This window comes from Bombyx mandarina, chromosome 13 (assembly GCF_030267445.1).
Source record: "Bombyx mandarina strain Sakado chromosome 13, ASM3026744v2".
Lineage (NCBI taxonomy): Eukaryota > Metazoa > Arthropoda > Insecta > Lepidoptera > Bombycidae > Bombyx > Bombyx mandarina.
In genome coordinates, this window is record NC_143220.1 from 9,001,500 (window position 1) to 9,073,588 (window position 72,089).

Consider the following 72,089-nt stretch of genomic DNA (forward strand, 5'->3'; position numbering starts at 1 on the left):
TTTATGGTTTTCAGGTTTGTTACACAGGCGAATTAGAACACGTGTTAGGTGTGTATTTCTTTAGATTTTTTTGGAACGAAGTTCCTTATCGCGCATTGTGAAAGGGGGCTAGACGGAAAAAATTCTTACGAAAAGTTGTCACGACACTTTTTAGATCCGTCATTCTGACCAATCAACGTTTAGGCGCTTATCGCGTGACATTGCTCGTATCCGATTGGTCCGCGTAATGAGTACAGTTTCTCGAGATAGCGTTTCAACAATAGTAATTTAGTTCATAGTATTGTTTTTTTCTTCTTCATAATGCCGTAATTTATTATTATAACTTAAAAAAAAAATACAATTCCTTCACTAATTAATCGAAAGGAACTTCGTTCCATCCGGGTGTTCCTTGCTCTGAAGTTTTTTTTTTTTTTTTTTTTTTTTTTTTTTTTTTTTTTTTTTTTTTTTTTTTTTTTTTTTTTTTTTTTTTTTATTGCTTAGATGGGTGGACGAGCTCACAGCCCACCTGGTGTTAAGTGGTTACTGGAGCCCATAGACATCCACAACGTAAATGCGCCACCCACCTTGAGATACAAGTTCTAAAGTTTCCCGTATAGTTACAACGGCTGCCCCACCCTTCAAACCGAAACGCATTACTGCTTCACGGCAGAAATAGGCAGGGTGGTGGTACCCACCCGCGCGGACTCACAAGAGGTCCTACCACCAGTAATTACGCAAATTATAATTTTGCGGGTTTCATTTTTATTACACGATGCTATTCCTTCACCGTGGAAGTCAATCGTGAACATTTGTTGAGTACGTATTTCAATTTGCAGAATTTAAATACTGGCATAGCTGCATTGCAACAAGCATATCTTTTTAAGCCAAGGCCAGTCTCGTTCAACGCCGATCGCGTATGCGTGTTTCTGGCAGACATAAAACAGAAGAAAACTCTAGATTGGGGCCGTTTGATAATATACGTTTAACTTATTTATTAATAACCGACATCGCAATAATATTCGCTTTTAATTAAACTACACTATTAAATAAAACCGCCTATTATATCTAAATACAGTATTTTTCGAAGGTCGCTTCAAGGTATACAAGGTCGCTCAATCTGAATATAAAATATCCAAAACACTAGTTTTTTGTTTCCCATATTTAAACATTTAATATTTTTATAAATCATATCTCACACTGCCACTACCAAGGTAATTATATAATCGTAAAATTTAAGTGTCAACTTTATCGATAATGTTATTATAATAATATTATATCTGGTGTACTTAGTTTACTAGTGGTAGGACCTCTTGTGAGTCCGCACGGGTAGGTACCACCGTCTTGCCTATTTCTGCCGTGAAACAGTAATGCGTTTCGGTTCGTAGGGCGGGGCAGCCGTTGTAACTATACTGAGACCTTAGAACTTATATCTCAAGGTGGGTGGCGTATTTACGTTGTAGATCTCTATGGGTTCCGGTAACCACTTAACATCAGGTGGGCTGTGAGCTCGTGCACTAATCTAAGCAAAAAAAATATGCCTAAATAATTTTAAATTTACAAATTACAAGTTACAGTTTTTAAATTACAAGTCCTTAAGGTACAGAGTAAAAGTACAACACCACTATCTGGCTAGGTTCATTTCCAAATATACCAATAAAAACAATCGCTTGCTCGAGCATAGCATTCATAGTCATCAAACCTATTTGGTTTCCACTAAACGCTTGGGTAGTGATCGTATACCTACAAGTGGACCGCTAGCTTAATAGAAGGTGTACCAGAAACATCGATAAAATATGTAGGATAGTGGTATCCAGCGCATATTTTTTTTCGTGAAAAACCAATCGGAATATTTCTGGCCAATGAACGAAACTGTACTGAAATAATTTTTTTACAAAACATGCAAACTGACTGTGAGCTGGAATTGGATCTATAGCCATTATTTAGCAAAAATAAAAATTGTTTGTATCAAAATTCTATATAACTCCTAAAAAATATTATAAAAAATAAAGCCGTATTAACAAAAGAAAGTCGTACGTCAAATACTTCCTATAAGATAAAAGCGATCCCAAATATTCAAAGGACAGTAATATGTCAGGAGACAAACGCAAAAACCGGATTGTCTTTCCGGTCTGACATTAAGAAAGTAATTAGAAGCCTCTTCAACGGCATGATATCTATTTTCATTATCCCATGGGAGCATATTGTTCGGGATCATTTCGCCGGCAGTCCTTTGTCGCCCGAAAAAAATAAGAAGGCATCCAAAGGCGATTCATATTCATAACGTCAGGGAAAATAATTAGTTTTCATTATTCAAGACTGGGTTGCTTGGATGCAAATATGTACACAGATTTTTGTCTGCGTGCGAAATTATTAAGATTAATAATTTAGGTTAGTCATTTCTCGTATGTACGTAGATGGTTCTATCGTCATATCAGTCGTTATAAATCTTGAGATTAGCGTGTAGATATTTATTTCTAATACCACCTACTTCAGTTTATCTTTAAGTGTTATCCATAATCGCCAGTGCGCATTTCTTATTTTCATGACACAGACCCATAATAAGCTATCTGATGATCAATCTATAATATAAATAAAAATAAGTCAAAAACAATCAGCACAAATTAATATTCAATATAATTTTAAGGCTTAGTTAGATTTTAGTTTTTTTTGTTGATAGTCCTCAGAGAATAAATTTATAACTTGAAAAAACTAATTACTGAATAACAAAATAATAATAAAAATTCAATGAGAGTGTAACAGCTCAAGATAATAATACTGGAACGTAATTATATTTGATACTGTGTTGAGAAGATCTGGCGAGAACTTAGCGATCTAATGTATGGGTTACATTGTAAGTCGAACTTCTTGTGCGTGCTTCTAGTACTACCTACAGCTAGTCATACTGTTAGTGAATAACATGAACAGAAGTACCTGTCTGTGACGTCAATGATGACTGGAACCGGTAATCCGGAGTCGAGGAATAGTCAGCGGCGGCAACGATGAAGCGATTATCATGACACATGTCCTTATCGAAGTACCGTTACGATGCTGACTTTAGGTATTTCCTGACGGATTCAAGACTCAGGTCGTCCTTTCATCAGGACTGTTATTAATTGTACTCCGCCTGACCTTGACTCAACGCAGCTATGTGGGAAATGCCTATAAATGAAACTCAAACAAGGTTCTTGGTCTTAGTATATTAAACAAAAATATTTTTGAAATTTATGAAACTCCCGTTTTCAATTTATATTTTTAATATACATTAGAATGTAGTTTAATGAAATTTTAGATTAGTGAATTTCAGAATTATACTACTCTTTTCTGTTACGACGCAAATATGCGGGTAGGCCGACCAAACCCAATTTAAAAACTATTTCAAAAGTACAGCAGCAAATTAAACTTTTCTCCTACCTACGCCGAAAGTTCGGTTTTCGTCCCACTGTACAGGGAAGAAAGTCTAACTTTTCTCCCTGGGTACTGACAAGTGCGCATGCGCGTTAGTGTCTACGTCTGCTCTCACGCACCTAAAATTCTCCGCCATTGTTGTGCTCGGGTAATTTGGAATATTGTGTTTAGTGTAAAAGCGAAATAAACAAAAGGCAATAAAATTTAATAGTGAAGTATTAAACGAAGATGAGTTCATCACACAGTTATTATTCAATTAATAGTAGTTTATTTAAAAATTAAAAAAACAGTTAAATTGTGTGTTTTTTATGAGAGTGGGGGGCTCCGCCCCCCAACCTCACGCTAGGGCTTCGCCCCTGGACCCCAGCTAGGTACTCCACAGGTGCTAAGTTTTTTACAATGTCGAACTTTCAGCATGGTAGGAGAAAAAAATAGTATGTGTGCCGCGGGAAAAAAGTAGGATATCTCATTTCCTAAAAACACGCGGAGGAATATCCAACTTTTCTCCCTTGGTGCACAATGTACTATTTTATATCTATATCCCTGCAAACATAATGTGGTTTATGAGAAGATGTTTGCTACCGATGTGGATTACGGACGTTTTGTGTTTATAGGCGAATCTAGTTAAGTATTATAATTACACAGTAAATTTTTTAAATGTATCCTTTTTTTTTATTACCCTTGTAGGCAGAGGAGCGTACGGCCCACCTGATAGTGAGTGGTTACCGTCGCCCATGGACTTCAGCAATGCCAGGGGCAGAGCCAAGCCGCTGCCTACCACTTAATACTCTCCGCAAGCCTCGTTTGAAGAAGGACATGTCATAGCGCTCGGGAAACACCATCACCATCCTGTTGAATCATTAAATTATTTTTATGGGACATCCGATCCGTTGAGTTTTGACACAATTGTATATACAAAACATCTTTAATTCCATCTGTCAACAGTTGTAACACCCGAAATCCAGTGACCATATAATTGATAACTCGATATTAAATTGGCTAGAGCGATTTACGGCCTAATATAACCGGCATTACTCGACCTTAATTGAATTTGATGCACTTAATACATAGCCCGATGTTATTACAATTAGTAAATCATGTCAGAGAAAGCGGATGTTATGGGGTGACCAAACAATTTTATTGTTCACGGTTTTGTTGTATGTTGTTAGTTATTTACTTGTGACGATGAGGTAATCAAAAGAATTGATGATCATTTACAAAATAGCCAAACTGTTAGGCTTATGTTAGGTTAGGTTAGGTTAGGTTAGGTTGTGATTCTATTTATTTTTAATTCAGTTTCAATTGGTCTCAACTTATTACCCAAACCAAATCAAACAATCAGCTTTTTTTCTAGTGATATGTGTAATTTGGAAATTATTACTTATTTCACTCAGAGATGATGATATAGTAGTTAATGAAACGGGGAGCGGCTTGGCTTTGCTCATGGCATTGCTGACGTCCATGGGCGACGGTAACCACTCACCATCAGGTGGACGGTATACTCGTCTGCTTATCGGGGCAATAAAAAAAAAAAAAAAAATCTAAGTCCAATTAATTAATTGTAACTGGATACTAAAAGTTCATTGGAAAGCTTTTGACCTGCATAACTTAGTTTCAGAATTTGTGTTTGTTTATAATGTTTATATTTATTATGTAAATGACTAAGTCGCCTGCCAAGAATTATTTTGGTCATGATGACTAGAAGCATTATAAAAATGAGTCTAAAACGGCAGATTAGTAGTTAGTTTATACTAGACATGTGAAGGTGATCCACATTTTCGTTAAAGAGCCCATCATAAGCCGTTCTCCTCCCATTTTATAAGTAAAATCAAGGATACGGAAGAAAAATATACTCGACGAGGAATACGCTAAGAATTCATCAGTTTCAAAAGTGATAAAGAGACTTGATCCTGCCGTGGCAAAGGCTCCGAGGGCGCGAAGTTATTTACCATAATAACTTATAATAGAGCAGGTTCAGGTGTTCCTTGGAACTTCCTCAACACTCATCCATTACTGAGGATCCCGGGCTTATTGTCTTCCTACAAATTAATAACAGAGTTCACTTTTTGTTTGAATCTTATTAACTTGAATTTATGGTCTGAATTTATTGTCGGGTCTGGATTGTTATTTATATTCTGTCAAAACGTGATTCTTTGTTTTAGGCAAGATAGAGGTGGGGAGTGTTTTTTTATTTTGGGACATTGTGCGCGAAAGATATCAAATTTGATTAATTTTAGTTTATTATTTTGTAATTAATCGGTAAAAATTCCTTGATCAAATCGACAAGACGTTGTCAAATAATTACATTTTTATTAAAACTGATACGCACACGGGTGATAGTATAGCTTAAGGCCCACCTAGTGCTAAGTGATTACCAGAGTCTGGGGGCGTCACAACGTGAATTCTCTCGAAGTTTCAATTTTAATATTGTTACAATATTAAATCATTATTATCATTATTATTATCATGATATAATATTGTATACGTTGTTGTATGTGTATTGTATTTGTATATGTATATCGACGCTTGAAAGGCAAACGTGACTAAGCGACAATAACTGCTTTGTACATAAATGATAGGCAATAACGATTATTCGAAGCGCAAAAAAAATATATTTCTAGGTCTATTAAAATCATTTCAATCCTACAGCTAGATTCGTTAAAATAGATGTTTTTTCTGGTATTTCAACTTTAAATTAGTCTACTGTAAAGTTCACGCATTGTCGCTTAGTCACGTTTGCCTTTCAAGCGTCGATATGATATTATTATAAATTTGGTTAATTTCGCAATAAGTAATGCACCTACCACAGGACTCTTTACACTAACTCTTGTAACAATACTTGAGACCTTAGAACTTATAATATCTCAAGGTGGGTGGCGCATTTACGTCGTAGATGTGTATGGGCTCCAGTAACCACTTAACACCAGGTGGGGTGTGAGCTCGTCCACCCATCTAAGCAATACAAAAAAATAAATAAAAAAACCACCTTTAGTTGACCGGTAAAGAATGCCTCAGGTATTAAGTCCGCCATTGTATCTTTGTGCATAAAGTTGAATAAATAAATAGTAAAAACTGTTTCATCCTTCAAACTGTCTTGTGGCATCAATACACAGAATGTTTGAACCAATACATGCTCGTTCACAATACGTTCTAATACCAGTCATTGTACAAATTTTGTGACACTGACTTTATTAAAATTAATTAATTTAGCTTTGTTTTCTTATGTCTTATCTCTGTCTTAACTCAGCATCGCTCTCGTGTAGATCCTGGCTCTTGAAGATATATAAGGAGCTTAGACCGTATTACACAGTAAACTATTATCCTAGATCATGGTCAGCATTTAAACAACCTAATTGCACTTTAAGCTCTGTATGAATGCAAGTTAATCTTGCACGACAAAGCTTCTCAATGATGGACGCTAAATGAATGAATGTCAAGTTTGGGCGTTTTGTGAACCTGAATAGATGAATTCCTCGACCCTGTCTTTCTTATTTTATGACTTGAAGGATAAGGGGCCTGTTATTACTTGTCATTTATGTGTCAGGGATCATCGACCGCCTGTTTGTAAGCGAATGTTGGAGCCCTTTGAAATCATTATATTATTATGAACCGGCTGTTCTTTAAATAGCGATTGTTTTGAATTAGAATAGTTGCCATCATCATTGTCGTCCTATTTCCAAACACTTTTTTTATTGCTTAGGTGGGTGGACAAGGCCACCTGGTGTTAGGTGGTTACTGGAGCCCATAGACATTTACAACTTAAATGCGCCCCCCACCTTGAGATATAAGTTCTAAGGTCTCAGTTAAAACTGCTACCCCACCCTTTAAACCGAAACGCATTACTGCTTCACGGCAGAAATAGACAAGGTGGTACCTACCCTTGCGGACTCACAAGAGGTCCTACCACCAATACATTTCTTATACCGTCTAACGAAAACGACTATTTAAATGAAGTATATATTCAGACGGCGGTCTCGTCGTAAATAAAGCCGCTGAATCACTGCGGTCGTCTAATTAGTATGTACAGGAGTAATGTTGCAACGCTGTAGGACTTGTTATACTAAACTCCTTATTGCGGGCAACTTGTTCATAGAAAGGACTTCATTCGCACTAGATTTTTATATAGAAATGAATACGGGCGTTTTTTTGTTGTTACAATCTACGTAAATGCTGCAGTAATATAGTATGGGGATTTCACTAAAATATCTAAATCGTGGTACTAGTACTTTAGCTTTACGACGGGGTTTTTTGACATGACAACGTCTTACAATTCGATGGAGCCGGCTGCACGCACGAAAAAACATGACTCATTGAGGCGTTCCATTTAAGGTTTGAAGTGCAAGCGAGAGCGCGCAACGAGCGACAAAGAGGCACAATCGGCCTCCGCGTTCGGCAGCGTTCGACATCTGTCTCTCTCCTACTTGAGTGAGCGATGCATCCGCGTGGACAGCTGCTATACAATAGTACATTTACATGTTTTCGTCAAGTATGAAGTTCAGTGAAAAGTGAATGTGGTGTCAATTGTCCATACAAAATATTTATCAAACAAATAAAATAAATTTTTTTTTTTTTAAAATGAAACCATTCCATCAATTTTGACTGAAATTTTGAATTGAATTGATTGAAATTATACTGAGACCTTAGAACTTATATTTCAAAGTGGGTGGCGCATTTACGTTGTGGATGTCTATGGGCTCCAGTAACTACTTAACACCAGGTGGGCTGTGAGCTCGTCCACCCATCTAAGCAATAAAAAAAATCCTTAGAGCTACTTACCGAAAATTTGTCTTGAGAAAAAAAAGAGTATTTTCTTATGACGTTGTCACGCTCAACTATCGTCAGTAAACCAACTTTACAGACAACCGATTTTCTTCGTCTGTTTAGGGACACGAAACCTACTTAATAGGATCTGAGAGAACCGTTTTTGAACTCAAAATGATAGTAATCAGTTATTAAACCTTTTTGTAAGTCTTAGATGGGAGGTGCCATTACGGCTTACTTGAGCGTAGTTCAACAAAGTAAATGTCACCACCCATCTTGAAACACGAGTCATAACTCTTAACGCCCTGCTCGAAATTAAAACCAAAACAGCTTACTAATTCACGGCAGAAATAGGCCAAGTGGCGGTACCTACTCATGCAAACCCACAATACGCTGTATTTTTAGAATATTTCTTTACGAGAGCTTATGGAATTCGTTGCGTCAATCATTCGAGGAAATCTTCTATGGAAAACCATTAATTTTAAGATCCAAATAATAACATTGACACAGTCTGCTTAGCAAGGGATGACGCTCGCCTAAATGAGGAAGCTCTCACAATCACGTTTCCCATGGAATTTGATATATTAAACTCGCAATGTATCCTTAATTCACATAGCTACCGCTTACATACCCAATGATAATTACTTTGCATGTTATTCGTATATATTACATAGATTTATTCAGAATGTATTAAGTACGAATATTAGCTATGAAACAGAGCACAAAGAGAACCAAGAATATAAGAAACACAGTATAATGCTTCCTATCTCATTTTCTCCCATGTCAAATCTTATGAATTTGTGTGTCTGTCACTTTTTAATACGCTTTTATTAGCTTCAGACGTATGTATGCTTGTAACGGAATCTTTGAACATGATTTTGACCCCCTTCAAAACGTCGGATTAACTCGAAATTTGGTATACTTATTAAGGACCGATAACAATTCAATATTTAAAAAAAAATTTATAAAATTGAAATTCAACTAAAAAATGAAAACTATTTAATAGTTTAAAAAACTAACAAAATACGCTCTTATAGAAAATCCAACTAAAAAATAGAAAATAAATTTTTACAATAAATCATTTTTTTCTTACACTAATTTTAATTCAAATTTATAAAAATTTATTGGAACGAAGTTCCTTATGGGACGATGCGGAGGGGTACTCTAACCGGGAAAAAACGTCCGTAACGTAAGATTTTTATTAGTAATGCACACAGTGTACGACTTAACTTTGTAATAACGTACAAAAAATAACATATTTTTATTATATATTTTTTATAAATCATTGTGAATAAAATAAAGTTGATAACTTTGTAAAGTACTTTTTTATTTATTTTTATCATTATAAAAATCATGATAAAAATGTATACCTGAATAATTATTTTCTTTATACCTCGAATAGAACTTAAAATTAATATTTTTATAATAAGGAACTTCGTTCCTATCCGGTGTCCCACGACACCACATATAATTTTTTCAATTTTTTAGTTGAATAATTCTACAAAAGCGTATTTTGTTAGTTTTTTAAACTATTATTTATTACTGTCGCTTTTTCGTTTCATTCACAACGATGCCAAAAAAGTTTTCACTTCAAAAAATTCGGTATCGAATCTAGCGTTTGTTAAACCTAGTGAGTCACAGCACCATGTGATTTGTAGTCGGAGTAATGAAGCTGATTATCTTAACACTATGTCTACCAAGTGGCTCTTCCTTGCTTACTCGAATTCTCATACCCATGACTTCTTAGCGAGGATGATACTTGGGCTCAGAATTAGTTTGATGCTTGACCGCATAGCATTTGTTTCTAGTGTTAATGCACAATTAAATCCAGTATCGATTCTTGGCCGAGGCTTAGTTTATTTCAGATATTCATGGTATTGATGGGCATTGACTGGGTAAAGTACTGAGTAAAGACATCCGCTCAGTGGAATATCAACCCATCAACTTTTTTTTTACCTATGCTGCTAGCCTTGCGAGGCTATTTCAGCTTCACCCTAACATGTAGGTGAGCTCACGGGGCTCAAACCGGGAGTGTTGCTAACACTAGCCCTAGCAAGAGCAGTGCTTCGCAGAATCTATCACCGGATCGGTAATGCGACTATATCCTGTAAAAACATGATTGAATATCTGGAAGGGGTTTCAAATTGGTGCGGGCAGCGTGAGCGAACACTACACTTGCATAGGTTATGAAGTCTCTTCAACGTTAACTACTCTGTAAAACAACATTTCACGTTGTTTTATGCTTTCGTGGCTTTCAACATTATGAATGCTATTATATAACAGGCTCTGTCTTACAGCCTACTCATAACAACGCACTTATAACAGCTCTGCAAACAAATATCGCGTAGGTTATCAGGAAAGTAAAGATCGTGATAAAAATACGTTAAATAATTATTTTCATTGACATTTCAAGGCTGGAAAACAAAATAATAGCAATCTAAGACAAGACAAGAACAATATCATATCTGTATCAGAAATTCATCATCATGTCAGCAACGAATGCGTTATATAATCTGTCCTTCTATATTTTTGATTAGTAACTCGATTTCGTTATATGCAATACATCTCACGGCTCATGTGTTGTCAAGCGTGCAGCCGAATCAGATAAGATAATGCACAAGTATTTCAGTTAGGCGGAAGAACATTCATATAACGATTCGATCGCGTTTTTTTATTTATTGCTTATGTGTATATAATAATAAAATAAATTTTAAGAAGAAAAAAATTTAAGTCTTTAATCTCTTTTAAAATGAATATAAAACATTAAACAGTAAACATTTATAAACTATACAAAACTGAACTCTCTTTTTTTACTGAATGACAGACTTCACTCGTTGAGTATCGAGGTCAGTCGATCATCTTCAGTGTCATTCCATTCATACTGAATTCATACTGAATGACACTGAAGAAAATCCTTTTTAAAAACTAAAGAGTTTTAAATAATAAAGGATTTTCTTTACTTAAGTTAATTTTAATTTTCTTCCTTCAGATGCTTTTTTAAATTTCCAATCTTTGTGTTATATATTTGTTAAAGCTTAATCTTGTAAGCTACATTAGACCCACTCCACTTCCTCTAATCCTACGAAGTTTAATTTTATCTTTTTTTTTTATTGCTTAGATGGGTGGACGAATTCACGACTCACCTGGTGTTAATTGGTTACCGGAGCCTATAGACATCTACAACGTAAATACCGCCACCCACCTTGAGATATAAATTCTAAGGTCTCAGTATAGTTACAACCACTGCCCCACCCTTCAAACCGAAATGCATTACTGCTTCACGGCAGAAATAGGCAGGGTACATACCCGTGCGGAATCACAAGGGGTCCTACCACCAGTAAAATCTAAACAATCAATTATTCAAAGCAATCACAGCAATGAAGTGTAATATAATTCAATATGTAATCCCCGACAGCCCTTCCTGAGTAATCCAATGAAAAAACAATAAGCCAGGTTGTATTCTGTTCTAGCGGTGCATTACAAAGACGATACACGGGAGCCGCCTCGGTGATAACACTAAATCGCGTTTTTATCGTCTCGCCCGCGCCCTAACTACGCATATCGTGAAAAAAATATACGCCAACAAGAATTCTGCTTAATGTGGGCCGTGGATTCTCGGGGACCTATTCTCGGATCTTCGGACTCGTGCTTAATAATAGCTCAATCGAATAAATCAAATGTACAAACTAAATAACTATAGTAAGTAAATAAGTAAATTAATTATTTAAGTCGTCTGTGACCACGAAAACTGTAATGTATTCGAAACTTCTTCTATTTCTAACTATGTCTGTTAGTATTATTCAGTAGGTATAATTAGTAATCATGAAGTAATCATATAGAGTACTAGCCGTACTCGCCCGCTTCGCTGGGCATTTAAAATTAACATTATTATTTATTGTCATTATTATTAGGGAGTCCAACACTCATATAAATATTAGCCTATCCATTAAGTACATTTATTTTCTACATTGATACCAAGTTTCAAGTCAATCGGATGCATGGTTCAGTAGTTATAACGGAACATCCGTAACAACCACTGTAGATTTATATAATAGTATAGATTCAAACCACTGATTAAAAACAAAATTATCAGGTCTAGAATTTGATTAAAAACATTTAGTATGTTTTGATTTTTAAGCGTTTTTAGGAAGGACAATAAGAAGATCTTTGCGATGTAAATTCAAGATTATCTTGAAAAGGTTTTATATTTCATCTATTTCACTGCAACCTGTCGAAAAGTTTCATAAGAGCTTATTCTGTTGCACACTAAAATGAAAACTAAAAGAATTCAAACAGAATTAAAATGTCGAGTACTCCAGAATACGAGGTGCAGATGACGCGAGGGGCCCATTCTGCTACTAGAAGTTCCTCGTATCCGTTACATTACTGTTCGCACTACCGCACCCACTAGACCTATATAATTATCTCAAACCGCTTGGCTCAGGGATCCTGCCGAACTCCCAATAATGAAACAACAATTTTCGTTTGTTGAGAACGTTCGCAGGCTGTTCCGATTTCGGACTAATCAAATTTTACGTTGATGTCCTGCGAGGTAATTCTATGAGAATAACATTCAAATAACATTTCCACGGTGAAGGAATAACATCGTGTAATAAAAATCGAACCCGCAAAATTATAATCTGCGTAATTACTGGTGGTAGGACCTCTTGTGAGTCCGCGCGGGTAGGTACCACCGCCCTGCCTATTTCTGCCGCGAAGCAGTAATGCGTTTCGGTCTGAAGGGTAGGGCAGCCGTTGTAACTATACTTGAGGCATTAGAACTTATATCTCAAGGTGGGTGGCGCGTTTACGTTGTAGATGTCTATGGGCTCTGGTAACCACTTAACACCAGGTGGGCTGTGAGCTCGTCCACCCATTTAGATGGATTAGAGATATTTTTTATTTTATTTAATATAATAAAATAAAAAATTCTCTGAAGTTTCCGTGGACCGTAAACGCGATTGAAACTTCTTGAAATTCCGGTTTATTTAATCCACTTAATGTGACTAATGTTCGATTAAATAACGAAATTCGACCATAATCACCGACGCCTCAAGATTTAGATTAATTTTAAGTATTTATGACGTTATCCTTTTTGATTTGTGATGGACGCTTAAATATTTTTTTTAATTAATAAATTCATTTTTTAATTAATAATGTAACAAACAGCTCGGAAATTGCTAGCTAGAATAGCTGAACAGAAAAAGATGGTTGATAAACAGAAGCGAAAATGGTACAATTTATTTATTTATTATACTTCATGTAAAATTTATATTGGTGGACTTAATGCCTAAGGCATTCTCTACCAGTCAATCAAAGGTAGTGCAGAGTAAATAGTGGTAGGTGCAATGAAATTTATGTTAAATTACAAATACATACACAAAAAAAATACATACATACATACATAAATATAATAGTTATACAATTATACAATTGTTTTGATTTTACCTAAAAAATATATATCCAAAAACAAAAATTGATAAAACTATAATGTACACGATGCTAGAGCCCATAAAAAGAATGGTGTGAATATCAAGGTCCATCTTGTTGCATTATATTATCAAAGCCTGAGTTTGTTGAAATAATAATGAATGCTTGCCCGGTCACCGTCCTCGTCGAACCCACTGAGTTTCTCTCCGGATATTCTCAGTGGGTCGCGTTTCCGATCCGGTAGTACATTCTGCAAAGCACTGCCCTTGCTAGGGCCAGTGTTAGCAACACCTTCGGTTTGAGCCCCAAGAGCTAACCTACACGCTAGGGTAACGTTGATATAGCCTCTCAAGGCTATCAGCACGTAAAAAAAAAAGAATGCGTGATTCTTGAGACCGGTATACAGTTGTTTAGCGAAAGAAAAAAACCGGACATAGCAGTCATACTGGTGCACTCCCTATCAGCAGTGTTTACAAAAACCTACTTCTTCACATAAAGATAGAGTTGAAGAGGTAATTTTTTTTGAAAACGTTGATAATCACTAGAATTTTACCATAATGATTTACAGATATTGGTGGGATCCTTATAGAGGTATATTTCACGAAAAACTACTAAAATTATGAAGAATAATTTTAAGGCACACAAAAAAGTACTAAGCATTTGGTTTTCTTGTGATGTCGTATACACAATTTTCCTCTTCCCCAATTTTCGCACTAAAATTCTCAAAAAAGCCCTCCGCAATTAGTAACTAGGATATCATGTAAAAATAAAACAAAAACAAAAATACGAAGCATCGAAACGTCCGCATTCTGTTTGTAAAACGATTTTAATTCAATTACCGGAAATCGTATTGAAACGAAGCAATTCAATTGATTCCTAAAAGTGTTTCAATTTAATTGGTGCCACGCCGCTGCGGGCCCTGTATCCGAATGCAATTATTTACCATTTTACCGGCCGGTACCCGCAAATCGTTACGAACAGAAATGCCTCGTTTGACTTAAAGGAATTATTATTTATTAATTAATACTAACTTCCCAAGAAAAAGTTATAGACCACTTTCAAATTTCCAAACGTAATTCACATACATAATTACATCATTAGGTTAATTAAAAATACGTGTTACTTTAAAACTATAGAAAAACATATATTCCATAATTGGAAAGCTCCTTATTTGATGGTGGTAGGGTATATTGTAAGCCCGGATGGGTAGTATTATTACCCTATTATTACCTATTATACCATATTTTTACCCTACTCATTATTATTACCATTTATTACACCAATTTATTACCATTTATTATTACATTAATTTATTACAATTACCACCATTTATTCCACAAGCCAACCATGTGTTCGTTCTTGTTTGAAGAGTGAAAAGTCTTTATAAAAATATATGAAATTTCGACTTCATATCTAAAGATGGGTAGTAGCTCCAGCAAGCACTAATCATCAGGCGATTTGTGGGCTCGTTCACCTACGCAATAAGCAAAAGGTTTGAATATATACATAAATTACAAAATTTAATTTCGATAATTTTTCGTGATTCAAATACGTTTTGTAAGCCCGGGCAAGTACTGGACTATTGTACTGAGCGTTCAAACAGAGCACAAGACGAGTTCTAGCACTCATCACAAGTGGCTTTAGATTGCAGGAATCCATTAGTAACAGATATTGAGTAGAATTAATTGTGAAAGATATTTATCCAGGACCCTTCTTGATATTCATGTGATAATAATCATAAACTGAGTTCTTATTTCACATGGTTCAAGCAAACTGATTTGATTCTGAAATATCTTATGCCCTGTCAAGCCGACTTCAACGTTATGCGACCATAAATTGAAGATATTACTATCGAGGTATACATATAATGATATGGAATACTTCAGAATGAATAAACAATAAAATACTTAATTTCGTTTTATCTTATATAATAAGAAAACAACATTTAAAGCCATTAATCTCTTTAAAAATTAATATAAAACATTAAACAGTAAACATTATTACACTATACAAAACTGAACTCTCTTTTTTTTACTGAATGACAGACTTCACTCCTTGATACTAAAGACACTGGAGAAAAATCCTTTTTTAAAACTAAAGAGTTTTAAATAATAAATGATTTTCTTTACATAGGTTCATTTTAATTTTCTACCTTCAGATGCTTTTTTAAATTTCCAATATTTGTATATTTGTCAAGGTTTAATCTTGTAAGCTAAATTAGACCCACTCCACTTCCTCTAGTCCTACGAAGTTTAATTTTTTCTAGTTGCATTAAATTCGATGACAATGCATTTTTTTATGGTGAGCGTGACACGAATCGGCATCCAACGTTCACTTCAGATAAAAGTAATCTTCAACGATCAACAGCACGTGTACATAATAAAAGTTATCGCATTTTATTAAGACTAGATGATGAGCGAGCTTTGCTCGTATTTTTTTTGATAACGCCATCTCTGTTAGTTGCCCTCAATTAAGAAAAATAATATTATTATTCGCTAATAGATGTCGGAAAGAGTTGATTATTGAAATCACGAATAAAACAACATTTTCTGAAAATAAATCGTAGCTAGATCTATTCATCGCCCCCGAAAGCCCCTGTATACTAAATTTTATGAAAATCGTTGGAGCCGGTTTAGAGATTCAGATTATATATTATATACAAGAATTGCTCGTTTAAAGGTATAAGATAGTGGATAACAAATCGACACGGAGAGACTCGCCGCTTTGTTAAAAAAAAAAGTTTCATCATCATTATCCTGCCCTTCTCCCAGTCATCTGGGGTCGGCGCAACATGTTTTCTCCTTCCATACTTCTCTATCATATACCATTTCTTCGTTCACTCCCTTCTTACCCCTTTTTTTTTGGTCAGGAGGAAATCGCCGGACTTCCGCCCTCCCCTGGGGATGGAGGGCGGGGCATGTCGGAGTCGAACTGACTAAAACCTCCTGTCGCTCAACAACCCGCGTCCGAACCTCGCATGAGACAGAACCCATGAAAGGGCAAAGGGGGGAGAGTGAAGCGTTTAGTGCGGAGCACATCTCTCCCATCACCCTCCCCCTCGGGACACCGAACCGGCGGTCGTCGGCGCCACGACCACCAGCCCTCTCGGTCGGCAGGCTATCCGGAGCCCATCTAGATGGCGCCGGTTAGAATGGGTTATCTTACGGAATACCCCGCTGGGTCAGAACCAGCGTGGGTCGAGGATAGCCGGCCTTCCATCACCCGGATGCTCTTGCGTAAAACGCGTGTAGAGCAGCTAACACGTCATCTTCTAAGGCCCCCTTCGCCGGTCCCCAGACCGACATATGAAGGGGACCCGAAACACTTAGAGGGCCAGGGCTTGGGCGAGATCCGCCTCCCTGACCCCGCTCGACGGCGGCGGGCTTGCGCGTCTCTCACGCGCCTCGCCGCCTCCTTCTGCGAGATGGTGCACTCGCAGAAGTCGAGCATCGCCTTCCACGACTCGTCGTCGCCGAGCATCGATGCTACAACACTCGGCAACGACAAGTCGTTTCCTATTTTTGCCACGAGGACACGGCGCCACCCCTCCCATGCGGGGCACGCAACGAGCGTGTGCTCTGCCGTGTCCAAGTCGCAACCACAATGGTGGCACTCTGCCGTCGGCTCGGCTCCGATCCGGTGGAAGAACTCACCGAAACAACCATGCCCAGTGAGCACCTGCGTGAGCCGGAAAGTGAGGCGTTCTCTGTCACGATTCACCCAGTCCGCGAGGACTGGGCGAATCGCCTCGAAGGTCATACGACCAGCCGAAGGATCGGCAAGCCGCCTGGATCATGACTCCATCACGGACCGCCGAGATTGGGCCCTCCGCGCTCTGACCACACTAGGGCTGGGACGCGCCACGCCCCGGGCACGAAGGTCAGCCCGCCACTGATAATCAGCGGCGAGCGCTTCCGCCTCCAGAACCCAAGGCGGCGTCTCAGCCAGTATACATGCCGCCTCGAAAGAGATGGTGCGATAACCATGAATGACCCTGACCGCGATGGTGCGTTGCGGCCGCTGCAGCAACTTCGCTACCCAGAGGTCCAGGGATTGGCCCTACACGGGTGCCCTGTATAGGGCCATTGACCGCACCACCCCTGTATAGAGACGGCGCGTCACTTGGTCAGGCCCCCCGACGTTGGGCAGAAGCCGGCTTAACGCGCCGGCCACCCCCCACAAACGAGGGACCAGGATCTGAAAGTGAGCACAGAAGGTCCAACGACTGTTCAGAATGAGGCCGAGGTACTTCAACTGCACCTCGACCCCAATACGGACGCCTCCAACCACGATATGGGCCCTTCTTACCCCTGTCGTCTTTAACGCAATCCAGTTCTCACATCCATTTCTTCTTAGGTCTACCTCTTCCTCTATATCCTTCCATATTCATAGTTAACATTCTCACCAACCTCATTTTCATTTCTTCTTATCACATGTCCATACCATACCAAACGCGCACTTCTCGGCTTCTCTGTCAAAGGTGCCACTTTCAGATTTCCTCTACATATTCATTCCGTATTCTATCCAGTCATTCCGTATTAAAAAAAAAACGTTTATTGACGATAAACCTATATATTGCATCGATATGTGAAAGAGCTGACAGTTGGCCTGCTGTTGTAACATCACAGCCCAAGCGGCACCGCGAGACAAGGGATACTGCATTCTAGAAACAGTCTTAGGTCAGGCTTTTCTCCTCTCTTTCGGATACTGCTAGTAAACACATTAGCAATGCATAACTACACTCGGGTCTTATAGCAGAAAAAAAAGATAATTGCGATGAACATAAATTACAATGCTAACTTTGCACGCGAAAGTTCCAAATGCCAATTTGTCTTGTAAATGTGAGTTTATAATTTAGTAGTGAGAATCAATGAAGGAGTTCGGCGAGACGTAGAGTACACTCTAATTCAATCGCCTCAGTCGACCTCTTCGCTGAAACTACAGTGACTTATTGGGTATCTTAAAGTTGCTGGTGAATGCAGATAAATCAGAATTATCATTTGCCTTCTCGTCTTCTTTTATTAGGGTAAATTTTCAGAAGACACACCTCGTTCGCATTATAGAACTGATGATAACCATACGATCAACGCCGTGTCCGATTTGAGATATGATATGAAGGTCTCAACTGCTCTACAAAACAGCTGTCTCGCTGTTCAAACCGGTAGGAATGCTGCGCGAGTAAAATGTCATAATAATTTATTTATTGATTCGATGCTTAAACTTGCGCACGATCCATAGGCACCCTAATATGAACGCCGCCATTCTTGAAAAATGAGGTTGAAGTCTTCTTCCTAGTCGTACACTCTTGACAGAGTGGTCGTGGTCATGCATCAGTCGGATCCTGCGATACCGATGCTTTTGCGATGCGACACCATGTGGCACGATGTTTCGCAGAGTGAAAACAATCATTTATGTTTCAGCGAGTCACAGATTTTAAGAGATCGGTCCATCGTGTTGGAGAACGTCCGCGAGATCTTTTGCCCTCAACTTTCCCTTGCACCACCAACCGCTCAATGGAGTCCTCATTACGTGTGATGTGCCCGAAGAACTTGGGGATTCGTATTTGGACTGTTGACGATATTGACGTATTTTATGTAGGATTGGGAAGAACGTAACGTACGAAAAGAGTGTGGAACGGCGCGTTAAGATGTGATGAGATGAGATGTGAGTGAGAGGAAAATACTAGAGTGGAGACATCGTACTGGACGTTGTAACGTGGACAGCCAATGAGATGGATCGATGACCGAGACCGAAAAGAATGGGGTGTGTTCGAAGAAACCTTTTTTTTTACGCTGGGGAATCAACTGCTGCGTGACGCGGAGAAACTGTTGACAGTTTTGTGTATCAATAACTAAATTAAATCAAGAGAAGACATTTTTTGAAAATAATCTTTTTTCCGGAATTTACTCCTTTTCTTTTTTTTTAACGCTGGGGAATCCATTTACGGATACCCGGTCGAGAGGGGTAATAGACCGGGTTATGTCGGACTCCGGCGCCTCCAGAGAAGAAGAGGGAAAAGAGGAAGACCAAAGTCCTCCTCCTCTTCCACCTCCTACCGGGAGACTACGCCTTGAGAAAGGCGCGGGAGGCGTTGCGCGGCGTCTAACACGCCGGACCCGCCCCGCAAAACCAACTACCGACTGAACCCTATCGAGCTCCACCACTCCGACTCCACGAAACCTACGGTACCGCACAGTGCGCGCCGAAGGCTCGCCGTCGCCGGTACCCGTCCTGACAATAGGACGGGATTCCATCCCCGGGAAGATCCCGCAGGACGTCGTCGCGGGTGACACCCCGTGAGTGGCGCATAGGGGCCCCCTTGCGCCGCCCCACCACGGAACCGACAGCAGAGCACCGGGCGCCCCCGCACCCGGTACCCAACAGTCCCTACGGGAGATTAACGGGAGCATCGTGCCCGCGTCGCCCACCCCGCCTTCTTCGCCGAGGAGCCGAATAGGGATCCCACTCCCTTTCGCGCTCCTCAGCCTCGCGGAACGCCATGATCAGGTCGCAAAATCTTACCATGGCCTCCCACGAGCTCTCGTCCTCTAGCATGCGGGCAATGACAGCCCGCAAGGAGAGGTCCCTCCCCAGCACCGCGATGAGATTACGCCGCGGGTGCTTCCAACGCGGGCACGCTTCGAGTGCGTACTGAGCGTCATCGTCCGGATGCCCGCACTGGTGACAACCCGGATGTGGTTCTCTCCTGCAGACCTTCCACAGGTACCTCCTGAAACAGCCATGCCCCGAGAGTACCTGCGTAAGCCGGAAGGAGAGCACGCCGTGTCGCCGATCTGACCATGCCTCCAGTACGGGCACCAGGGCCTCGAGGGTGCGTCGACGGGTAACTGAAGTTTGGCAACCGCTCCCTCCACTTGGCGTACGGCAGATGACGCGCAGCACGCCTCCACCGACCCACAGCCGACGGGCCGGGCGTCCGTCCCCGACTGTGTCCTGCGCCGGTATACTGCAGCCACTACCTCGGCCTCGAGATCTCAAGGAAGAGAACCGGCGATTTGTTCCAAGTTATTTATTTACCTACTATTATTATTCATTATTTTGAACAATATAAAGTTTAAGTCAATAGAATTTGTTCATAAATTCCAATTATCGAATCCCCCCTACAAAAATCAAATCCGAAAATTAAGTTTACCGAACGCGTGAAATCTACCATTAATCTACCAGTAATGTGCTTAAGCTATGTCTAAACACTTCTCAACTAAAGTGTGAGTAATCTATGCTTTAATCTCTGCTGAGCTCCTCAGCGCCGGTATAAACACATCAGCCGTCGGTACCAGAGATTCGCACGACACGGTGTGCATTCGGCTGCGTTAATCTGTCGCAAGATGACGTCATCAACGATAGCTCGGAAATAGAACATTCAAACCTTCATACTACGATAGAAACTACATGTGAATTTAAGCATTTTGCTAAATACATTATTTTATGTATAATGATAATATAATGCAACAAAAAACAAGAAAGCAATAAAATTATAAGAAGAGAAATCAATTCAGTATACATGATCTTAATGGTAATAGGCCATCCTAAGTACTAAAAGAATCCATTTTAGATTGGATTTATAGTTCCATCTTTTCTAAAATTCATGACTGAATCTATTTCGAGATTCGGTTACACGTTGAAAATACGATTTTGTAAAACTACGTACTGCTTTATTTACTCACACTAAGTTCATTTTACCTTTGAATCGACCTAATGCTTTAAGTTCCAGATATCCCACATCAAGAGAAATTGTACCCTCGTCAAGGAAACCGCCGATCAATATCCGAAAGCCACGGTAAATATTAACTTCTTGCGGATATGTGCCAAGTTTCTGAATATCCGCTATAAAGACACTTTCGAAGGCGATCTGAATAATTGAACGCTGGTTTTTATTTCATTTTCGGCATCGATTTTATCGAAATTCAAGTAATTATCTCATTTCGGGCAGTGTGAAATATTTAACGCAGCAATTAATTCAAATATGACTATAAATATGATATCACTGTTTGTTTCACGATTTCTTTTGAGGGCTCTTTTTGGAATTTGTATTTTAAAAAATCGAGTAGAATTAATAAGTGATAGCCGTGCTCGCCCGCTTCGCTGGGGATTTAAAATTAACATTATTATTTATTGTCATTTTTATTAGGGAGTCCAACACACATATTGACTGAGTCCAAAAATGATCCTATCCATTAACTACACGTGTTTTCTACATGGATATCAAGTTTCAAGTCAATTGGATGCATGGTTCAGTAGTTATAACGGAAAATCCGTAAAAACCACTGTTATATTAGTATAGATAATTATCAGTAAACGACTGGCCGATAATGCTTTAGTTTTTTGCGTTCCCCATAATAAATAAACGAGCTCACGGTTTGTCTGCTATAAGGCTTGCATTGACATTGTAACCTAAGTGTCAATAAATCCGAGAAAGGAGTTCCGTTGCTTGAGATGGATAGATTATACAAATAAAGAATAATCTTTGCTAAGTCTATCCTCGGCTGCGTGGATGGCATCGTGGACTAAAAATAACTAAATAATATTATGTAGTACTTTTTAAAAAAAAGGTCAATATTATTTACAAACAATCAATATCGATACTTCATTTAAATCGCATATATTGATGACGGTTATTCATTTCGCGTCCCTACTGATGAATTAATCTGACAGCTGTCAAAATGTATTTCTTAAATTTGATGAACAGCAACCACTGAAGTAGGAAACCTATGGAAATGAAACGTCAACAAAAAATTCGTGCCACTGTGACGTCATCTGGCCACAAAACATGGCGGTTTTAGTGCTGCCCAGAAGATTTTAATGTTAGTAGGTTTTATCGATAAACGTTCTTGGCTTATTTTATTTTAAATATTGTTGAGTATGAATGTAACTAGTCAGGTCATAAGTATTGTCACACAGTAAAAACTTTTATTTTAGAATGCTGGCCACAAAAAAGTTTATTGAATTCGAATTTCGAATTGTTCATGAAAATAAAAAATGTATACTTTTAGAATTTTACTCATTTTTAAATATGGAGTGGACGCTTAAAGAAGACCGTGTTGCAGTTATTGCGTTGCATCGTTGCGGTTACGCGCCAATTCAAATTTTTAACATACTTAAAATTCAAATTTTTAACATACTTAAAATTTGAATATAACCAAAAGATTCGTTTATCGTACCATCAAACGATACAATGAAGACTCTAGTGTAGATGACAGGTCAAGAAGTGATCGCCCTCGGTCTGTTAGGACTCCAGCAGTGATAAAAGTTGTGAAGGCGCGAATTCAAAGAAATCCCAAACGTAAGCAGAAACTGTTGGCCCTTCAGATGGGGTTAAGCAGAACCACGGTGAAAAGGGTGTTAAATGAAGACTTAGGGCTTCGGGCATATCGAAGAATAACAGGACATTGTTTGAATGCTCGTCTAATGGACCTGAGACTGAAGAGATGCCGCGCTTTGTTGAAGCGGTACGCGGGAAAAAAATATCCGGAAATTCTTTTTTCGGATGAAAAAATTTTTACTGTAGAAGAGAGCTACAACAAACAAAATGATAAGGTGTACGCACACAGTAGTGAAGAAGCGAGCAACCGTATTCCGCGTGTCCAACGAGGTCATTTTCCATCCTCGCTCATGGTATGGTTGGGAGTTTCTTATTGGGGCTTAACAGAGGTACATTTTTGTGAGAAAGGTGTAAAAACGAATGCAGTTGTGCATCAAAATACAGTCTTGACGAACCTTGTGGAACCTGTTTCTCATACCATGTTCAATAACAGGCACTCGGTATTCCAACAAGATTCGGCGCCAGCTCATAGAGCGAAGAGCACACAAGACTGGCTGGCGGCGCGTGAAATCGACTTCATCCGGCACGAAGACTGTCCCTCCTCCAGTCCAGATTTGAACCCGTTAGATTACAAGATATGGCAACACTTGGAGGAAAAGGCGTGCTCAAAGCCTCATCCCAATTTGAAGTCACTCAAGACATCCTTGATTAACACGTTAACAGTCCCTATACAAGCGTTCCGAAACACGCCATATGTCCAAGTGTGATTATATATTTTTTGTCCATTATTAGATGTCCACCTATCGGCTGATGCATTAAAAGTAACAAAATATGGTCGTTGACCCGGATATACCCGTGTACAGCGGGCGGTACACGGACTTATGAATTAAATTACCGGGTACTTTTAACGTGTACCACAGGCTCATGAGTGTTCCAGTAGACGTATGTATGGTTAGTTTATTATTATATCGATGGTACACTTCCGCGGCAGACTACTTTTCCGCCAACACATACCCTCAAACACATAAATATAACATGAAGATCTATAAACTATGGTCTGCAGAGCACTTGGGGATACCAAATTTACAATGGTCAAAATGTGCAAGTTTTTGGTTTGGATACCTCCGGAAGTATAGTAGTAACATTGGCAGAAGGTTTACTTGATGAAGGTCGCTGCATGATAACTGACAACTACTACACGAGCGACCCTTTGACAGAATTTATGCTTTCTCGCAATACAGACCTCTGTGGCACAGTTAATAAAAAGAGAAAAGGTTTACCGAAAGAGAGAAAAGCATTCTAGCAGCACATGAAACGTTCAAGTTCAAGTTACGCCGCTGAGAAAGACACATTTTTTGGAGTTTTTGGGCAAGAAAGAATCTCGATTCATCCGAAGACGATGCGTGGGATGCTGCCAAAACCTTCTTGATGAAGGTCGAATTGCTCCATATGCACAGGCCAAAGCCAAAAGGGTATCAACGCAATGTAAAATTTGCAAAAAAGCATATTGCGTTGTTTGTTTTTCTAAACTTTTAGTTCACCAATTAAAATTTGTATATTTTTTTTTAAGTTTTTTGATGTCGTGTTGCTATACTAAGAATTTTAAAAAAATATGACATGTTTTCGACTTTTTCCATTTATTAGATCCTTGGCCACAAGTCCACAAAGAAAACTCTAACTAATTTGACAAGTCCGTGGATCTAGGCCCCGTAGAGAAACACATCGGCTCGTGTACCTCATAGGGTACACGAACTCGGCGGAACTGCTCACCGTGTACCACATACGTAACACCGGACTGTTAACGTGTTAAGGCAGCCGCCGATATTTACATCGACGTCGTTCGTTCTGCGATAGACGACTGGCCGCGCAGATTGAAGGCCTGCATTCAAAATCACGGACTTCATTTTGAATAAAATTTAGTGTCATAAGAATCTATGTTTTGTTAAGTTCATTTTGGTATATGAATGGTTACATAATGAATAAACTTGTTTCAATTATTTTACATTAAACATGTGACAGAATTTATGACCTGACTAGGTATTTGTAGAATTTATACTTTAATAGGAAGTAAGTATATTGTTATGTGCAAAGATGATGTGATTTAGATATTATGTGAAATCTAAGACGAGTTCGTGCTTCAAATTTTCCAAGTAAACGATATGACGATTTTTAAAAGTTGCTACACTGATTTTATAAAGTTGTCGTTTGCCGCAAAACATAAAGATATGGCATAGTACAGTGCCATCAGCCCATTTCTAGCATGCTGAATGTTATCGTATTTTGAGTACGTGTTTTTCTTAGACTATTACAATCTATTTTAATTGTTTTGCTGACTCTCTAAAGTCCGTAACACACTACCGCAGCGCACCTCGGAAGGTACACCGCACTACCGCACCGCATGCAAATTTTAAACTTATCAAGGGACCGCCTGATAAAAAAAAACACCTACAGAACATTTATTCGTTAATGAAATTACAAACGTCATTCCTTGTGACTTCCTCTCTAAAATCACTTAATTAATAAATATTTAACGAATTTACAATAGTGTTTTACTCATTGCGGAATAAAACTATTTTATTTAAATAGTTCCGAAGAGATTTTGTCGGTAGCCTTTTCCCCGAAATATCTAAACAGAATGTCTAAATATGTTTTGATGACATATTTTAAAGAGGTATTTATGATTAGTGTCATGATGAATAGATTCCGACCGAAAAATGGTGTCCGATATTTCGGATTCAAATATATTAAGTGTAAAATCTATCTTTCGGATGAGGGCTCCATAATGAATTTAAATATATATATAGATAATAGTTTTGGGGCATCGACTTTCTTGAGATCCTATAAAATATGTTTTAATTATTATTTTTGTATGTTTTAAGCATGATAAAATTATAAATTTTATATAAGCAATCATATTAAATCGATATCAAAGTCAATAAATAATGTACAACCCAAAACAGACGGCCGAACTGACGTGACAATGACATTTGGCGCGCTAAACATGGCGGATTTTCGGCCTCATTAGACGGAGACGGAGACATTTACGTATATTCATGTTTCATTTTATGTACGCACTGAAATACTGTTATATTGTTTTCCTGCGAGTTAAAGTGCTGAGTAAGAACGAGATAGATATATGTTTATGTGTGTGCCTTCAAAATGGGTGCTATTTATATAAGCAATTGTACGTATAGAACAATATGTCGTGTCCCTACTATATAGGTCTATGACAGCAACCCACTGAAGTAGGAAACCTATGGAAATGAAACGTCAACAAAAAATTCGTGCCACTGTGACGTAATCTGACCACAAAACATGGCGGTTTTAGTGCTGTACAAAAGATTTCAATGTTATCAGGTGTTATCGATAAAAGTTCTTGGCTCATTTTATTTTAAATATTGTTGAGTATTATTTATTTGTAGAATTTATACTTTAATGGGAAGTATGTATATTGTTATGTGCAAATATGATATGATTTAGATGTGTGAAAGCTAAGACAAGTTCGTCCTTCGAATTTGCCAAGTAAACGATATGATGATTTTTAAAAGTTGCTACACTGATTTTATAAAGTTGTCGTTTATCACAAAACATAAAGATATGGCGTAGTACAGTGCCATCTGCCCATTTCTAGCATGCTAAATGTTATCGTATTTTGAGTACGTGTTTTTCTTAGACTATTACAATCTATTTTGTATATTGTAATTGTTTTGCTGACTCTAAAGCCCGTAACACACTACCGAAGCGTACCTTAAGGAAGGTGCGCCGCACCATTTGAATCACTTTCACTTGAGAGTGATTCAAATTTTAAACTTATCAAGGGACCGCGTGAAAAAAAAACACCTACAGAACATTTATTCATTAATTACAAACGTCATTCCTTGTGACTTCCTCTCTAAAATCACTTAATTATTAAATATTTAACGAATTTACAATAGCTTTTTACTCACTGCGGAATAAAACTATTTTATTTAAATAGTTCCGAAGAGATTTTGTCGGTAGCCCGAAATATCTAAGCAGAATGTCTAAATATGTTTTGATGACATATTTTAAAGAGGTATTTATGATTAGTGTCATGATGAATAGATTCCGACCGAAAAATGGTGTCCGATATTTCGGACTATTATTATATTATATAATCATATTACTTTGCTAAGTAATAATAGACTTTTTCTTCATTTATGTATATAATCGCAATAAAATCCGGCGCATACCGCACTTGTATACAACAAGTATAAATCGCTTATTTAGTTACTTTGCATTAATTACCTAGTGCAATGTTTTTCTTTTTATAATCCTGTAATCGATTAATTAAATCGATCACACCGTTATACCGACAAAAACTAACTTTCTCATTTTTCTCCGGTCCCAGAAAGAGGATTGAGGTGATTTTTTATATTCTTATATAAAAAAATATGACAAATTTTTTAGACTACATTCCAAGTTATTACATTTTTGGCCCACGATTTTCCGTCTCCTTTGAATAAAAAAATTTAATATCGTAGTTTTCTTTTCTTTTTTCATTGGTTAATGTGGTCGTTTGAGTCTCTTTGATCGAATCGTTTTGACGAAAACGAACTTATGTAATTGAAATTGAAAATAAATTATTTTCTAATTCGTCCATAAAACATGATAAAGGTCGGATAAATCAATAAATTCCCAATAAAAACGTAAGCAGATGAAATCGTATCAATATTCACGCAATATTTCATTACATAAAATATATCGGAATGTAATTTAAAATTCAATTACTTTTCCAATTTGCCACCTCGTGTGCCGTCGCGTAATGAACGGTGCCGAATTGATTATGTGGGCGTCGATGCAATTTTATTAATGTATTTTATTTTTTAATACTAAAGGTTTTTGGGACGTTTTTTTTTACGACCACAGATAACACGACCATACAGCCTGTCTGAATAGCCACCATCTGTTATGGACTGGAGGGGAGAAATTTCGATCCATATATTCTCCTAAACCTCTTTACTCATTTTTAAGACTGATTAGCGGAATTCACATTGGAGACTATGGGCTGTTTGTGACTGCATACAACCATACATTACCTGCCTTTATCCAAACCTTATTATTCGAAATAAAATTTACTATGAACTGTTTTATGGCTAAGATAGGTGGACATGCTCACGGCCTTGTGTTAAATTGTTACTGGAGTCCATGTCTATGGTTAATTTGATGTCTATCAACAACGTTAACGCCGCCACCCAACTTAAGACATGATTTCCAAGTTTCAAATCGAAACTCATTACTGCTTCACGGCAGAATTTGGCAAGGTAGTACCAACCCGTGCGGGCTCGAATGATGCCTTACCACCAGTAACTGATTAGTAATAATGGTATTAATAAATTAATCAGTACTCTCATCAACGTATAAAATCTCATTACCACAAACCTCTTTGGATATTTTTAACAATAAGAGCGTTAAGTTTCATAATACAAAATTGTTAAAAACGGACAACAAGCATCACTAATTTATATTAACGAAACTTACCCAAAACAACCAAAATGAAAATTAAAATTAAAAAAAAAAGCAAGACAAAAAAAATAAAACAATAAAAAAAATAAAAACTCCCCACAGAACATCCATAACCCACGTCCAATGCGGACTCCTTCCACGCGAACGTATCTAGGAGATATCACGGGCTGGCACGCTCCGCTAAGCCCCGTTCCGAATTCGAAAAATGATTCAGTCAACACGAGTCACACGAGCACAGCTGTCAAAGCAAACATGGCCACCAAAACTCCGGAGAGTGAAAAGTGGAGGCGACGCAAATTGTCGAAGAACATCGACAATGACAACGACTGCGCCAGTTTGGCGTGGCTCTTAAACTTCAGGCTGGACGAAGTGGTCAACGTGAGGGTGCCTGATGACGAACCGGTCGTGAAAGAAGCGAAGGTGGATGTGGAATCGCCAGCGGTGAGGAAGCCACCGTATACTTATCCTGAACTGATTGAACGAGCGCTCCGGGAGAACGGAGAGCTGACTGTATCCGGGATCTATCAGTGGATATCGTAAGTTCTAGGAAATATTATATAACAAGGTATTCTGTGGAAATTCGCTAGTAATAAATTAAATTTTCTGGTTTTTCATAATTTAATAGTGAAGGATTTTCTTGTTGAATTCTTTTCGGAACAAACATAATTTGAAAAATTATCAACTTGGTGATAAAAAGTGACAAAATGAAATAATAATATGATGAAAAGCTCGTATGACATACTTAGCAATTACGTAATATTAAGAAAACTGTTGTTCAACTAGCGATCCTATTGATATGATATAAAGTTTTTTGTAAAGTTTATATAATCAGTTTTAGATTACTGATAAATTTCGAATACCAATAACTTAAATGCATAGCTGAATATTTTTTCGAATACTGCTGAAATCTAGGTGGTCATGGTTTTTGATTGAACTGTATTCACGTTGGCTGCGATGGAACCAGTCATTCGATACAATTACTTATAGCTTTAAATTTAGGCTCACCTGGTGTCAAGTGATTATTGGCGCTCGGAGACAACATGAAACTCACCTTGAGACATGAGGTCTCAGCCGTATTATACAGCTGTAATGTTTCTTCCGACATGGATTCGCTCGATCGCCATTTTCTGTATACATATATCAGATCAATGACGATCACAGTAGGCGGCTTTTAAAAGTTTTTTTCTCTATTTTTTGGACTGATTATGAAGATGAGTTCAGGGCTCACCTAATTTTAAGTGGCTACTGGTACCTATACCACAACATGAAATTAAATCAATGGCTCGGGTGCACGTCATTGAAATTGCTTGAATAGCATTCAAGATACAAATAGTATAATATAATATATTATATAAATATATATATTGATAAATATATAAATAAAAGTAATAAATAATAATATTTAATAAAAATAAATGTAATATAAATAGTAACTATACTTGAGACCTTAGAACTTGTATCATCTCGGGGTGGGTGGCGCATTTACGTTGTGGATGTCTATGGGCTCCAGTAACCACTTAACACCAGGTGAGCTGTGAGGTAGTCAACCCATCTAAACAATAAAAAAAAAAGTAAGCAGGATAATAATTTGTATTCGCCTTCATTGGAGACGAACTGTATATGACCTTATAGTAAATGATTAGGAAATGGTGGTCGTCATAGTTGGTTACTCTTGACAGAGAAGTCGTGGTCATGTGAAATTTTTGTTTATTAAAGCCTTGACAGATGTTTTCCATGGCTTGAGGCTTGGCACACCCACTCGTTAAGTGTGGTGGCGCATTTACGTTGTAGATGTCTATGGACTCCAGTAACCACTTAACACTAGGTTGGCTGTGATCTAGTCTACTCATCTAAGCAATAAAAAAAATTATTTAGTAAATAAATAAATAAAACATTTTTTTTAGATTATCCGATTCACTTAGCTTGATCTTATATCAAAATGTTTCACGTATTATTGTGAGTAGCTAAAATACTCTGTTCACTCGATACTGTTGCAATATTCATGGTTTCCTTTCTTGTCTGTGAACGAAGACGGTCGAAATGTTTCGTGTATGATAATTCCATTCGGTGATTTGACGCAAACTTCGAACCCTATTCTTAAATATTGTTTGACTGGTGGTACCATGTCGTTCATTGCACCGAACTTCGTCTGTATTCACGCGTGCAATATCGAACCAATACATTTGTTTTGGTCCAGAGCACACTATAATGTTCTTACATTATCTAATATCTTTAAACGAGCAATTCTTGTATATCTATACCCATATATAAAAATGAATTGCTGTTCGTTAGTCTCGCTAAAACTCGAGAACGGCTGGACCGATTTGGCTAATTTTGGTCTTGAATTATTCATGGAAGTCCAGGGAAGGTTTAAAAGGTAGATAAATATGAAAATGCTCTTAATTAAATAAAGTTTAGGTCTTTTATTTATCGATTGAGGCACTACGAAGTCTGCCGAGTCAGCTAGTCTATATAAGTATATAAAAATGAATGGCTGTTCGTTAGTCTCGCTAAAACTCGAGAACGGCTGGACCGATTTGGCTAATTTTGATCTTGAATTATTTGTGGAAGTCCCCCGTCGGACGAATTCCTTTTGTGTGTTTTATGTTTATTTTATACAAAAGTTTAGGTCTTTTATTTATCGATTGAGGCACTACGAAATCTGCCGGGTCAGCTAGTAAATATATATAATCTGACCCTCGGAAACGGCTCCAACGATTTTCATAAAATTTAGTATACATGGAATTTCGGGGGCGATAAATCGATCTAGCTACGATTTATTTTCAGAAAATGTTGTTTTATTCGTCTTTTCAATAATCAACTTTATCGATAATCAACTTAAACATAAACTTTTTTTTTATTGAACAAAAATAACAAGTAATATAATATAATATCAATATTTATTTCATATATTTTCCAAAAAACACAATTTATCAAAAAAAAACCGATCAAAGCTTGGTCATGCTCTAGTGTATTATTATAATGTGACATGCAAAATATTTCCCCCGCAAGCAATATCAAAATATCACTAATTGTCATTTCAACACCACTCTATGAAATTTATAATGGAAGAATAGCTTAGTACTTATTAGTGTTGTGTTTTGGCGTCTCTTTTTTTCCGGTGCGGCGTATCTTTTGTGTCTCCTAATGGACTAGAATCGGATTTAATGGCCATTGTAAAGCAATTCTTTTATGAGAATAATTTATAACATTTGATGTTTTATTTATATTTTGTTATATTTCAAATTAAAGCTGGTACCTATAATACATACTTTTTCCTGTGTTACAAAAAAATTGCGGTTCGCTCATAGTTAATTTTACGACAAACTTAGAACTAAATATTATGATAGTCAGTTTTTTTTTAATTGCTTATATGGGTGTACGAGCTCACAGCCCACCTGGTGTTAAGTGGTTACTGGAGCCCATACACATCTACGACGTAAATGCACCACCCACATTGAGATATAAGTTCTTGAGATATAAGACATAAGTTCTTAAGTATAGTTACAACGGCTGCCCTACCCTTCAAACCGAAACGCATTACTGCTTCACGGCAGAAATAGGCAGGGTGGTGGTGCCTACCCGTGCGGACTCACAAGAGGTCCTACCACCAGTAATTACGCAAATTATAATTTTGCGGGTTTGATTTTTATAGCACGATGTTATTCCTTCACCGTGGAAGTCAATTGTGAACATTTGTTGAGTACGTATTTCATTAGAAGAATTGGTACCCGCCTGCGGGATTCGAACACCGGTGCATCGTTTAACACGAATGCACCGGACGTCTTATCCTTTAGGCCACGATGACTTCAATTATTGAACGAGTTGCAGAATAGCTCTTTATTATGATACTTCAGATTATTATTATTAAGATAAATTAATAAAAAATGCAATCCATACATAGAAGGAATGGAATACTCAAGTCGTGGACATGGTGATACATTTGATTCTCTCGCGGATTAAATCCTGTAGATAAGGATTATCTTTTTAGTGTCGTTTTTCGAGTATCATTTCCGTTTCATCTGGTTTGAAGGTTTCACTTCAAAATAGTTTAAATAGTTCACTAGGGTGCTGCCTTTTAATATTGAAACCGTGGGCCGTGTTGTGATAGTTGAGCAATCCTAGCCACGGGAACGAGGAGGCTCCTTAGAAATTTGACAGGATTGTAAACGTTGCTAGAAGAACACTAGAAATGCTAGGGGTACACAACTATGTTGCTGTGTTTATTGATTGCAATAGTTAAATATAAAAAAATATGTGGCAGTAATGAGTGAATGAGACATTGCTGACTGAGGTCTGATTGTCCCAATTGCTTTCCTTGATTTGAAATAAGTCTGATTGATATTATCGACGCTACCTACAGCTTAAGTTGAACAGTTAGCGAAACACCTCTTCACAGAATAACAAAGTCTCAATTACAAATGATATCATGTTGTTCAGACAGTAACTGTAATACAAGTTGTATAAATATCGACGGAAATAGCTAAGATAGGCAGACGATAATTTATAATATTATTTAAACTTTAAACAATATCGTTTTTGGTACTGAGAGTTTAAATGGTGTTTTTACTGGTGGTAGGACGTCTTGAGAGTCCGCACGGGTAGGTATCACCACCTTGCATGTTTCTGCCGTGAAGCAGTAATGCGTTTCGGTTTGAAGAGCGGGGCAGCCGTTGTAACTATACTGAGACCTTAGAACTCACATCTCAAGGTGGGTGGCGGCATTTACGTTGTAGATATCTATGGGCTCTGGTAACCACCTAGCACCAGGTGGGTTGTGAGCTCGTCCACCCATTTATGCCATAAACTAAAAAAGTTTTATGTTTACCCAACGTTTGGGGCTCTGAAAAAAGAGAATGAAACGAGTTACGCAAAACTGCGTTTCCAGCCAAGCGTCGGATGCTAGCTGAAACAGAGCTTTAGAAAGGCAAGAATCGGCCTATCTTTCTTTTTTTTTTTTAATCTAAACCGATAGCCTTGAGAGGCTATTTCAGCTTCACCTTAACGTGTGTAGGTGAGCTCTCGGGGCTCAAACCGGAGTGTTGCTAACACTGACCCTAGCAAGAGCAGTGCTTCGCAGAATCTTGTCATTACGGATCCTCCCGATCCATTAACGGTGCTTTTAGGTACCACAAGCACCGGTCACCGTCCTCCTCGAACCCGTCGCTTGCGAAGAAGGGCTCGACGAGCGAATTAACCCATAGACGCAGCCCACTGAGTTTCTCGCCGGATCTTCTCAGTGGGTCGCGTTTCCGATCCGGTGGTAGATTCTGCGAAGCATTGCTCTTGCTAGGGTCAGTGTTAGCATCACTCCAGTTTGAGCCCCGTGAGCTCATATACTAGTTAAGGTTACGCTGAAATAGCCTCTTAAGGCTATCAACTTGGGTAGGGAAAAAAAGCAGAATCTACCACCGGATCGGAAATGCCACTGAGAAGATCCGGCGACAAACTCCGACGACTGGCGACTCCAGAATCGGTGTTCGATAATTACACCAATTTTATATTTCAGTCAGATAGTTAATTGGTTTTTAATTTGGACTAATCCATTTGTCGAATACTAATCGTGCTATCTTTTATCACGATGTCGTTATCGGGAATGGTTGTTTATCGCTCCGTGACCGAGGGGTCGAATTAATATTAAATATCGCGCGGCATGTGTTTACATTGTCACTATCGCACAGATTACTGTGGATTTATTTAGGCAATACCGTATGTATATATGTAGTTTGGTTTATCTTTGAGAACCAGGGAATTATCGAATTATGCTCGTTATCGATTTTAACTAGCTTAAATGCTATTATCGGAATAGCCACTGCCTTTTACAAATACAGGGTGTTGACATTGAAAGCGCAGAACGTATCAATTTACTAATCTAAGTATCGATGTTTGCTGTTTGAGTATTAATTTTCTTTCGTCAACTCGAATCTATATTAGTTTCATTAGGATACAAATAATGTATACGTATTATAGATTGCGTGAAATGTAAAAATAATACCTAGTAGTAGTAATTCGAGTGTTCTGTCATGATCCTTTTATTTTTATCATATTAAAATCGTAAATATTATTAGTTGATGTTTGTCCTTCTTTATTTTGGATAGTGAAAATTCCACTGGATATACAGTTGTACATGGTTTAAAGATATTGGAATAAGGAGCAGAGGTAGAAAGATAAACGTTAAAATGCTATACTAATTTAATAGAAAATATTTTTTATTTATAACAAATTTACTTAATTGATGTGAGAAAAAGTACTCGTTGCCTTAGTAATGCCATATTATGTGAATAAGCAATAAACAACAAATGGCAGACGCATTCCGTTTTTTCTCTCATGACATTAAATTTTACGCAATGTGCAACAAAAAATATTTTATATAATACGAATATGCTTTTTTTATAATTGCCTATTATCGTTTTCCAGAACACCTTTAATAGTATACTAGCGGTCCGCTCCGGCTCCGCTCGGGTCTTTATGGAAAATTTCAACGACGTTGTTTTATTTTTTTAAATAAAAGAACACTTATTGCGGCATAACTGTACATAGACATTACAACTCGTAATAGTTAGACATATGCTGTCGCGACACTTTTTGGCTGTACAAAGTAGTAGTGCATTATATTATTCTATCACCAATAGTTTTCGCAGGGCACGCGATGTAAAGAATATTTTAGGTAATGTTTTTACACCTTTGGTTACATTATTGGAGTTTTAGTAAGAATCCCTTTTTTGTTAAAAAAATATTATAGCCTATGTCACTCGGGAATAGTGTAGCTTCCAAACAGTGAAAGAATTTTTCAAATCGGTTCAGTAGTTTCGGAGCCTATTCAATACAAGCAAACAAAAAAATCTTTCCTCTTTGTAATATTAGTTGATAGTTTAAACGTTAACAAGAAGCTAAAACGCGATTCATCGATATTGCAAGCCACAGAAACCGTAATGCGTAACATTCACGTCTCGGAGCGTACGGTGGCGAGGGTGCTGGCTCCATCGCGAGCCGGTACGGTCAATGGTTACGTGAGCTCGCTCCCCGGCTCTTGCACCGCCCCATTAACAAAACATCCGGCGCCAAACGGTCGCGATTAGCCTCGATTGTCGACGTTAATTCGATTACACCTGCTCCGGAAAAGGCCCTTTTTTATAGTCAACTTTGAGCAGGTACAACGTGTTTAGGAAGTGAGTAGGTACGATTAGCGTACATTTGTATGTTTTTCGTTTTAGTTAGCCTTCTTGTGTGTGAAGTTTACCAAATAATTATTGAAGAAAATATGGGTGCGATATATATAGGTGGGTGGGATATATATGGGATATGTATGGGTGAACGAGTCCTTTTTTTTATTGCTTAAATAGCTTGACGAGCTCACAGCCCACCTGGTGTTAAGTGGTTACTGGAGCCCATATCCTCCCGATCCACTAACGGTGCTTCTAGGTACTTCAAGCATCGGTCACCGTTCTCGTCGAACCCGTCGCTTGCGACGAAGGGCTCGACGAGTAAATTAACTCCCAGACACAGCCCACTGAGTTTCTCGCCGGATCTTCTCAGTGGGTCGCGTTTCCGATCTGGTGGTAGATTCTGCGAAGCACGGCTCTTGCTAGGGTTTGTGTTAGCAACGTCATCAGGTTTGAGCCCCGTGAGCTCACCTACAAACGTTAGGGTTACGCTGAAATAGCCTCTCAAGGCTCTCAGCTTAGGTAGGAAAAAAAAAAAGTGCCCATAGACATCTACAACGTAAATGCGCCACCCACCTTGAGATATAAGTTCTAAGGTCTCAGTATAGTTACAATGGCTACCCCACCCTTGAAACCGAAACGCATTACTGCTTCACGGCAGAAATAGGCGGGGTGTTGGTATTGACCCGTGCGGACTCACAAGAGGTCCTACCACCAGTAAATAATGCAATAATGTTTTCAGTGATCGTTTCCCGTTCTACAAAGCCAACGACGAACGCTGGAAGAATTCCGTTCGACACAATCTCTCCATAAACCCTCATTTTCGTAAAGGAGCCAGAGCACCGCAGGGGGCCGGTCATCTGTGGTCTCTGGCCGCTAACGCCATAGACCTGCTGCCGTTGAGGAATACGCCCATGCCCGAAGAAAAGGCGGCCGAGCCACTTCACACTGCCAAAATAATTGGTTTCCCTAAAGTGAGTTGTAGATTTATTGTTTTTGAGAAATATCATGTAGTGACTCTAACGTCTGACCGCGAAGCTCACGACATTGCAACTATTCGCAGCCAGTGTATAAAAGTCATTCCCGATCCTGCGGACAGAATGGAAAGCAGTCGACGTCGCCCCAAACACGTCATTTCAGATCCTCCTGATCCACTAACGGTGCTTTTAGGTATCTCAAGCACCGGTCATCGTCCTCGTCGAACACGTCGCTTACGACGAAGGGCGCGACGAGAAAATTAACCCTTAGACACAGCCCACTGAGTTTCTCGCCGGGTCTTCTCAGTGGGTCGCGTTTCCGATCCGGTGGCAGATTCTGCGAAGCACGGCTCTTGCTAGGGTTCGTGTTAGCAACGTCGTCAGGTTTGAGCCCCGTGAGCTCACCTACTATTTAAGGTTACGCTGATATAGCCTTTCAAACCTCTCAGCTTAGGTAGGAAAAAAAAACAAAAAAAGTGTAAAAGTGTAGTGAAAGCTTTATGTTTAGAGGTCTGCGGGTGACTGGCGCGGTAAGATGCGGCGGCTCACACTCACAAACTAAATAATTATGTGTGTGAGGTCACCACAGTGATCATGAATTTCATATTCTCGGATTGTCTGCACGTGTGTGCTTTAAATTAAGAAAAAATATGTACATTTACATACATTTATGCGTACCGTTTCCCTTTTTTCTCATTTAAACAGATTGGGCATGGTTTCTTTTCATCAATATTTTTCCCTTTATTATCTAAATTATATGAGCTGTTCCTTTTTTCATATTTATTTTTCATCACCAGATGTTCCAATTTTCTTATCTCATTGTAAAGGTCTTCCGTTCTTTGTAATGTTTCTTTGTCAATCTTGTCCGCCACATAATTAGGTAAACCAAATGCTATGAGATCAATAATTGTTCCGGTATCCATTGTCTTCCTGACTTCCAACAATAATTTCTCCTTCTTTAAAGCATACTCAAGTAAGGATCCCGATTGATATTTAAAGGCAAGAGCATATCTAGTGGAGGACCATCCTTTGTTCGCAAATGTCTCACAAAAATTTTTCTCCCATTTGCTCCATTCTGATTGTACTGTAAGCTTCATCAGCATACAACTGTACCAATCTACACTAACATTTTCTAAGAAGTTCTTCAAAATTTCAATTTTTTGTTTATCCTCGTTTATTTGAAAACGTTCACATTCTTTATTAAAATCTTTGATCCACTGTAATGCATTTGAATTACGGCCGTTGAATTTTTCTATAATAAAATCCTTTGCAATTTTCCCTAAATTTTGTTTTTCTGGTTTCTGCTGTTTTTGTTCTTGTAGTTTTTCTAACAGTTTTTCAAGCATGTGATTAGAATCACTAGATGTCGATTCATAACTAACAGGTTGTTCTGAAATCTCTTCCAAATAACAATCATTGAATTGCAAATTTTGTTCTTCATCCAAATATGTTTTTGAAATTTCCTCCGTCACAGTTATCCATATTTTCCTCGTTTGATGCCTTTTTACTAAAGAGTTTTTTACTCTGGTGTAGTTAGGAGTAGTTGTGATCACCTTATGAAGATTTACGGGTTGATATTCGACTGGAATTCCAAAAACTTGTCCACTTGGTGTAGCAATGGAAGTTATGCATATGACGTTTGTTTTTCCATCCGCCATTGATTTCATTGTAAAATCAAATCTTAATTTCTCCATTTTCTCAATATATTAGCAAAAATGTTGTTTTATAATGGTAATTACGGTGTTTAAATAAGAAAAGACGAAATTGCGTTTCTTCTAAACAACAAGAAACAACATTTAATGCCCTTTCTTCAATAATTCTTTAACACACATTTCACAACGTCCATTAACCGAAAATTATTTAAACAACTATCAATTGTCATATGACAGATTGACATTCAATCATTCATTACATATAATAGAAGACAATTCAGTTAGACCTCTGAAAGATTATTTAACTGCTGTCAAAAGCTTCCCAATTCCAGAAACAAGGAAAAATATACGGCAGTTTTTGGGAAAAGTAAATTTTCATCATAAGTTTGTACCACATAGTGCAATTATCCTCGATCCATTACATAACTTATTAAGGAAAGATGTGAAATTTGTATGGACGGCAGAATGCCAGGAAGCATTTGATAAAATTAGAGCATTGCTTTGCTCAGAACCAATCCTAAAAATATTTGACCCAGATTCACCGATAAGAATTTACACAGATGCTAGTATCAAAGGAGTTGGAGCAGTGTTGAAACAAGACGATGAAAACGGCGTGAGTAAACCGGTTGCTTATTTTTCGAAGAAATTAACAGAAGCACAGAAAAAGAAGAAGGCAATATACTTAGAATGTCTGGCGATAAAAGAAGCAGTCAAATACTGGCAACATTGGCTTATGGGAAAAGAATTTATGGTATACACAGATCATAAACCCCTAGAAAATATGAACATTAAAGCTCGAACTGATGAGTAACTAGGTGATTTAACATATTATCTATCACAATATAATTTTGAAATTAAATACAACCCAGGAAAATCACATCAAGAAGCGGACTGCTTAAGCCGAAATCCAGTCTTAGAAGCAAATGATAATAACGACGATTTTTAAAGGTCGTAAATTTAATCGACCTACAAGAAATAAAGAATGACCAGCTAACAAATCCAGACCTACAAAAAGAAAGAATAAGCACATATTAGAAAATGAAGTTTATTACAAGAAAAATAAAAGAAGAAATAAGATTATACTGTCAGAAAAACTTAGCAAAGCTCTAATAAAAAAGTCCATGACACATACTGCCACATTGGAAGAACCCAGATGACAAATAAAATAAAACCATTCTTTTCAGCCAAAATTATTACAGCAAACATTAATAAAATGTGTGATGCGTGTGAAACCTGCATTAAAAACAAGTCCAGGAGGAAGTCGAAATATGGTTTAATGTCACATTTGGGACCAGCCACACACCCGTTTGAAATTGTATCCATCGATACTATTGGGGGCTTTGGAGGATCCCGATCAACCAAAAGGTATTTGCATCTTCTAGTGAATCATTTCACACGGTATGCCTATATTTGTACATCAAAAACTCAAGGCTCCAATGATTTCATTAAGCTAATGCAAAAGGTAACAAAAATTATGACGTTAATATGGTATTATCAGACCAATACCCTGGCATAAATTCAAAAGAATTTAAAGAATTTCTAAAGAATAATAATATCAAAATAGTTTTCACAGCTGTTGATGCGCCTTTTTCGAATGGGCTTAACGAAAGATTAAATCAAACACTAACAAATAAGATAAGATGTAAAATAAACGAAAGCGATAAGAAGACATCTTGGACAACAATTGCACAAGAATGCGTAGAAAAATATAATGAAACAGAACACACAGTTACAAAGTTTGCTCCCAGGTACCTTCTAGAGGGTGAAAATGTGAGTATTCTACCACTACAATTGAAAACAAGTTGTACAACAGAAGATTTGAGAAGAGATCGAAAATTAGCCTTAGAAAACACAATAAAATCTCACAATTATAATAAAAATATATTTGATCAGTACAGAGAAGGGTATAAATTGGAAGAAGGAGATAGTGTTTATGTGGAGAATGGAAATAAACTAAACAGGAAGAAAATGGATGAATTGAGAACAGGGCCATACAAAATACTAAAGAAGATTTCAGAATCGATCTATGAAGTTGACACCGGACACAAAAAAGCAGAATCAAACCTCTACCATATAACAAAGTTGTCTCCAGTGTCTATCTGATATGATAAACAATTGTAAAACCATTCACTGCCTCTTACAATTGTCTTTTCAGCGGGGGAGATGTAATGAATGATTGAATGTCAATCTGTCATATGACAATTGATAGTTGTTTAAATAATTTTTCGGTTAATGGACGTTGTGAAATGTGTGTTAAAGAATTATTGAAGAAAGGGCATTAAATGTTGTTTCTTGTTGTTTAGAAGAAACGCAATTTCGTCTTTTCTTATTTAAACACCGTAATTACCATTATATATATTTAAAAAAGAGCGTGAAATTAATTTGTTTGGTGCAACCCGAATCATGAGTTATAGGAAGCCTTGCAAAGATCTACTCGATTTTAAATTTTGATGGTTTGTAGCCATCTAGGGTAGTCTATTATAAAACTAGAAATATACATAAAATATGGTATAAGATTTTATACGGTAATGAAAGTTTGTAAAATAATATTTGAATTCTGTACATATGTGTACGTGCTGGATTCATAGATTTTAATTTTTGTTATTTAGCATTGATTTCACGCATCAAGGCTGTTTTTTCAATACGTGTTTTATTTCACTATAGTGACGAAATTCAAAATAAAATTAAACTATTTTTCATTGGCCACATGTGAAGAAATTCTTAATTAAAGAGGATATTTTCGTATGAAGTGAATGAACATGGAATGTCTTCTTCACGTCCTTACGGATCCATCAGATCCAATAACCTTTGCATTAGACGCCTTCAGCTCTAACACTAGGAGCAGGCTTAGGGACTCGGGTAAACGTACTCGTCGAACTCGACAAAGAGTTCGACATGCAATCTAACTCATGAATCAGCTCGCTGAGTTTCTCGCCGGATCTTCTAAGCGGGTCGCGATTCCGATCCAATAGTAAGTTCATTCGCGAATTACTGCTCTTGAGTTGTTAGGTCTCCTTCGGAGGCGCTCGAGCAGCTGTTAGCAAATCCCACTCCTCCTGGCTGAGCCTTTGCTCGCCCACTTGTCCTGTTGAAACTGGAAAGGCCTCAGGGTCACCTGACATCATTCAATAAAAAAAAAGTAATTTCTTCTTCTCAGTCGCTTAAACTCTTGATAGAGCGGTCGTGGTCGTCAGTTCACTTAGTGGTGCGCTTCACAAGACATCGCCATTCCTCGCGTACCGCACATAGAATGTAGAGGCTCTAATTATAGGCGCATCTCTTGTGTTTACTACATCATATCGTTGTGATTAAAAATTATGGATTTCAGGTAATCGTATTGGACGAGGCTGCCATAGCAGCAGCAAGCATTATTCCCGATCAAGATTTGTTCAGTGGAAGCACAAGTGAGTACGAATTTAAGTCAGAAAATTTTGAGAACTATGTATATCCGTCTAATTTGAATGTGGGATGAAGAAGTTGATGAGAAATTTTGAAGTAACAAGAGCACAGAAATATATTTTTTTTTTTTTGACGTGATAACGTCAAATCGATGAACACCGGCTGCACGCACAAAAAAGTGTCACGTTCCGCCTGAGCCTGATCGTGCAAGCGAGAGCGCGTAACAAGCGATGGAGAGGCGCGATCAAATCAAATCAAATCAATTTTTTTTATTCAACATAAATGAAAGTACATACTTGTTGAACGTCAAAAATAAGTACCGTCAATTTAGAAAAACTAGCCTCCGTCCTGAGAAGAACTGGCAAGAAACTCAGCGGGCATGTCCTTTTTTTTAAATATTAGATTTTTTTTAATATTCATTTTTACAAGTGGGGTATAATTATTATAACGTGACAATTATTGCAATATAGAAATGCCCGGAACGAGAAACTCACTCCCACTTTGTGCAATCTTCTAGATAATAATTGACTTTATAGTAAGCTTTACTGCACAGAAGTTCTTTAATAGCTTTCTTAAACCAATGTTTAGGTAGGTTCTGAATATCTTGTGGTCGGCCCAAACATTGGCTGGTGACACATTCCTCTCTTCTTGTGTGACGTCAGAGCTAGCAGTTCGAATAATTCTGCTACTGGCATTATCACTTAAACCCATCATCCGTAAACCGTCTTTGCGGACAAGCAATAATTTTTTTTATTGATAAACATTTTCCTTTTTTTTTAAGTCATCTAAATGTTCAAAATCTGTTCAATAAAATCAAATAGCTAAGTTGACTTAGAAATGAATTAAAATAAACTTTTAAAGTAAAAATATCGATTTAAAGATTTCTAAAGATTACGTATATAGGTAGGTACTACTCATACAATATAATTATTATGTTTTGCATTTATTCTTTGCTTTCAGTGTTCCTGAATCCAGTCTCAGCAGAGCAAGTGATCAGGGAATGCGGTCTGATCACTGTCGATTGAAGATCTCGGCTTTCGCATTTCGAGATTGTGAAGTGATTTTGTTTTAACCTTAACGTTTATATGCACACGGTAGGGTTGAACGTTTCTGTTACCGCATTCTTATTCTCGTACAGGGTTGCACCCGATCCAATGATAACTATGACTTTTACTTTTCGAATTAAAAATTTCAAAAGATAACATGTCCTCTTGAAGATATAGTATATGTATGTACGTATAGACTGGTGAAAGGCTATTTAGTTAAAGCGACATTTTTGCAACTTTACAGGAGAGACATGTAAAGTTTAAATTTTGGAATAAAATATCATGACAAAAAACTTCTTCAACTGTTTGAATGGCGTAAACTTAATTGAAATAAAAAGCATCGGATCGTTGTTATATTTTTAATTTTTTCATCATAGACATCTACAACGTAAATGCGCCACCCACCTTGAGATATAAGTTCTAAGGTCTCAAGTATAGTCACAACGGCTGCCCCGCCTTCAAACCGAAACGCATTACTGCTTCACGGCAGAAATAGGCAGGGTGATGGTACCTACCCGTGCGGACTCACAAGAGGTCCTACCACCAGTACTATAATCTACTACAAATACTAATATCACATAAAAGGATCTTTAATCACAAATCTCGCGTATTAACCGAAATGTCACTTAAACCCAATAGCTTTTTACCCCTGGATTTAAATACAGTGAGTACAACTTGTTTTTAAATTTCAATTCCTCACTAAACCAAAGTGACTTAGAATTATGCTATTCAAGTCCAAATATTTCATATGGTTAGATCTCACTTCGTGTCTCTGTAATCGTGTTTTACATTTCTCAAAGCAAAGCAATTTGAAAGATACATAGTTTAGTGGAGCCAAATATTCTGAAAGATGGTACTTGTTTGAGTACTTTAGGCTGATGTGTCATCAACACGAATTCCAACAATATAATTAGTTATGTAAAATTTGTGTGTTAATTTTAACTATCAATTTCAAAATAAATTGTTGCAAAAGGTATCTCCAGTTTTAAGGGAAGAAAGATATTTAAATTTTTTTCAACGATTTGTCCTGAATGATGATATATTTGATACTGAATAACAATAACCGCGGCTAAATCACTTCAGAGTTTCTCCTCGGAGCCCGTCTGATGATTCTTAGTAATAAATAGCTAATGTAAGATAATTTATTTGATAGTCATTAGATTTAATAAATTTATTATTAGTAAATAAATGATTGTATTATTTAAAACGCAAAAGAACTCGAAGAACGAATTCTGTTTGAAGAAGTGGGAGTTCACCGTGCATTCAAGACTATGGGGCTGTTGCATAGCATAAAACTAATTACTCGCATTTATACAACGTGTTACAAAATACCCGTAAAAATATAATTAGCCAAAAATTTTGTCAATTCTAGAAAGCTGTCATATCAGGGAACCTGATTATTTAACGGAAAGACCTACGTACCTATTTTACCTAACAAATATTATTGTTTGCTTTAATAGTTTTTCTATTTTTCATTCATAAATGTTTGCTACCTCAAAACAACGATGTCATTATACTCAAGTACAGGATTCAAAAAAATGTCACGTTGGAAAAAAAATTTGTCAATTTCGATTTTTTGTTTTGTTAGTTTAGGTCTTTTAAAAGTTTTGTCGTTACACGAATTAGGTAGAGATGTAGGTACGTAGTTTACGTCGGGTGCCCGGTACTCGGCTGTCGGTCCGGTGGTGAGGCGGCGCAAGGTGGCTCCCGTGCACCGCTCACGGTGTGTCTCCGAGACGACGTCCTGCGGGATTTTTCCGAGGATGGAGTGCCGTCGTATTATTAGGAAGGGTACCGGCGACGGCGAGCCTTCGGCGCGCACTGTGCGGTACCGTGGGTTTCGTGGAGTCGGAGTGGTGGGGCTCGATGGGGCTTAGTCGGTAGTCGGTTTTACGGGGTAGCTCTTGCGTGGCTGACGCCGTGCAGTACCTCGCGCGCCTTACTCAAGGCGTAGTCTCCCGGCAGGAATTGGGAGAAGAGGAGGACCCCTGTCTTCTTCTTCTCCCTGTTCTTCTCTGGAGGCGCCGGAGTCCGACATAACTCGGTCTCTTACCCCCCTCGAACGGGTATACGTAAAAAAAAAGTTCTGCGTAGTTTACTCTTTAATTTTACTGATATAAGGTTTGCACATCGGTGAAAATATTTTTTTTTTTTGGGGCTTGTTTTACAGCATTGCTACGGTTCTTAAATATTGTGAATGGACTCGTTAAAATGCCCCATTTAACCTCCTTTCGGCTTTACGGGTAGTTTTGTAACACCCTGTATAAGAAACCTTTAGGAACAGAATTTTTTTCTAGATGAACGGGGCCTTATCTTCCTTTCTGTGCTTTAAATTTTTATAACCGCATGAGTGCCTTGTCAAGACTTGAAAGTGAAACAAACAAACAAACAAATTGATCCGATATTAGTATAGGTTGATGTTTTTGTCATAAAATCGAAACCCCTGACTTGTTTTCTATGAGAGATCTCAATAGCACTAATATACAAATCCCGAGATCAAAGGTAAAGATTAAATAAACTGGATTTACCATTTTAATGTATTAAGGCTTTACTGCTTCTAAGTTAGTGCGTAAAGTTAGATTGAAGTTTTCAAAGAATTTATCTTAAAATTTAGTTTTAGTACACTTGAGACCACAAAGAAAGGAATATAAATGCAGTATAATGTGATTTATTCTTAAGAAAATACAATTGGTCGCAGCCCACCTGGAGAAATTTTTGAAACACCGTCGTCCATCCACATCCACATCCGTTATGTATATTTTTAAATTTAACAACTAATTTATGATAATTAAACATAGAGTAAATATTTCAACATTATTCTTATCAAAATATACTTTTGGCCAACAACTTATTACTTCTTGACTTCTGTTAGATGCTGGTGGTGAAATCCACAGTGATGTAGCCTGACAAGTAATGGAGCCATCATAAAATCTTGAAAAATGCAACGCCCTTTTTTAAATTCAAAAGGGCGTTGCATTTTTGTTGATGTCGTAGACAATGTGTGCTTGCCGCAGAAAAAATTGTAGCTGTTATATGACGCGCGGTTATAAAGTAGAGAAAAGACAATTATTTCATCCAAAATAAATGCGTTTGATGCCTGGTCATCAAAAATGAATCAATACAGAAACGTTTAAGTTATCAAACTTAGTTTCGGTTAGTAATGTAGGGAATAAGGATTCAGTAGGCATATTCATCAAGTATTGTATGGATTTTGTTTTATTATACGACGCTAAACACACGCTGCCCAAATTTCCTCTATGGCTTTGCCGTCGTCGAGAAAAACATGAATCTGGGGCCATTGTTAACCGATTTACAGTTTGGTCACGTTTTGTAAAAGAAAATTTATTTTTATTTTTTTACGCCGAGGTCTCGTGTCTGCTGTAATTACTCGGTCGTTAGGAGATTTTGTTTCACGAGTCGAATTTTAAATTAGCGTGTGTATAACAATAGTGTTTTTAATAAAAATTCTGTAACATCGACGTCTACTTTTTAACTTATTTTTGTCGCAGTCTATAAATTTATAGTAATTTAATTAATTTGATAGACGAAACCTGTGTGGATTTTGTCGATAAAACTTTTCTGCTTTGGGCCCAACATTCAGATCTCGAAATATCATCCAGCTCTTTTTGTTGATTCAGGACAGTACTAATTAAGTGTCAGTCAGGCTTAAGTCATTGAAAGTAAGCTTATTGAAAGTAAGCTTAATAGTTAATATTCTTTTGATTATGGACGGACATCTATAATCCACTGAGTTTGTCGCCGGATTTTTAATCCGATGGTAGATGCAGCGAAGCTTATGTGTGTTAGCATTTCTCTCGGATTGCGTCCGTGAGCTCACCAACCAGTCAGCGTGAAGTTGGAATAGCCATTTAGGCTACCAAAGATTAGGTAGGGAAAAAAGACGTCTAAGCATAAAAAATTATTTGGCCATGTCTACTTCTGACGGACTTTAATGACATAAGGAGCTTTTAATGACAATAGACGGAAATAAAAAGCTTATTTTATATTACTCAAATATTGTTTATGTAATTTTAGTTACGTCTACGACTAGTGAAAAACCAAGGAAATACTAAAAGAAAATCATTTCTATTTTTCTCGAGTTTTGTTAAAACGCACCTCGATATCCAACTTTATTATTTACTAGCTGACCCGGCAGACTTCGTAGTGCCTCAATCGATAAATAAAAAGACACATCAAGAGGACACATCAAAGAAAAACAAAATTGTTTGTTTTTATATAATTCCGAGCTTTTTTATATTTTCTCACCTTTTAAACCTTCCTTGTACTTCCACGAATAATTCAAGATCAAAATTGGCGAAATCGGTCCAGCCGTTCTCGAGTTTTAGCGAGACTAACGAACAGCAATTCATTTTTATTAAAAGAGATAAACTCCTCATCAAAATCCAAAGATAAAAGAGACTAGGCACATTACAAAAGATTAGGGCTTAGACACAAATTATCGCGACACGTAACCGCATTTTAAAATGGCCCTTTGATGTGAACCGGCGTGTGGTGGGCGTGTCACCGGCACCATCTGTTATCCGAGGTCATCTCTCCGGTTGATTTACAGCTCGCGACCCGTGGCCGAAGCGTAAATGACCTTATACCGGGCTTAAACCCGGATTATAATGTACCAAATTGATTTATAATTGTCTGGAGAGGTTCAGATGTGGGATGCGGGATGCGGGATAAACTATTTACCCGGTTAACTGATGTTCGACGTAAGGTTTCATCAGAGGGGCATCTTTTTGTATTAGTGTATGGGATTATGCTAATAATATTAATGTTGCTATGCTATTATTTTTAAGAGTCATTAAGTTTACGCTGAAACTATGAATAGGTGGTAAAGATAGGTGTTTTGATGTTCTCTCTTGTGTACAGTTTGATAAATTTATAATTTACCAACAAGAAATTTGGTCAGTATGGCAGTAGCTATTCCCTTTGAAATAGCTACATTGGCATTTTTAAAATCGCTAACATATTGTGAAACATAAAAATCAAAAACCTTATAAGTAGCCGTCAAGTGTTAGAAACTAAACATGTTAAATCATGAGAATGATTTAAACTAAAATCACCTAATTCTTGAATATGAAGAGTAGATGTAAATTTATCATTACATCACGATGACACATACTTCGGGATTTGTAATATGATCGCTATGAATGAAAAAAAAAAGAAATCTTTTAATCGCCTCCCCAAATCGGAGCGTCATCTAAAAAATAGATTGTGACGTCACACTTTACCTTATAGCTTCGAGTTTCCGAACAAAACCGCGCTTTGTCGGTAATAAAAACTTTTTTCATTATCCCCCGGTACATGGAGCTTATTGAAAATAGCCGTGTCGCCTTTGTTTTATTGTAAATTATCCAGGGGACTAGAAGAATCTCTCCGTATTGCTTTGGATTTGTTGTATAGAAGACCTGTTTATTTCCATTATTTTATGTTCTACAGAGCTTTTCATTAATTGTTACCCTCTATATCTCTATTTTCCTCAATGCAATTTTTTTATATATTTAGCTATAGTTTAAATTTCAAGCTCACGCTCAACTTTTTTCTTCTTTTTTCTTTTCTTTTTTATTTATTTTCTGGTATTGGAATCTCCTAGGATGCTCCTACGCCTAAAGGGGTGCATAAAAAATGTGGGACTTAGGCTGACGATAGTAAAGACTAATCGATTCCTCTATACTTTCACCCTACTCCCGATCCCTGCCTGAGATAGAAAGACCAGGTAGGGTCCACGTTCCACCACCGGGACCACGGTCAACTCTACAAACAGACGCGTAGTTCTCTTCAACAATGGCCAGCCATCGAAGTGTCAACGGTAACGTTAGCTATCTCGGTGCGGCACCCGTCAGGTCAGCCCAGGCGATGTCGCTTGTGTCCCGAAATATTCCACTAGATATTAATACATACTTATAAACTGAGAAGACTGATCGGTACTAGATTGGTAATAAAAAGGACAAATAAATATTTAACTAAACATGATTATTGTATAATATGTTAAAGTATAAACAGGAGATATGGAGGCCAGAAAAGAGTCGGATTATGTAAATGATGTTATGAAGTCATTTTTTGCACTTTTTTGCATGAAAAGCCATGCTAATGAGAAGGACCAAAAATAATAGGTATCTAACAAACCAGATGGGATAAGAATTTTTTTTAAGAGAATAACATCAATAAAGTCATTATTTTTTTATTTAAAATAAAAACACGCTTAGAAATATTCATGCACAAACAATTTGAATGTAAATAAATTGCTTAAAATGTAAAAAATATATTAATTATACATTTTATTTATAAGGAGAATTCATTACTTATTCAGGAGATGCTTCAAGACGATTTGCTCCCTATTGCCGACATGATGCTTTGTTCTAGCATTGACTTCCTTCTAGGCAAAGTCTTCGAATGTTGCAGACTAGATGGTAGCTCCATACCTTTAGTTTCTGGTAGAGGAAAACATGTAACTGCACCTAAAATCGCTGTCACGCCAAATACAGATCCGGAGGTAATTTCAGACAACGATTTAACAACAGGAGGAGCCGCAATCTGACCTAATCTGGACATTAAAGATAAAATACCTAACACAGAATTCCTTATTGATGTTGGAAATAATTCTACACCATATAAAAAAACAATGATAAACGAAAGAAAGAAAAAACAATTACATATACAAGCCATAATTAATCTCATCCACGTGGATGATGCATCTGTTGATATCACCACTATCATAAAAATACCTGATAGAAAGCACGTTGACATAAGAAAGGTTCGTCTATATAATCTTTTCAGCAAAATTACTGCAGCTAACGTTCCTGGTAGTATTAGCATTCCAGAAATGGCAACATTCCTATGAATATCTTTACTCATTCCACTAATATATTCAGATACTCCATAATAACCTAACCCACAGACGAAGTAGATCCAAGACATGCAGGCAAAATTAGTGGTTAAATTTTTATCTTTGAAAATGTAGAAGAAGTTGAGTTTTGTTATCGAAGCTGGATTTTGCGTCCGGTTGTATTCTATTATTTCAGCTTTAATATTAGATTGTGGTTGCTTGTTACTGAAAAAAAATAGATTATTATTTTTTTCTATTTAATTCGTTTTTCTGAGCAGCTTATGAGAGTAACAGTTTTTTTCAATTCAGCCATAAAATACTGAATGTGTTGAGGAGAGAAAAATGATGTAGGATAATTAAACTCAGTGGGCTTATTGGATAAATATATTTTCGTAAGAAAACATATTGTGTAGTCTTAGTTATTAGAGATTTTGGTCTCTTTTCATGGGAATCGAGGTTTTTTCTCATTTCACTATCGCAAGGTTCCAAAGAACCGGTTTTTTCTGTTAGTAGACTAATAGTTCAAATGTGGTTGGAAACTTATTTAAATTCACATATTATGTACATATATTTTATTGTAAGATTTCTCGAAAATTTTGCTGACATAATGCCGTTTTTGCTGGATTTGTTATATTTTTTAATAAAAACCACTAAACTATGATAGTGTAGCGCCTCACAATGTATTGGATCAGTGTCCAGGGACCCACCAAAATATACGCAAAAAATTACCAAAATCGATCCAATCTGTTGAGGACTTCAGTAACAAATACATGTTTAGAATTTAAAATATATAAACGCAATGATATTATTAGATTTATGTAGTTGTTTGTTCAAGTATCAGTACTTAATATTGGATTTCTTTTATTTGAACTCATATTGGCAATGAGCAACCTGTACGTGTTATTTTACTAATACTAAAATCGAATACTCACAATTTCGCTATCTTGTTCATAACCATAGCAGCATCATCAATGCGACCGTTATCCATCAACCACTTTGGGGACTCCAATAATAACCATGTCAAAGTCACGAAGGCGTAAAGAGGAATAGAAATAGCCAATTGGAATTGATTGCAATCTCTCAAAAAATAGGAAACAGCTGGTAGTGTTATATGGCTGAAGGTTACAGGTATGTGAAAAAGAGCGCTAACTGTTTCTCTGTCGTTGACTCCACTATATTCTATACATAGAACGTATGCTGTAACCATCGCTCCACCAGCACCTAACCCTTCAATGCATCTCATGAAAATAAAGGAGCCGATGTTAGGCATGATGCTGACAACACATCCTGATGTCGCCACTATAAAGCAGCTTAAAGATAACATTGATAGGCGGCCGTGTCTGAAAATACAAGTTGTGTGTTATTATATAATACTAGTCGTACTCACCCGCTTTGCTGGGCGTTTAAAATTAAAATTATTATTTATTGTCATTATTACTAGGGAGTCCAGCACTCATATAAATATTAGCCTTTCCATTAAGTACATGTATTTTCTACATGGATACCAAGTTTCAAGTTGCATGGTTCAGTAGATATAACGGAGCATCCGTAAAAACCTCTGTAGATTTATATATTAGTATAAATTATATAGTAATAAATAGCAATAAAAATAAATGTTAATGCTAGCTCACACAATGATATTTATTTGTTTAGGTTCATATTTAAAAAAAAAATAGATGAGCTACCTATGTTGAATAATTCCGTAACGGTTTGTTTTCTTATAGAAGCAGCGGCGCCTGTCACTGCTAGCCATGCTCTTGACGAGGACCAACTGACTGACCAAAAGTATCATTAACTCGAGCACTGAGTTACTGATAATCTTCACGAAAGAATCGAGGTTTTTACCGTTCGATAAAGAGAACTTGAAAGGTTCAGTCAGTTGTTGAACAACCACTGCTTTAAAATTAGAATTTTAATTTTGGTGAGACCTTTTTTAAGAATTAAATAAATAAGCATTTAAAAAACCAGAATCAAACGTCACTAAAGTAATCTAACTAACTGTCCTTACTTATCCGATAGCATTCCAAACAGCGACGCTCCAAGCAAAGTCCCAACATTTGTCATACTTTCGGAAAAACTAATCAACCACTTCTTGTCACAATAAATCCCAAATTTGGTTTGAACTGTTTTAGTAAACACACGCTTGTCCCACTGAGGATCATTGCATGGGCATTTATTTTTCAAAATGCTTGAGCCATCAGTGCTGTTACAATAGAAATCAACTGTAGGTGATAAGAATATAATGCTCAACAAGTGCCAACAGTTAGGCAATTGACTGATGAACACCAGACTGTAGAAGTATAAATGGTAACGTGTTATTTTGTCAAAATGCTTCTCGACCGGATTCTTGATATGTAGCATTTTATTATCTTGAATGACAGATAGGTTTGACAGCAAATTGTCAACATGTAACTTTGTTAGTCGAGTTCTTTTTCAGGTTTTTTTGGAGAAACTAGACCGGTTGAAACAAAAAGATTAGGTTTTCTGCATATTTACTTCTTTGTGTTTGTCGTAAATACAGAAGATGAAAGATGTATTTTCGTGTAATATGAAACTTAGAAATGGATAAATTTGAAATCGGTAATGTATTGTTTGGCAGTTGCCTCATCTTCCAAACTGGAATGCCTGACTACCTTGCGGCACAAAATGGCATGTTATAATGGGTTCGACCAACAGTAATTTTGGTGGTTTTTTTACACGACTTTGCAAACTCATCATAGGAATCCTTACTAATATATAAATGTGAATGTAAGTTTGTTTGTTACGCTTTCACGCAAAAACTACTCAACCGATCATCATGAAGCTTTGTACACATATTCTTGGAGGTATTAGAAGTAACATAGGATACTTTTTTTTAAGAAAAAAAAAAAATATATTATACGAAAAATTAAAAAAAATGTTTGTGAAAAATCTCAAAATCTAGCTTCTTCAACGCCATCTACCGGTTCAGTAATGAAGTTCCAATCCTGAGTGCTGTAAATGAAGTCGCGGGTAAAATTTAGCGTTATACCAAAATAACTATTCCACGCAGACGAAGTCGCGGGCAAAAGCTAGTAGTTTATTTATTTATTTATTTATTTATAACTTCTTATACTAGAAAGTATAAAGGCGGACTTAATGCCATTCTCTAACAGTCTACCTTAGGGAAGTTTGGTAGGTGAAGTTTGGTAGTAGTTCATAAAAAGGTATCAACGTTTGACAGATTAGTTTCGAATCGTAACATTCAGACAGTCTATCTATTGAGCAATTACACCCGCTCGGTGAAAGATCTTTCTATCCTTTGTCGTTTCCTCAGAAACCCCCAACTACTTATGGTAGTCTCTTAATGTTATTACATATCTTGCTACATCACATCTAGATCGTGCGGTACAATAATTATGATTATTGGCCTCCAGACCGCCTAGAAAGATAATAGAACATGCTATTGATCCTTTTTGCTTGGGTTAATAAAACCAGTAAAGAAGCCACGTGACAAAAATACCCACGCAATAAAGACATAAAACTTTTCGAACTGAAACCTTAACGCGTAAACCAACTTAATTTAGAATCAGTAAAAGTGTTACGAAAAGTAGGCACTGAGTTTTTATTCGCTGTACTCGCATAAGGCATTGTTTCGTCGGGCTCGTGTGCAAAGTTTGCCTTATTTGCGATACCTTTATACGAACTTTCGTTTTTATGGTTGCAATAAAAACGTACTGTTCTCTCCTTAATGAAGCTATTATATTTTAGATGTGTTTCAAATAAACTCGGCACACGTGAATTCTTATTTTATTGTTTTTGTCTTTGTTAAATCCTTGGGTTCTCTTCTTCTTTTTCTCCACCTTATCCCACTAGGTGGGGTCGGCACAGCTAATTTTTCTCTTCCATTCTCTTCTATCAGCCGTCATCTCAACACTCACCCCTCTCTCTCTCATATCGTCATTCACACACTCCATCCATGTCTTCTTCGGTCGACCTCTTCCCCCTCTACCTTGCACTACCATTTCCATACATCTCCTTGGGTTCATCGATTGGAAATCCGTAACACTCGGCGAACCTAAAGACGAATTGGGCTACGTTTAGTTTTCATAAGACGATTACTTTCTCCATATCGAAACGGATTTATCTACTTCTTTCATAAGTTAATAGGCTTCTAATCTTGTGTACAGTGCTACGAACTTATTTGGCCCGGTGACAGCGTCTCTAGTAGAGTATTTTTCTCTATTGTTATCTTATCTAAGCATTCACTACTGCTAGTCAATATATAGGTACTTACAAGGAAATTGATAAAAGCAATTTGCGTAAGACCAAATATAATCCATGGTATCCCTTAGCACACAGGTACTAAAAATTTATAATGCCATCAGAAGGACATTGTTGAATTCATTAGTCATAATCAAACTTGATAATTTCACTTATAATATAGACAGCCTTTATCGCACTTTATAATTGTGTTTATAACAATAAATAAAACACCAAACGCAAAAAATAGACTTAATTAAAATGGACCATTTTCATTTTTATGCTTGTCATCATTTCTAATACTTATTTTCTAATGTAAAAATATCTAACTATAAACAGTCTAAATATAGATAAGTTTGAGGCACTATACGTAATCGTGGATTTGCGTGACATATTAAAAAATACTAGAGGTCCCGCAGTAGTCGAAATTCGACTATAATTAATTGGAATTGTAAGTTTGTACACTATTATGATTGTATTTTATACTTCTATAATCACTAATTTCGCCAAGACTTACACACTATAGAAAAATATTAACAAAGACAAGCAATATTCAATCTCAATTTGACAACAGACGTCAAGAACAAAAGTTTGACAATTAATAGTATGCATGCGTGTGTACGTCAAGTACATGGTATGTAGTGTGTGTAATGTTTTCTTTATTGATTTAATGTATCTTTTATGCATTATTTAAAAAAATATTCGCATTGTGCACTTCTTCTCTATAATCTCTATAAGTGTGGAAAATTTCATACTCCTCCGTCTGCGCAATTTTCGTAAAAAGGGATACAAAGTTTTTGCTTCACGTATTAATATATAGATTTGTTTACCTTGTAAATTGTGAAATCTTGTTTATTTAATACTTTAAAGAAGCACTACTACATTGTTTTATTTAATTTATTAATTATTGCGTGTGATCCAGTGCTTTACAGATATTTTGAGATCGATTAAAATATAAACTTGAAATTATCATTGTTTAATATTTCCTCGAATAACTATAATATCATCCATTCTTTAAATAAAATTCATTGAAAAATGTCTACAAATTTTGGTCATTAAAACCGAAAGTCTTGCGAAAAATCTCTTAGGGAATATTAGGTATATCCCCTAGATACTGTACAAGAAATATAAAAAAGTAATTTAGAAAGATACGAGTCTTGTTTTGTAAGCGATAGTATGATTTGTATAGGCGTACTGGATGTGACTGGGATTTGATAAGCACATAACATAAAAAAGAAAATTATGTCTTTTTGAAAAAAAAACCATAATTGCGAATTAATAATTACAATATCTGAAAAAATAGACATATAAATAAAATAAAAACCGGGCAAACTTAAAGTCGTCGAAGACTATGATTTTAATTGACATATAGAATAGTATTATTATATGTATGTGCCTGCTTTAAAAAGACTATACTGGCAATAAAAATGTATAAAAGATTTTCTTAAAAATATTCGTTACTAAATCAAAAGGAAATCAAAAAAGTTCCTTTCCCGGTTTTTCCTTCCCCAGTTGCCAACCTGGAATTGACTTCCGCAAAAAGTGGCACTCGCCAAAATTTAAAATCCCAAATTTTTTAAAGAAAAGATTTGGTTATATTGACATCTTAATTGAAAATACATGTAAGTAAAACCACCGAAATAACATATAATTGCTATTAATGAGTTAAATAATAATAATAAAACCCTCAAAAGTCAAATAGATAGTGTGATAGAGATTAACGACATTGTTGGAAAAATACCTATAATACTATCTGCGCCAGATTATGAGCATTAATTTTTCACAGGAATAGGCAGAACATTAACATCAGTCCATACAAGCTTACAGCATAGATTGTATTACCACCAGTAAGATAGATACAATACAGCTAAGCTTTCAGCCTCATGGTTCAAGGTGAGTGATTATCACATTAGTTTTTATAACGACTTTCTTCTTCTCAATCGTGTTTCTTTTGACATAGTGGTCATGATCGTTATATAGTGTTGGAGGGAGCAAACTTGATGCGTCTAACGATGTCCCGCTATCTCTCCCTGCTCTAGGCCCTTCTACTGCACTCATTTAGGAGACCTTCCACTGCAGTTTTAATTTGTTCGGTTCACCGCATTTGTGGCCTCCGCATTTGTGGCATTTGTGGTCTTGTACCATAAACCCTTCCCTGTACAACGAGGTGTTCTATGGACCGACCATCTCGTTGCGAAACGTGTCCGAAGACATCCACCATCCGAGACTGTACTGTAGCAAATAGACGCTGCTTGATACCGTGTTCTTTTTTAATTGTATTTTTTAACTTATTTTTCCTTTATTGTAAATACTTTTATTTATTAAAAAAAAAATTTTTTTTGAGATAAAACAAAAAAAAAAGCCCGCTGAGTTTGTTTCGCCGGTTCTTCTCAGGGCTGTGGCCTTTTTTGGAACCGGTGGTAGAGTTAAGATTGTTATTTATATTTTGACATTCAACAAGGGTGTCATACTGACATCTAAGTTGAAATAAATGATTTTGAATTTGAATTGAATTTGAATTTGAACTATCGAACTTTACCGACTTTAGTAAGCTCTAAGTGGATCTGGATCTGGATTGGTGGATCGCGATTTAGTGGCCAAATAGTGCAAGAAATTCCAATTCCAGTTCCTTTACATCTATAATATGGAAAAGGTCCAAGTTATCGATAATGTATGAAGGGGTGGCGCCGCAGTCACGTCTGATTGATACGATTTTAACTGCTGCTGAATCGGAACGTTTTACGCCTCGCCGGGGTTTTTTCAGACATTAGCCCCCACGGTTATTAATGATAGGTTCCAGGAAGTATTAGTGACGCAATGACTATAAAGGGGTGAGTACGACCTGTCTTTCTTTAATTGCAAAACATTTATTTAGTGCTTGTCGAATTGAGGCTTGTGGAGAGTATTAAGCGGTAGGCAGCGGCTTGGCTCTGCGCCTGGCATTGCTGAAGTCCATGGGCGACGGTAACCACTCACCATCAGGTGGACCGTATGCCCGTCTGCCTACAAAGGCAATAAAAAAAAAAAAAAAAAAAAAAAAAAAAAAAAAAAAAAAAAAAAAAAAAAAAAAAAAAAAAAAAACGTTTTAATACTTACTAGTGGTCCCGCAGTAGTCGAAATTCAACTGTAATTAATTGGAATTGTAAGTTTGTACACTATTATGATTGTTTTTTATACTTCTATAATCACAAATTTCGCCAAAACAAAAGTTTGACAATAAATAGTATGCATGCGTGTGTGCGTCAAATACATGGTATGTAGTGTGTGTAATGTTTTCTTTATTGATTTAATGTATCTTTTATGCATTATTTAAAAAATATATTAGCATTGTGCACTTCTTCTCTATATTCTCTATAAGTGTGGAGAATTTCATACTCCTCCGTCCACGCAATTTTCGTAAAAAGGGATACAAAGTTTTTGCTTCACGTATTAATATATAGATGAAGCTAAGCATACATTGTACGCGTAATTCAAATTACTTTGAAGTTTTAATCTCGTATTTGCTGTTTATATTTTTTTGTTTCCGAGGTTCCAACTAGTATGTGTGGTCACTGCCGACTAAGTCACTCGTCGACATAATTATAATTCAGTAGTAAATAAATAATAGCAGAGGAGTATATAAATAACTAGAAATAAGTGGGAACAAATCACGCACGGTTATCCGGCCTCAAATTAGGATTCCGTGTGTTATGGGCACTAGAAACTGACATAAATATTGTATACGTTTAAATAAATACATACATAATACACCCAGACAAAGAGCAAACAAGCCTGTTCATCCCACGAATATTTGCCTAATGTGGGAATCGAATCCACGATTGTCGGCGCAACAGTAAGGGGCGCTTATTACTGAACCACCGAATAAGTTCAGTATTGTGTGGTTATTCATATTAATTGCAACTGCGGCGTGACGCGTAGAAACTGTTGACAGTTTTGTGTATCAATACCTAAATAAAAACAAGAGAAGACGATTTAAGAAAATAATATTTTTTCCCGGATTTCCTAGATAATCGATTACATTCAAAGTTTTTATACGGGGCTTTAATAAAAAATGTAACACGATCACATGAAGCTAGAACAAAATCTAAATGTAATTAAAACACTAAACATGAGTAATAGGTATGATTGCACACAACACAATCCACAATATATACGAGAGCCGGTGAAAGGTCAAGTAAAACACATAAATTATGCAAGGCTATTGCACAGACACTCACCCGGTAATCCATTTCAATAGAGATAATGGGCGAGTGTGCAACTACCTTTACGCTACGAGATGCAATAAACTTAAGTGTTTTAAAAGCATAGAATTTTTATGCGAAGCTCGCGTTTTAAAAATGATATGGAGTAATGTTTCGTTGCTTTGGTTCTTTAGGGGAAGCTTCGGAACAATTGCCGGCGAATACGTGGAGAGGATAACTAATGGAATGAGTTTAAAAGTGCGTTAAAAAAAAAGCTTTGGAACTTTTTCGGTGTGTGTTAAATATGATTTTAATCTTCTATGTAACCTTTGCTAATCACTTCCATAGTTATACAACTGAATTGGTTATCAACAACTAACAAATTTAATAATAAATAATAGTTTAAAAAAACTAACAAAATACGCTTTTATAGAAAATCCAACTAAAAATAGAAAATTAATTTAATTTTTTTTTTTTAATATTGAATTGTCGTCGATCCTTAATAAGTATACCAAATTTCGAGTAAATCCGACGTTTTGAAGGGGGTCAAAATCATGTCCAAAGATTCCGTTACATACTAACATACATACATACGTCTGAAGCAATTTTTTTTTTAATTTTTTTTTTAATATTGAATTGTCATCGGTCCTTAATAAGTATACGAAATTTCGAGTTAGTCCGACGTTTTGAAGGGGGTCAAAATCAAGTTCAAAAATTCCGTTACAAACATACCTACATACTAACATACATACGTCTGAACCTAATAATAGCGTATTAAAAACCGTTAAACCAGAAGAATAAATTTAAAAATGCAACATATCTTCCCCGGAATGACTAGAAACGTCTTTATCCCCGGGAAATTCACAAAAATGCCTCCGTCTTGGGACACATAAAGTTCTCTGTGAACGCGAACCTTACTTTCACGTCCGTCTTGTGCACTCCGTACTCGTAAAATGCTAAATAAAACGAGACTTTTACAGTTACTGTTACATATTTTTATTGTACACTACGTTTTGTCTCTCGCTTGTGTTTTATTTAATAAGTTTTGTTTAAGTTCACATTTACTTTGATAGTTACAATAAAACTGTTTGAATACCTTTGTCGGAACAAATTGATTTTAGTGGTCGTTAGACATTGAAAATGTTGGTCTGTTTTCTTTCGATTCGTCTTTAAACAGTACATATAGCTTAGGGATAACTTTTCATGGCGGATAGGAATGCTTTGGAATTGGATTGTTTCGAATTGGTTATATGGCAAAAAGAATTTGTTCATTAAGGTCTTTCGACAGTAACTCTCTATTTATCGCCTACAAGCTTTCTGTTAATCTTAATATTAGATCAAAATGTATTTTGCGTGAGAATAGACAGTTTTGTAGTGTCCTAGCATTTATCTTTTACTTTTCGTGATGTAAGAAAATATTGTTTGGTTACAATGTTGCAATAAGGCAAATTGCAGAACACGACCACAATCTATAATCTCTATATATAAAAATGAATTGCTGTTCGTTAGTCTCGCTAAAACTCGAGAATGGCTGGACCGATTTGACTAATTTTGGTCTTGAATTACTTGTGGAAGTCCAGAGAAGGGTTAAAAGGTAGATAAATATGAAAATGCTCGGAATAAAAAAATTAATTAATTAATAAAAAAATTAATTAATTTAAAATTGCTGCCGGGTCAGCTACATAGATATAAATCTATCAATTGAAAAAGTGCTTCAGTCCTATGAACTAATACTACTAAATGGATCGAAAATAAAACAGTTATAAAAATACAAAATACTACTTACTCTAAATGTATCGGAACTAGGACAGTGATAAATTACAAATTATTCCAAATCTTTAAAACTAAAACTGACGTACAAATTACAAACAAAAATGTAATCAACAAAGTTTATTATTGCACTTGTAGGCAGAGGAGCATACGGCCTATCTGATGGTGAGTGGTTACCGTTGCCCTTGACGTCAGCAATGCCAGGCGCAGAGCCAAGCCACTGGCTATTATGTATATAAAATGTATACCTATTAATTTTACGTAAAGTAGCCTGGCTACTGTGAAAATCAAAGACGCGCTGAGTAAGCTGTGGCACTACGATCTGAAAAGTTTGACAGCAGAAATACGGCTGGTAATGACGTAAATCTGTATATTAATACGGGAAGCAAAAACCTTGTACCAATTTCTACGAAAATTGCGCGGACGGAGGAGTATGAAATTTCCCACACTTACAGAGAATATAGAGAAGGAGTGCAGACTGCTAATATTTCTTTAAAATTATGCTTAAAAAATACATGAAATCAATAATAAAACCATTACGCACACTACCTTTTTTTTTAATAGCCTTGAGAGGCTATATTTGCGTCGCCTTAACTAGTAGGTGGCTAGTAACTAGTGGTAGGCTCAAACCTGATGACGTACACTACCATGCATTTGACACACACATGCGTACATACTATTTATTTATTGTTAAACTTTTCTTATTGCTAATAGTCTGTGGTCAAATTGAGAATAGATTAAAAATATTGTTGTTCTACTCGGGGAGCGCTACTAACATCCTAGCCCTAGCAAGAGCAGTGCTTCGCAGAATCTACTACCGGATCGGAAACGCGACTTACTGAGAAGATCCGCCGAGAAACTCAGTGGGCTGTGTCTATGGGCTAGTTTATTCGCCGAGCCTTTCGTCACAAGCGAAAGATTCGACGAGAACGGTGACCGGTGCTTGAGGTACCAAAAATCACCATTAGATCAGGAGGATCCGAAATGACGTGTTTAGGGCGACGTCGACTGTTTAAATATACCTACTTTGAATACGTAAAGTGTTCATCTGATCTCCAGTGAAGTTGAATAGCCAGTGAGAATGCGCTTAATCATGGCCAAGTCTTGCACGTTGATATTAAGGAGCGTACACAAGGCTATCGTATCGCGGGCGTGTGGGAAATTTATGCACTGTGAACAGAGCCGTCGTTGATAAGCGGCGAGGAAGCGCAAGTGTGAACCGTGGCTCAGAAGCGATTGTTCTAAGCTTAGACCAGTAAATTGCTTGATAGGATATAGTGAAAATGAAGTTTATGAAGTCGTTAGGAATGTTGTTCTTAAAGATATTCTGTTAAGAATCATGGGTGGCGTTTTCATTTGCAATTTATGTGCAATCGAGCCAATCGTATTGTTAATATTGAGAGTACATTTACATTTTTTAAATGGTTTTAAAATATTTCATTAAATTAATTTAAAATAGTTTGATGTTCATATTTAAGTATATTTTATTTTCGTTCTACTAACCAGTGTGAAAACAATCTTAATATAAGGAGAAATTAGTACTTAATCGCTTCTTTATGCATATATTGTGGTTTTTGTTAGTACGTATATATCTATGAACCTCTAACTTCAAATATAATAGCTGACATTGACTTTATTTGCGTAATTACTGGTGTTAGGACCTCTTATGAGTTCGAACGGGTAGGTATCACCACCCTGCCTATTTATGCCGTGAAACAGTAATGCGTTTCTATTTGAGGGGTGGAGCAGCCGTTGTAACTATACTGAGACCTTAAAACTCATATCTCAAGGTGGGTTTTTTATTTTATTTTTTACTTATTTATTGCTTAGATGGGTGGACGAGCTCACAGCCCACCTGGTGTTAAGTGGTTACTGGAGCCCCTAGTCATTTACAACGCAAATGCGCCACCCACCTTGAGATATAAGTTCTAAGGTCTCAGTATAGTTACAACGGCTGCCCCACCCTTAAAGCCGCATTACTGTTTCACGGCAGAATTAGGCGGGGCGGTGGTACCGTGCAGGCTCACATGAGATCATACCACCAGTAAAAAATTGGGTGGTGGCATTTACGTTGTAGATGTCTATGGGCTCCAGTAACCACTAAACACCAGGTAGGCTGTGAGCTCCTCCACCCATCTATGCAATAAATAAATTAAAGACGGAACCATCTCAAGCGATTCCTAAGAGTGCCCGTTGAGGTGTCGTTGAGTTCTAGTAATGATTGAACAGTACATAATAATATATAAGCTCATTAGCCTCTCTAAGCACAAAACCGTTTTAAACTTAATTCACTAAAATTTAACGCCAAATAACATAGAAACAACAAAGAAAATAAAAGCCTAGTCGTGATTAGAATTTTGCGTTGGACATTTTGTATTCATTACGCAATTTCCTCCGGATGTTCATTACCTACAGTGTGGCTTGTTTAAATTGATCTATTAATAATTTGGTGCGAAGCCGGATCTGTGGCGGTAAATATTGATAATTATACGAGTATGTTTAATAATAATAATAATAATTTATTTATTTTTCTCTAAAAAGTTATAGTAGAAATGCAAATAGAAAGTAACCTTATAATTTATTTTCTAAGCCTTTGAAAGAGCCTGTAATAGGCTCAAAGGCCTGTATTACTGATCTCCAGGCTCCCTCCTTCTTGGGATAAATTAGGTTAGGTTAAGTCGTGAACAGATGCTGCGGCCTAGTGTTGAGAGATCATTAGGTGCTATCATTTAAGAAGGTCATTATGTGTGTGTGTGTGTGTGTGTGTGTGTGTGCGCGCGCGCGTGCGTGTGTTTGTGCGTGTGTGCGGGTGTGTGTGTATGTGAGTGTGTGTGTGTGCGTGAGTGTGTGTGTGCGTGTGAGTGTGTGTGAGTGTGTGTGTGTGCGTGTGCGCGTGTGCGTCCGTATGCGTAACTGTTTTATGTTTCACGCGATTCAGTTTGTTAGATACATTATAATTGAAACTTACCATCTGATTAATTATTATTTGAAATATTTTTATATCGGCATCTTAATAAAGAATCAAACTAAAGTAATTTTATTTTGATTTAACGATCCAAGCTCTCTTAATTTAACAATAATTCAAGTAAACAAAACACAAACCTAACGTTGCGTAACTAAAACATCATATTTCTAACAATCCCCTCTGGAGTCGTAGCGGCGGTATTTCAAGAGAGAATTTCACGTGTCCACGTCACGACCGGAACCGGACCGGACAGACGGAGCGCTCCGATGAAACGCTTTGTTTGTGTTCCGTACCTTCTGAAGTAGAATAAAACCTATTTTCTGGTGTTAGTAGTGTGATTCTTGAATGCCTTTAGTATTTTTCAAATTTATTATTGTTTTTGGAACGAAGTTGGGGACGATGCGGAGGGGTACCCTAACCGGGAAAAAACGTCCGTAACGTAAGATTTTTATTATTTATGTATAGTCTTAGTATGATGGCTATACAGTGTCAAATGTATAGTCTACGTGATGACGGTTATTATTATTATTGAAATAAATAGCTGTTTCTTTGTATATTATGATTATATACTTTTTATAAATCATTGTCAATAAAATAAAGTTGATGACATTGTAAAGTAGTTTTTTATTTTTATTTTTATCAATAAAAAAATCATAACAAAAAATGTATACCCGAATAATTATTTTCTTTATACCTCGAATAGAACTTAAAATTAATATTTTTATAATAAGGAACTTCGTTCCTATCTGGTGTCCCACGACACGACACAACTTTTTTCTTTATTTATTGCTTTGTAGGCAGATGAGCATACGGCCCACCTGATGGTGAGTTGTTACCATCGCTCATAGACGTCAGGAATGCCAGGGGTAGTGCCAAGCCGCTGCCCACCGGGATTAACCTCTAAATAATTCTGTAACCTCACTGCTCTCATAAGTGAGCTGGGATTAATTAGAGTTCACTGACAATAGAACGTAAATGCTGTTTTCCGAATTAAGTCAAGATTGAGAGGAGATTTTGAAATAAAATGTATAAAATTGAAAGCATTTCATAGGATATGGTATAAGCTCGCAATTGCCTACTGACAATAGGTATACTTCGGTTTGGTTTTCATTTCTACGTAGACTGATAAACAAGCTCATCTGGTGTTAGTTAGTTACGAGAATCCACAATCCACCCACCTTGAGACGTTAGGTCTAAGAATAAATTGTTTAAGATCCCACCCTTAAAACTAAAATGGGTTACAGCTTCGCGACAAAAATAGCCAATAGGGTTTAGGATATACTAGTAACGGTACAAAATGTAACAAAAAAAAACAAAAAACTAAATAACTCGCAGGGTCATTGGCCTCAAGGGGACGCAGGGTGTGAGTACGCTTTGCATTGCGGGTTAACGAAATATTAACCCAAAAATTTTTACAGCTCCCGTAAGTAGGTAGTTTAGCCGTAAACTATGTACAGTTTCAGCTTCTAGGTCAGTCTTCTTTATCACCTGTACATACGTACATAAGGTCTCATAGCTACTTAAAACCAGATACACCCACAAAAATATAGCTTTGAAAACAGCTTACTGAAATTTAAAAGGAAAATTCACATAATAATATGCTTTACGATTGAAGAGATATCAGATTGTAGAATACAACATCGTTTATGACAAGGCATTTGATGTTCAAATAACAAGATCAAGCGGATTAGTGAAATCAAATAATTTTGCTATTATTCATGTTTGTACGGTGTGATATGATTTTCGTTAAGTCGATTAACAAAATTAATTTATGCATAATTACACCAAACAGCCAGTCTTTTTCAGGGGCATGCATGAACGAATGAGTTCATAGTCTACAAGAACTCATTTACACTGGATCGCGTATATCACCGGCCACCTTTAGGCAGTGGGTCTCTGTTTCATAACAAATACGACTATCCCATGCAGACCTGATCGCAGCAGAAATAAACAAGACCTACTTAGATTACCGGTAGGCAGTCAAGATATAAATTAAAGGGAAGAAATATCGTTATCTACCTAATAAATTCTGGAAGAACTAAGCGTCTCTACAAGACTCTCCACTACTAGGCTACGTAGGATTTTCTAGTTTCTCGGTCACGTTGCGAAGAAAAAGGGTGACAATCTTGAAAAACTACTCATCACCGGCAAAGTGGGAGGAAAGAGGCCTAGGGGGCGTATTCCCATGCGCTGGTCCGATCAGATTAAAACGACATTGGAATCCAGCATCAATGTCGTTATCCACTGCGCAGAGGACAGGTAAGAAAGGAACTTAGTCCAAGCAAAAGTGCTGCGTAAAGGTCATGATCCTCAGCACTGAGGAAAACGACGCCTAAAAATTGTTAACCAGTTGATTAAACAAGCTAAGATTAGTTTACCAATAGCCTTTGAGTAATATCTTTTGGGGAGTAAAGGGAGTTCGGAACCTTCACCGGGCCTATTGTCAACCCCACCTGCACGCGCCGGATGCCGGCGGCGACTAACAGGTTGCCGTGGTGCTCCCTGCTAGAAAACAACAGGGCAATGGCGACCGAGCAATGGCGGTATAACCATACACACTCGTCAGGACAACCTGTAAGGAAGAGGCGTCAGAAACCTTGGAGATCAAATACCCCCTAAAATGCTGGTGCCATACTGTACATAAGTGACATACTTCGACATTCGAACTTATTAATTTTTACGAAGGAACAAGTGCATAGAATGATTTTTTTAATGGTATAATCTATTAATTTAAGATATTTTCATAAAATGAATTCACGACTTTCTCTTAAACTTTTTCTTTTACTTATGTCATTGTACATGGCTGAAATCAATTATGTAATAAATATACGACATTTCAAAGTCTTCGAATAAAATCGCCAGTCGCCGTTACCTTGAGCTCTATTACTATGAATTGAAACGTGTAGGAAGTTGGGAGCACTAAGCCATTTCAAACTGTGGACAATCGCAGACAGCCATCGAACATACTGGCAGCTGATCGGGGCGAGTCCCTTTCACGTTCGTCCGTGTATATAAATAATTAGTATAGTTTTCAGACATTCTCTAACCTGCCGTGATCCTTTCATGCAATGTGGCCAAAGTATTCCAGAACTCTACGTAGGCAGATGATAGAAAGCCTCGTCTGTATCTGGAGCTCTTGGAGGATCGACACGTTGGTGCGATGTGCAGTGGCTGGCAGCACTGACCGCTACTTGTCAATATTATTGTGCTCTCCCAATTATTATTTAAATTAAAATATTTATAAGTTTTGTATTGTGCTTAAAATTATATAAAACGTATATCTAAGTGATACTATAAGTTTATTACTACGTAAAACATTGAATTAGTGCATTTTACTGCATAATTGTAATTTTTATTTTATTTTACGAGGGTACTATCAATTATTTTATACAAATCCAAAATGATGACCAGAGGTACCAAAGCTCGTCAAGTTGATGACCAACTTCAAGTGGCTCTTCAGCAACTAAAAACATCACGGGAACAGTGTCAACAACTACTAAAAGAGAGAGAAGACAACGAGGTCGAAACACTCCAGGTAATAAAGAAAAATACCATGTTAAAATACCATAGTCCCCTTTGCCATTCCGATCCTTCTCCGTATCTCATTTTTGCACGAACCATCATAACTAATGTTTGCGCCCAGGTAGACGTACAACCACTAGTCATTACACAATTACGCAAATAATAATTTTGCGAGTTTGATTTTTATTCCGCGTGTTATTCTTTCACCGTGAAAGTGAGCTGTGAACATTTGTTAAGTACCTACGTATTTCATCAGGAAAATTGGTACCCGCCTGCGGGATTCGAACACCGTTGCATCGCTACATACGAATGCAGGTTACGACTATTTTAAAAATAAAAAGGTCAGTCAAAGCCTCCCCGCTCCATCTTTTGAGACACGATCAATTTCCTACGAAAACATTCAGCATTGGACACGCTTGTTTGCGTCAACAAAAATAGTTTCCCTTTTTTTGTCGACGTAAAAATATTATTCTGGTTCATTGAACCGATTAGGAGATTAAATTCCGCTGCCAAGTGTATGTCCTTCGGGATAGAGTGCTCTCTCCTACGTTTGTTCCTTCTAACGCAGTAAAAATATTATTTTATTTTGTATGTTACTAGTTTTTCCATTGGAAGGTTGATCAGGACATTGTTCGTAAAATTTGTTATTATGCATTGCGAGTTAAATTTTAAAATACCGTGGAGATAAAAGGGTTGTTCAAGAATGATGAGTTTCATAAAGTTTTTATTTTTTGTTAGGTCAATTACTTTTATCTCTCGTTCGAAGGGTGGCGTCTCGGAGTGCTGCGGAAGCATAATGGCGGCTGCTAATTACCGATATTAGCGTCGTATTTTTTTTTTGTGTAATTATAGAAAAATATGTTGGAAATTAATAGAAAATGGTATAAGAAAATATACTCATATTATTTTATACTCATGTATAAGTTTCAGGGTTTGGATATTGCCAACCACCCACCAATGGTTACCACTGTCTATTGATACTCCATCACAACCATATTGTTCCGGTTCTGACCGTCGACATTGTAATGATTTCTCAACATGAAAACTTTCTGTATACATATTCTGTATGCGTTTCGGTTTGAAGGGCGGGGCAGCCGTTGTAACTATACTGAGACCCACCTTGGTGGGTGGTGCATTTACGCTGTAGATGTCTATGGGCTCCAGTAACCACTTCACACCAGGTGGGCTGTGAGCTCGTCCACACATCTACGCAATAAAAAAATATAAACAAAATATTATTAGAAGTTAAATGAAATAGAATATTGTTGTACCTAGTGCCGGGAGGCTATCCTCAATATCTAAGCGTGAGAAGCTTAATTTAACTCGCAAATTTAATGATTATGTTTTGTTAAAATAGTAATTGTATGGACCGTTGAAAATTTCGAAAGCATCCAAATATTTTCAGGGAAAGCCCCTTTGTAGTTCGTAATTTGAATTGATATTAAATATTATATTAATGAAATAAAATTTGTAAGATGTTATTACGAAAATAGTTCGAGATTATCGAATGACTTTAATTTAATTGATATACAAAGTAAAGTTGATATTTCAAAGGTACAGTGTTTGACAGCCAAAAATATGATTTTGATAGTGTAGAGCTTACCTACAAGGTCTAAATCGATGTAGTCCTTAGACATCACAACGAAAAACCGCCATTCACAATATAGAAGTACCGTTAGCATTGAAACATATAACGGTAATTGTATGTATTGAATCTGTAATGTAATTCTATGTTTGCTTGGCGGGAATATTCACTTTAGCTACCAATGCTATCGATACTAGCGATGCTATCAGACTGCTGCAGATTCTAACACCAGTAAGTATTCAGTTCATTTGGAAGTTATACAGAGTGCATGTACATAATTATAATTTGCGTAAAGACAGGTGGTAGGACCTCTTGAGAGTCCGCGCGGGTAGGTACCACCACCCTGCCTATTTCTGCCGTGAAGCAGTAATGCGTTTCGGTTTGAAGGGTGGGGCAGCCGTTGTGACTACACTTGAGACCTTAGAACTTATATCTCAAGGTGGGTGATGCGTTTACGTTGTAGATGTCTATGGGCTCCAGTAACCACTTAGCACCAGGAGGGCTGTGACCTCGACCACCCATATAAGCAATAAAAAAATAAAAAAATATTCTGAGAATCGTTCCCAGAGCCGAAATGAGAGTAACTTTCTTTATCTGGATCAAGCAGCGGAATTTAAAATTTAATACTTCTCATTTAAATTGGCGAATTTGCTTTCCAAGCTACCCGAGTCATTTGACCCGACACGAAAGCGATGATCTGTGCAGGGTGGCAGGTAGGAGCTGGATGATAGAAGAAGAACTGAGCCGTGGCGAGCAATTAGAGAGGCCTATGTCCAGCAGTGGACTTCCATAGGCTGGTGAAGATGATGACGATGAAATTGTGTGCATAAAATACTCTGTGTACTATTTATTGTTTGAGAAAGAATACCAACTGTATTTTTATACAGATAGCTTATTTTAAAGCTGGAAAATTTATTGTTGCTGACACAGGTAGTGTAGATTTCAATCATCATGATCATGTTGCTTTTGAAATATCAGCCTGCCTCCTTGCCTATAATAACCTAACAATGCACAATGTCGCGGGCTCTAATTACACTGGTCGTGTTCAGCGCATATAATCTAGATGCAAGCTGTAATATCTGGCTGCATAAGCCGGATATTAAGTTTCCGCTTATATGACAATGAAATGTCCCCTTTCAGTGTTCGTCAATGGGAATTAAGCCTTTTGAATCAGATTTATAATGTTGGTCAGCGATTTTATGACTGAAAGATATGGCGGAAAGAGCTGGATCGTTTCTGGAATTATTAAACTTGAGCGCTCTGAATTCAGTAACGTTATTTAACTGACTCGGAGGTCCAGTTGTTAGAGCCTCTGAATGATTCGCCGAGAGTCGTGGGTTTGATTCCCACATCGGGCAAACATTCGTATGACGAACAAGTTTGTTTGCCCTTTATTTAGGTATTTATAATTATGTTTTCTTTAAATTGATATAATAATATGTATCTATGTCAGTCTCCTGTACCCGTAACACAGGGAATCTTAATTTGGGGACGTATTAACATGCATGAAGACATTTTCTTTACATTCTAACAGAAGTTGACAATAATCAAACCAAAACATGCCGACCAAAATTACCGCTTCCTAAATTTGTTTCATGCTATTCAGTGGTGCAAGCGAAATATCGTTAGTAATATCTGATAAGCCCATGATTTCTACTGACTTATTGATCTTGATTATGGACTTTAAGTAGTCTCACAGAAAACAGTCGAGGGGTGCCAAATCTCACGACCTCCAGACACGTTTCTCGAACGCAATTTATCGCATTAATCTCGATTGTTTTGTGTCCCGAAAGTCGGAGTTATTGCTTCATTTACAGAGTAAATGGTACAATATCTCTCCGAAGCCGACGGATCGCCAGCTCAGATGGGCGATTATGTGTGCTAGAAAACTTACTTGGTGCCTAAAAAAGATCAATGATTAATTTTCAAAGTGAATTTGATCATTATAATACAAAAAAGTTCAGTAAGTTAGTTTTTTGAAGGTATCTGTAAAAATAACGCCGGGATGAATGGAAAAGCTTATTGTCGGAGGCCAAGACCCACTTCGGTTACATAGCATCAGCGCGGTAGTAGTAGTAGTAGTAAAAAATAACATAATGTTATTAGATGGTTACCGAATCCTATAGACATCACAATGAATACTACCACCCACTTTGAAACATGAGGTCGCAGTCTCAGTTATGATAAATAATGGTTGTCTTAACTTTCTTACCGGACCGCATGATTCCACGGCAGAAATAGACAAGGTCGCGCTACCTACTATACCTACAATAAATGCTAGTTAATAAGGAGCTGAAGGTGCTATTTGATCATAGCGGAAAATGTATTATCGAAGAATATACTTTGCGCTATTAGCTAGTAAGGAAACAGATGAAAGAATGTGTGCTGTACGAAAAAAACATTGTTTCATCCACTAATCATACAACCATAGTATTTATGGTTTTTTGTAATATGTAGTAATGTTTTACTTTACTCATTAGATTACAAATATAGTAAACAAGAATAGCATTTGTATGCTGCGCTCATAGCAAAATTTGAAACTAATGACCCAATAAATTCCACGGCTTTCATTTGGGAACATTTATTTTCAGTGTGACATGCCATTGGAAAAAAGACGGTGAAGATTATATTTACTGGTGGTAGGTACTCTTGTGAATCCGCGCGGGTGGGTACCACCACTCTGCCTATTTCTGCCGTGAAGCAGTAATGCGTTTCGGTTTGAAGGATGGGGCAGCCGTTGTAACTATACTTGAGACCTTAAAACTTATATCTCAAGGTGGGTGGCGTATTTACGTTGTGGATGTTTATGGGATCCAGTAACCACTTAACGCCAGGTGGGCTGTGAGCTCGTCTACCCATCTAAGCAATAAAAAAAAGCTATTAATATTTATAGTAACATGACAGGATAGATTCATAGCATTGAATTGAATTGTCAGGTTTGTGCCGAACTCGTGTTTAGGGAGTTCCATAGCGTGATACGGCATAATACGTTATGGTATAGAATTGTTATTTGGATTCATTTCTTAAGTATTAGTTAATTCCTAATTGCATCTTTTATGTCACTTGTGAATTTCGCAGATTTCGTTTCTTCATTTTAGTTCTTCTTGTAAGAAAGTTAATTGAATGTTTTAACAAACATCACGATAGCGAAGTAGCAAGTATTTTCGATTAATCACCGAAGCATTATTGCATTTGTACCTGCTCGGAAAAGATATTCTGCAGTTTTTCATTTTTAAGTTGCTTTTCCGAACTTATCAAATTCATTTAAAAATCCAAGAATTGATTTCGTTCCTGAGTTGTTCGTATTTCGTACATTACTACATTTACCAACTTTTAAAAACGGAGTTATATTCTCAGAAATTGCATGAATAGTGAAGGATTTCGTTGGCTTATTTTATTTATACGCTGTATGGCTTTTAACGCCAAAATATCCTTTAAATTATTCCCTTTATCGTACTAGATAGCTAGAGAAGCTCAATGATGCTCACTGGTTACCAGAACTAGACATCGCCATCAGAGTTAATAGTTATCGGTTATTGACGCCTGTACCAATGAATCTCTTTAACAGGTGCTTGGTACTCTATGAGATACTCCTTTTTATTTCTTATCTGTATTTATAGTATTCAAAGCCTCATATATTGGATCTGTTGGAATATCGGTATATATTTTATTTTATTTTCTTTCACATTTTATACGGCTGTTTAAAAGAACGTCTAAATACCAATACCAAAGATTTACCGTCGAACTCTAAATTGCAAAATCAACAACAAAGGCGTAGCGCCATAAACCAGGTCGTTAGGGAAGTTCGAGGTGTGAAACTTCTCCAATACGAGGCTTCGGTAACCAACAAATCTTGAGCCCACGAAAAACTGCAAAAAGGTAGTAACTTGTTACGAAGTGCGAACGGTGCCGAGCCTCGCGCCCCGCCGAACAATAAAACAGGGGGACAGTTTAGCGCTAAGTGTGGGGCCAGTAGAAAAGAGGGTTTTATACGTTAAATTGATTCAACGAAAACATAATTATTGCCGTGAACTCCTGCGTCTATATAAATTGTAATATGTAGTAACAAAAGACACACATGGTCACCAGTGATCTCAAACTATGGTTCACTGCACTATAGGAACTTAATACTGATATATATATTTATATATTTGTAGTCGTTGTGGCCTAACGGATAAGACGTCCGGTGCATTCGTGTTGAAGCGATGCACCGGTGTTCGAATCCCGCAGGCGGGTACCAATTTTTCAAATGAAATACGTACTCAACAAATGTTCACGATTGACTTCCACGGTGAAGGAATAACATCGTGTAATAAAAATGAAACCCGCAAAATTATAATTTGCGTAATTACTGGTGGTAGGACCTCTTGTGAGTCCGCGCGGGTGGGTACCACCACCCTGCCTATTTCTGCCGTGAAGCAGTAATGCGTT

General features: G+C 37.0%; 3 protein-coding genes across 3 annotated transcripts in view; 2 read left to right on the top strand and 1 right to left on the bottom strand.

Moving 5' to 3' along the window:
• The window catches only part of LOC114244069 (bile salt-activated lipase-like), a 2,871-nt gene extending 2,487 nt beyond the window's left edge, over positions 1-384 (top strand). The window contains exon 4 of the mRNA XM_089732295.1: positions 15-384. The gene's annotated coding sequence lies outside the window, so the exon portion shown is untranslated. The remainder of the gene's footprint in view (positions 1-14) is intronic.
• Positions 385-28,408: 28,024 nt separating this feature from the next.
• LOC114244063 (uncharacterized) lies at positions 28,409-43,769 on the top strand. The gene is made up of 4 exons (XM_028175774.2): positions 28,409-28,875; positions 36,245-36,476; positions 41,460-41,535; positions 42,491-43,769. The coding sequence occupies exons 1-4, from the start codon at positions 28,463-28,465 to the stop codon at positions 42,553-42,555; spliced, it is 786 nt and encodes a 261-aa protein (XP_028031575.2). The 5' UTR covers positions 28,409-28,462; the 3' UTR covers positions 42,556-43,769.
• Positions 43,770-48,807: 5,038 nt separating this feature from the next.
• Positions 48,808-51,775, bottom strand: LOC114243985 (solute carrier family 22 member 1). Its single transcript, XM_028175649.2, has 3 exons — positions 51,423-51,775; positions 50,347-50,754; positions 48,808-49,639 (listed from the first exon to the last, which is right to left on the bottom strand). Exons 1-3 carry the CDS (start codon positions 51,773-51,775, stop codon positions 48,907-48,909), a joined length of 1,494 nt encoding a protein of 497 aa, XP_028031450.2. The 3' UTR covers positions 48,808-48,906.
• Positions 51,776-72,089: the final 20,314 nt, after the last annotated feature.

Excerpts from the sequence above, each read along its gene's own strand:
- LOC114244063 (XM_028175774.2), top strand. The coding sequence starts at position 28,463 with ATGCGGACTCCTTCCACGCGAACGTATCTAGGAGATATCACGGGCTGG. Across the intron at positions 28,876-36,244 it reads GGGATCTATCAGTGGATATC|TGATCGTTTCCCGTTCTACA; the intron begins GTAAGTTCTAGG and ends TAATGTTTTCAG. Across the intron at positions 36,477-41,459 it reads AAATAATTGGTTTCCCTAAA|GTAATCGTATTGGACGAGGC; the intron begins GTGAGTTGTAGA and ends TATGGATTTCAG.
- LOC114243985 (XM_028175649.2), bottom strand. The coding sequence starts at position 51,775 with ATGCTACATATCAAGAATCCGGTCGAGAAGCATTTTGACAAAATAACA. Across the intron at positions 50,755-51,422 it reads TTTGGAATGCTATCGGATAA|ACACGGCCGCCTATCAATGT; the intron begins GTAAGGACAGTT and ends TTGTATTTTCAG. Across the intron at positions 49,640-50,346 it reads ATGAACAAGATAGCGAAATT|TAACAAGCAACCACAATCTA; the intron begins GTGAGTATTCGA and ends ATTTTTTTTCAG.